Raw genomic sequence first — 72,089 nt, forward strand, 5'->3', positions numbered from 1 at the left:
CGTGATATCTTCTTAACGTTTTCCCATAATGCGTAAAACATCTTGGCTTTACGAAAGTTTGTCTTTCTTAAGGCAGCGTTTTTCTTGAAGGGTATTTTAAAGTCACTTCTAAAGTAATGACGTGTGAGCACAGTTGTGAAAAAATAGTTGCCACACTTCCAGTATGCCTAATCTATTGTATTTTTCTTCCATACCAACCTCCTGCTGCACAGTACCAAAAGGTATACTGTTTACAACTCTTTTAATTATGCGATTCATGGCTCCCATTTTGTGACCAGAGCAAGTTCCATGCAATATCAAGCCGTAGACTATAATCAATTCAACAAGCGCCTTGAATATGATGAGCCTTAGGTGCTTCAAGCTAGTTACACATATACTGCACATGATTATTCCATGTTATGTGCTCATCAAATATTATTCGAAGATATTCTACCGAAGGTTCAAACGGCTTGATACTATGCATGTGCACGGATAATAATGCGAGCCATGTAAAAAAACTGACTCATTAAGGAGTATCCGCTTGTGCGGGTTTCTAAAACGAAGAAGCATTGTTTTTTACCGGTTTAAATATATTGAATTTTGGGCAAACCATTATACTATGTTGCATATACCCTGCTGAAAACATTTGCTCTGTAACGAGATTTCTTAGCCTAATCTTGGATCGTCAGTCCGAGGCGTCTTTTTCAACAGCACGATCTCGCTCCGTGCGCTCGCGGTGCGCATGCCTCCTAAACTCATGTTCCTCTTTACAATTACCCCCGGCGAAAAGACGAGCCATCCTAGCGGCTCAAGGTGATGACAACACAGACGGGTTATAGTATGGTTTGAGGCGGCCCACATGCACAGTTTCGCGGTTACGTCGGCGGAAATCAGAGGGTGACTTCACGAGTTCAACGATATAGTTGACTGGGGAAGTGCGGTCAAGGATCCCATAGGGTCCATCATATTTGGGTTGAAGTTTGGAGGAGAGACCGGGAGTCGTAGATGGGACGCGAAGCCAGACGAGAGAGCCGGGTTGAAAGATGTCAGGAGTGTGAGCAGAGTCGAAGCGCGACTTTTGGCGTCCCTGCTCTCTTGATGTCAAAGACCGAGCGAGCCGACGGCATTCTTCAGCGTGTTTGGAAGCTTCAGACAGTGGTACATTCGGATTCCTCTGGCCGATAAGGCAGGATCGTCTCCAACAGAAAGGTTCACGTCCGTATAGGAGAAAAAACGGTGAGAAGCCAGTGGTGGTCTGTGTGGCGGTGTTATAAGCATACGTTACGAATGGTAGGAGCCGGTCCCAGTCGGAATGGTCTGGTGCGACCTACATGGAGAGCATATCGCCCAGGGTGCGGTTAAACCTTTCCGTCAAGCCATTTGTGGGTGTTATGCCGTAGTAGGCCGGTGAGTGATGTTGCATTTTTGCAATAAGGATTTTACTACCGCCGAAAGGAAGACACGTCCTCTGTCACTCAAGAGTTCGGGGGGTGCACCATGGCATAGAATGAAATGGTGCAAGATGAAGGATGCAACATGGGATGCCGTAGCCTCAGGCAAAGCCGCGGTTTCAGCGTAGCGAGTCAGGCGGTCGCCGGCTGCGATAACCCAGCGGTTGCCGGCAGCAGTGTATGGAAGCGGTCCATAAAGGTCGATCCCGATGCGGTCGAAAGGGCTCGAGGGGCTAGGAAGAGGCTGCATGGGGCCGACTGAGGTGTGAGGGCCAGACTTGCGACGTTGGCAGTGGGCGCACGAGCGGACGTACTTGCGGACATAAGTAAACATACCACGCCAATAATTGCGAAGACGCAGTCGTGAGTACGTTTTAGAGGCGCCGGCATGAGCGCAGTGTGGGTTATCATGAAAGATTGCGCAAATTTCCGACCTCAAGTGAGCAGGGATGACAAGTAGCCACTTCCTACCGTCAGTTGAGTAGTTACGGCGATACAGGAGGCCGTCGCGAATGGCGATGTGAGCAGCTCGGCAAGGCGTGACAGACGCCTTGCCGACGAGTGCTCTCCTCTGCGCAGGGAGTCGATTACCTGCGGTCGCTGGCCAGAATGGGGTCGTAGAGCGTCGGCAGCTAAACCACGGAGGCTGATTCACCTGTACGGGAAGGATGTGTCCTGCCTCAGCACAATGGAAGCAGAGCGGTCGGTTGTTAGATGTCCTCCAGGCTTCGCATTTCCTGGGGTTTGAAGATTGTTGGTAGACTTGGCGGGCGGGGGCCAAGGGGCGGCTTTTGGGGGTAGGATGGTAGCGACGAGGGCTTGGGAGGTCGCGTCGGGGTGCAGGAAGACGTAATGCACCAGCATAGTTCATCGCTGCTGATGCATGCACTGGAGCCGTCGGAGTCGTCGCTTGAGGAACGCCCAGTGCCTGCTGAACTTCCAAGTCTTCCTTGTTCTGGTAGTCATCATAATGAAAGTCGATGACATAAGCTTCTTCATCCACATAGTAGTAGGTCCGACTATATACTTGTCGGAAACGTCGCCAATATCAACTTCACTGAATTCTTCGACGTTACACTCTTCATTCATGATGCAGATCACACGGTTACTACCGTCATCACCGAGAAAGTCGTCGACAACGTGGCCTTCGGGGACTGCCTCGAAGTTTCAGTATTATTCTGATTTTCATCATTAGAGATGTCGAGCATGGAGTTGTCATGGCTGTCTTCGATAGGGAATTCCTCGTTATCGGCCATGTCAAACATATAATCATCCAAGATTTCCCGAGCTATTTCGTCCATACCTTCCTCCATTCATAATCACTGTCGCAATTCCGGTATTCAAGGAATAGTGACTTCATTCCATTTTCTATGCCTACATCATATAGGTATCTAACCTCGCTGCATAAAGAGATGCCTTTTTATGTTGATTGAAATGGCGCAGTGCTCTTGTCGAGCGTGCAAGTCTAGCCCTCATATATCGTGAGACGAATGTCTGAGAGTATACACAATATAAACGATATATCCTCCTCCATGAAAATTCCTGTGCATTTGATACTAGTTCATGCAGTTTCCCTTGCGGTTATTATAGCCCTCATATATCGTGAGACGAATGTCTGAGAGTATAGACAACATAGGCGATACATCCTCCTCCATGAAAATTCCTTCCTGTGCATTTGATACTGGTTCATGCAGTTGCCCTCGCGGCTATTATGGACGTTAGCATGCTTAAAGCGCTCTTGAGGTCCTGCTCTTCCGGATCGGTTCAGCCATGTACTCCAGGAAACGCGAGGTTTCAGGCAGGGGCTCGATATGCTCCAGTCTGGAATAAAATAATAGGGGAAATTTACCAATGTTTAGCACACAGACACTGGGATCTTCTGGTTCTTCTGTTCCTAAATGTCCGCAAACATCGCTGTCTCAGGAAATGAGAGCGATGGCGTAGCGGCTACACAAATCAACATGAGGTGTTCAAATTTTTCTTGCGATTGGCCTGAGCCTATTAAAGTACATGGGGCAACTGATCCGGAAGAGCAGGATCAGCCGAGCGGCCCTGAACGAGGCTGGCATGATAAGCTTCTGTAGTGTCACACTCGCCGCGGCCATAGCATAGCCCCCATGGGACGTGCAAGAGGCGCAAGGGACCTCTAACAGGGAGATTCCTTGGCCGAGGAGCTGAGCTTGCTCACAAGCACCCTTATGCTTTCTTCATGCTTCTGGTCATCGCTCAGCACAGTACCACTGTTCCTCATCCATTCCTTCAGCTGGTCTGCCTTCGCAATATGGACCTGATGGCGCTGAGGACTTCCTTGTTGTTTCCCAAAACATACATACTGAGGCGGCTGGTCATCTTGGTATCTTACGGACGTACGACCGCATTTGCCAGCGTTTTAGCCGCCTTGCGCAGCAGTACGTTGTGCAGGCCATGTATATCAAGACAAATACCACCATCGCGGACACTTCCCACATCGAAGGTTCCAGTTTTTCCATTCCATGTTCTGTGCCCATTATGTACATGGCATATTTTTGCATTAAATGCCTTGTACGGATTCAAACAACTAGCCTCCTGGCGAAGACGGCATGTGAAGCGCATGCATATTAAAAGGCATCTCTCACATTTTGAGCTTTCAATAATTTCATATACACTTCTTCCATGAACACGTATTCCTTGTTTCAAAAGCTAGGACCTGCTAGCCCTGAAGGAACGTGCAGCCAGTCCGTTCGTGCACATTGTGTTTTCAGAACCTGTGACTTCCGGCCTTTCACCACTTCTCGCATGCGGCAGTCGAGGCTGCAACGCATATGGTAGCATTCTTCAGAACCAAGATAAGTGCCATTTATGTCTTCCTTATACCCACGTAATTGGCGCAACATATTAACAAGCAGAAAATTGCTAGGAAAAGCGACTGCTGTTTTAATGCAGCAGCTATATCTATCGATAAATGCAAACGGTTGATATTTTCAAAATATACCCATATTTTTTTGCAAATCTTAAATCCCTTCCGCAGAGACATAGCTGAACATTGATCGCTTCAAAATAGAATACGTAGTCCGTGAATGACTCACCTTGTTGTTAGCGAGTTTGAAATCTGTGTCGTTGCACCACGGACCTGGAGAACTGACGCAGTTTGGTTGCAATATAGTGGCAGCTCGTTTGCATATTGTACATCGGGTGCATCATCCCAGGTCTCGAGTCAATGGTAGCGACGCGTTTTTGGAGAGCTCGAGGAAAATAAATTATAAGGTCCCTGTAAGGTGGCGGTGGTCTGTTTCCGAACGTTTTGGCGCGCATACAGGAGAAAGCGGCGCAGGTTGAAGGTCCGAACTACTTTCAGGCGGCGGCTCGGCCGATTGCGCAATCCCGGCCAACCCGCTGCACCTCCTTGCCGCCGCAGACATGGGCGGAAAGGTACGCTTACTCCCGCGTACATCCCACCGCGCGGACCTGGGCTTATGGAGGCCAATCGTGCCGCCGACGGCTTCGATAAATTTCTAGGCTTCTCTAGCGAACCAGAGGGGTAAGCATGAATTTAGCAGCGCTAAGCTGTTTCCGCTCAAATCAAATGAAATAAAAATTTATTCACGTTCGTTTAGTACTTTGGTTTTCCTGTCCAACCCACGGTGTAAGAATAATTTAGGTGCTGACACTCGCCGCTCCCCGTAGAGAGCCTTGAATCAGCGGTAGTTTTCGCCGCAAGGGTACAGATGGCGCGTTAGTTTGGGAGCCCAGGGGCCCGCGCTGCCCGCTCGCGTTCGTTCGGAAATTTTCACGCCACGCGCAGGGTGTACTTGCTGAAACTCGCGTGCGTGCGTGCGTGCGTGCGTGCGCGCTTGTGTGTGTGTGTGTGTGTGTGTGTGTGTGTGTGTGTGTGTGTGTGTGTGTGTGTGTGTGTGTGTGTGTGTGTGTGTGTGTGTGTGTGTGTGTGTGTGTGTGTGTGTGTGTGTGTGTGTGTGTGTGTGTGTGTGTGTGTGTGTGTGTGAAGGCTTCTCAGGGTTCTCGAAAAGTGTTTGGTTGTGCCTGTGAGTCCAGTGAGTGCATTGTTCGGCTGATTGGTATTCTGCTGGGATTCACTCAACGTATACCACGCCGCGGCATGTGACGCCGAGTGCAATTAGTTGCGCTCAGCCTTGCTGCGCTTCAAAATGGGCAAGAAGTGCTTTCTACCGAATTGCAAGTCGGGGTATCGGACCTGTACGGAGCGTGTGTCGCTTTTCAAGGCTCCGCGTGAACCCGAACGTTTACAAAAGTGGCGACGGGCGATTCCGAGAGCAGATAGAGTTTTGCAGCCTACCGACCACGTGTGCGCAAAGCACTTCCCGAATGAAGTGATCTCTGCAACATATCACGCGGAATACAAGGAGAACGTCCTTCTACACGCACAAAAAAAAAAAAAAAAAACCGGTGCTCTCACCCGACGCTGTGCCTAGCATTTTCCCGAACTGCCCAGGATACTTGACTGTGCAGCAAGAAACGAGAGAACCTCCGCGGAAACGGCAGGCTCTGCCGCCGACTTCTCACAAGCCTAAGAAGCAAGGACAGCCAGAAGCGTCGAATGCTTCTGAAGAGCTACACCTGGCCGTTGAAAATACACCGTTTATTGCTGGTTGACACAACGAGTTCAAAACATTCTGATGCCGAATCAACAGACGCGCCTTGTAAGAGGCCACGCTTGGATTTCAACAGCGTTGCGCCCGCTCCACGTGAAGAAGAGGATACTTTTCAATACGATACTGACACATTGAGTGGCACATGCACTGCCGACGCACCTAGTCATACAGCTGAAAAGGTAATTTCCTGTTTTAAATTCAGGTGGCATTCCTCCAGCCGCCTCATCTAAGCTCACTAGGCGCAACAAATCATGATATTGTTCTACAATAACTACTGAGCCGAAATTATCGTAAATACGATACGATTCTTCCCTTCAGTATATTTATTTGATTATAATTAATTAGCCAGGATCTCATTGGACATCTAATAGCACAGTGTGCTAGTAATCGCATAAGCTTTGCTCACTATTAGGTGGCATCCGGAAAGTGAACATTTATTTATTTAATTTCAGCGCCGTTCAGGCGTTAAAGAAGAGGTTGGTAACAGGAAAATTTTAGATTAATAAGAAATAATAAAATAGCAAGAAATATAACAGTGACTTGTTTAAGAGAAGTAATGACATAATATAGGTGACGTAAACGAAACTTTGGCTTAGTTGGGACGGCAAAAACATTCCTGATTCTATCGTATCTTTTCATTCAGCAACAAATTTCTTCCTCATCTGAAAAAAACTACGCAGCAAGAGAGAAGTCATGAACCAACGCAAGAGCAGCGACCCACCGAGTCCCTGTTCCTCCAGGACGGAGGACAGCAAATGACAATTTCCGCTCTGTCATGCTGTGCATCCAGCCTTAAACTCCCAAGTGAAGCCTGGGCAGTCCAAGTTTCTGACAGATTTGGAGTTAAATCTGTTGTTTTCAGTGAGCTAGAATTGCCGAAAGAGAGTAACCAGGCGCCTTTTCATAGAAAAGTACTAGAAGTAACCACATCACATAATGACTCCTTGTCAGTGAAATGTTTTGTTTATGGCCGTATTGTTAACGTACAGACCATAAGTTCTGGTTTGCCCATGAATTCCCTAGCTGATATAGAGTGTGCAGTGCGGGTCTTTCATGAAATGCATGTGTGTGCAGGTGGTCCCAGTGGTGAAATGTACAAAAATATAAGCCCCGAGTGCGCATATATTGACAAATGTGGAACCTGGCGGCACAACAGTTGCCCACTAGTGACAGAGAGTACAAGTTGCAATGCATGTGCTAAGTTAAAATATGTACTTCGTATTCATGCTCACGAAAGAAAAAGAATTCTCAACTGAAACACATTCGCATTCCGGCCAGTCCATCGAAAAAATTTGGAGGACGCTTAAGCTTCGCCTTCGAGTGGAACGCGATAGCGTTATTGCACCTCGTCGAGAAAACTTATTAAACGCAAGGGTATTGGGGCATCCTCGCACCGGTACCCGCGCGGCCCGAAGGGGAGAAGCGGGTGAGCGAAGATAGTGATCTAAAGAAAGGAAAGACGCTTGATTCTACAACCCGCGAGGGTGCACGGCGAAACGTCAGGGGCGAGTAGCGCGCCACGTGTCGGGGCTGCGCCGCACATTGCGAGGAGGGGTTCTTCTGTGTTTGCCGCAAGATGGCTCTGCATGTGCGCAGAGCGCAGAAGAAATGTAGCGAAAACGTACTTCGCTACTCGTGTAACTGCTTCTTCTGTAAGTAGCATGCTCATAATTACCGATATACACCGCAGTATAACGTTCTACGGCACGTTTCTAAGGCAACACCGCATTCACTAGAAGCGCTTTTGTACCGCTCTCAAGCATCGAACTCGTGGCTGAGTAAAATAAAGAAAAAAAAAACTCGTGGCTGAGTAGTAGCGTCTCCGTCTCACACTCCGGAGACCCTGGTTCGATTCCCACCCAGCTTATCTTGGAAGTTGCTTTTTATTTATGAAGTGCATGCCGGGATTTATCGCTGACGGCGAACGCCGCCGACGACACCGGCTTTTCTGCAACACGAGCTCAACGCTACCGCGTTAAAAAACACGCATTGAAATGTTGCGGCGCGCCAGGATTGCCTGCTACAAGTCGAAAGTGCGGCTTCAAAAACAAAAACATAATCTTGAACAAGAATTGGCTTAACTGCAAATCAAAACTACTAGAAATCAGTAATGAAACACTCGAACGCCTTTCCAGAGAAGCAAACCTTCCTGAAGCGCAAAAGCTGGTGTTGAAAGAGTGTGTAGCTGCAGGCAAAGCTCGCTCAAAAACGGTAGAAGATACTCAGATGACTGGATCTTGCTCTGCCTTCTCCTCCATATTAGGTCGCCTGCAGGATACAGATTCTTGATGGAGAGTGAAATTCTCGCCTTGCCTTCAGTACGAACAATACACCGCTACATCTCATTGGTGGGCCTTAAAACAGGCTTTGATAGTAAGTTCTTCATAGCCTTAAAAAGGAAACTTGAAAAGAAAGATGACTTCAAGCGGCACGGTATTATCATCTTTGATGAGACGCAAGTCCGTAAAAGCAAGGCTGTCAACTCAAAGACAATGACCTACGTCGGTCTAGCATCAGCGACTGAAACAGTAGCGAGCTTGCAGACAATGCTCTTGTTTTTATGTTCTGCCCTTTTGGTGAAAGTTATGCTCAGCCAATAGGTGTTTTTGCAGCAAAAGGTGCCACGAGGGGTACTATTCTTGCACAGTTGCTCCTTCAGGCAATTTTACTTATGGAGGAATCTGGAGCAAAAATTCATGGGTTTGTTTATGATGGAGCTTCGACAAACAGGACTATGTTGCGAACACTGGGTATAAGTGGGTCACTAGAAGCCTGCCAGAACTCCTTCACACATCCAAGCCACCCCACACGAAAAGTTTTTGCATTTTCTGATGCTCCACACCTCTTTAAATGCATTAGAAACCGTCTTTTGCAACAAAGGTACCTGAAAAAGGAGGGACGTTGGATTAGGTGGGAGGACTATGCAGCAGTTTATAAAGAAGACCAAGCGAATGTTGGAGCTCTGAAGATGTGTCCAAAAATAACAGATTCCCACATTTATCCAAGCAACTGTGAAAAGATGCGGGTAAAGCTTGCCACGCAAGTGTTCAGTCGCTCGATGGTAGCAGGTATTGAATTTTACAGAAACCGTGGTGTGCGCAGTCTGGGAGACACTGAAGCCACGCAAGAATTCACATTGTTTCTTAATAATCTTTTCGATGCTTTGAACCGGCGGTTTCCTCATGAAGGTGTCACAAAGCAGGGCTCTGACCTAGGCATTCTGTCACGTGGGGTAGAATGGTTGGATAACTGGGAAAAAGAGCTGCAGAGTGGAAATATCACGAAAGATATGTTCCTGACAAAAAGCACCGCTGAAGGGCTCCCAGTTACCTTGAGATCTAATAGAGAGCTTTGTGAGGTTCTTTTGCATCAGTGCGAGTTCAGATACGTTCTTAAAAATAAAATGAACCAAGATCCGATCGAAAGATTCTTTGGCAAGATAAGACTTGCTGGAAGCCAGAATGACCATCCTTCAATGCCAACATTTTTGCAACTGTACAATACAATGTCCATTTACAGCCTCCCGAGTTTGGGAATTGCTGCGTGGTCGATGAGAAGCCACTTCAGAGCCCTGATCGAACTAGGCAGTGCAAGCAACTCTTCGCCTGGCTTCATTGATCAGCTAAAAGAAAAGCTTGATAAACTGATTCTTGTTGAGGACTGGGAATGTGAGGATGTTATCACAGCAAACGGAAAGTATACAGCGCAAGTCTACCATTCCGGAAAACAGCTCTGCTGAAGCATCCCTGACCAACACAAAGAGCAGGGGTGGACTGTTGCACTCCAACGTGAATCTCTTTGAGCTGTTGAGAGCAGCTGAGGAGCACTTTGCAAAATATGCCGACAGTCAGTCTGTATACTGGGAAACAGTGGAGCATGTGCTTGACACAAAGACCTTGGACTTTTCCATGTGCTCAGCACAAAGAAGAGGTCATCGCACAAATTCTGCACTATTTATTAACCATGAGAGTGAGGCAGCACTGCAAAGCTGCAACCATGAACTTGAAAAAACAAGCTCAAGAGAAAAAAAAAAGCTTGCAAAACTTTGTTCATCCTGAATCCTGTTGCCAAGTTTACAGAATGTACTAATTTCTGTTAGTTGTTTTATGAATGTATGTTTTAAACAGTTTTTGCCATGTAATATATAGTTTTGTGACAGAATATAGTATATGTTCAGCCCCCCTTTCAGCATACCATTCCTAATATTCTACACAAATGTAAGAGCACTGTACGCACCACCAGACCTACTTCAGGTCGGACATTTTTTTTTCTGGTATAAGAGCGCGCATTGCTCTCTTGAAATGACAGAGTAGTATAGAAACATTATGCCCATTCATGGGCAACTAGCACAAGATATACTGCTTTGAGAGTTGCGATGGATTTAACCGTGTGACATGTCCTTCATCAAGCTGTACTGCACACGGCTTGCTGTACTGGCGCAAAGTATAACCGCCATCGCCTTAACACTGAGCAGAAGTCTGCGTAGGGGTCGCGTGTCGAGAGAAGTTTGTAACCAAGTACATGTGTAAGCTAGAGGTGCAATGGTTCAAGGTGCTTTGAGGACGTTTATTTTGTAAAGAGGAAGATGAGCAGCGGCGGCAGCCGCATCGCCAGCGCACAGCGCGAGATCACTGGGTTGACGACCGAAGCTCGGAACGGCATTTTGGCTAGCTGTCCTTAGGCTATTTCCCCGAAAATCCAGCTACAATTTATTTATTTTTGCTTTAATTAGCTAACATTGGCGGGCGCAACTAGAAAATACGATTGATATACTGGCTTCAACGTATGCTACCTATCAGAGCTAGCATACGTTGAGGGGTATTTGGAAAGGAATTATGGTGCCCGGACTTACTTTCGGAAATGCGGTTTTGTGCCTAAAATCAGAGGTACAGTCGACATTAGAAATAAATCAGAGAGCCGTTGGACGATTAGCACTAGGTGCCCACGGCAAAACTACAAATGAGGCGGTACAGGCAGATATGGGCTGGGCATCTTTCGAAGTACTGGAAGCGCAGAGTAAAATATTATATGAGGAACGCCTGAGGAAATTGGACAATGGAGGAAAAAAACTAGGAAACTAACTAGTAAGTATGCTAGTCACAGGGATGGAGAAATAAAGAGCATTAAGCAACAGGTGAAAAACACAGAAGGTAAAAATTGGATAATTTCGATGGAAACGAAACAGAGTGTGGAATTATACCGAAAGTGGAAAATGCAGATCAGGAAGGAAGCTTTCTTTGATAACTCAAGAGGCAGTGCCCTACTTTTTGAAGCTAGATCAGGGTGCCTTAGAACACGCAGCTACAGAAAGAAATTTAATAATGAAGATGACGCATGTGCTGTATGTGGTAACTCGATCCAGTGAAGCAATTGACCTTATTATACTCGAATGTAGTGGTATCCACCCGGAAGTTGGTGCAGGCGCAGTAACTGTTCTTGAAGCTCTGGGGTTTAGAGAAACCAGTGGTCGGGTGAATAAACCGGCGGTGGAAACTAGCAAAAAACGACTGGAAGATTGGTGGCCTAAAAGCAGAGAAGTGACATAATGTTAGTAATGTAGAAACAAAAATTTAATAGATGGAATGATGGTCTAGTTACCCAAGCTAAATTAATAATTAAGATATAGGGAGAAAAATGAGCATGATAGCTACTGCTACCACACCGTTTCAAAGGGGACGCTCCTATATTCCATCCATCCATCCATCCATCCATCCATCCATCCATCCATCCATCCATCCATCCATCCATCCATCCATCCATCCATCGAGGCGTGGGGGCGGGAGCGCTGTTATTCGCTTGCGGGATAACAACTATTATGCATGAATCGTACATATTAAGTATATTTACTTCTAAGGCCGACATTTTTAAAGCATTGCAAGTGATCGCGGTACTTGCTGACAATGACCCTAATGCTATAACATTTTTTGTGAGGCACTTTCCAGAAATGCGCGCAGGGCTCGAAAACCTGGATAACTGCTCCGATAGCGTCAATGGTAACAGCAAAATTGCAATGCTAGTCTATGCTACGGTGAAACAAAATTTAAGAAGAAAGGCACCAACATTTATTAACACATTTGGAAACAGCAGCTGTGCTACAAGAGTAACCACTTTTACAACTTCATCACTTTTCGTGAAAGTGGCTTCTGCTGAAACAGCGGCTTATACAGATCATTTTTGTTAGTTATCGACGAGGCGTAGTTCACCAGTAGCGGTCTGATAAATCTTGTTGCCACAAGTCGAGAAAACTGTTGACGGTGACTGCTCTCACTGACGGGGCACTTTAGCAAGTTTGATTTGCAGATGGCTGGAACAGCTGCGTCGGTCAGGTTTCTAAGTGGATTTTGCAGTTTTGGTTTTTCTTTTAAGGTTCTCTCCACAAACAGCCGCAGAGTGTCTAAGACATAGAGTAATGCGCCAGATGGGTAAAGCAGCCCACCTCGGTCCTGATATCGCGTGAACAGCTCGAGTGGGTTATTAGTAGGTGGCTTTGTTGTGAGTAAACAGCACTGCTCACATTCCATATGCTCACTTATTACACGAGCAATGTAGCCACCTACATAGAACGTAGCCGACAGCTGTAAATAAGGTAGAGAGAAGCAGGGACATGCTGCACATCTAAGCGTCCCAAGGCTTCCAAAGCAGCCTCTGGAAGCTCATCGCTGCTCCCAAGCGCACATAGCCCTGCAGTCCTAAGTCCAGTGCTGTGGTGACTCTCATGACAGAGCACGTTGCTGTGTTCAGATGTCGCGGCAATTCCCGTCTTCGAGACCTTTTCTAGTCCTGAGAGTATTGACCGCACGTCAAGTTGGTCGTTGCATCCCAGTGACCGTCTCAGGGTTCCAAATAGCGCTTCAATTGGGTCACTGCTGAATTTCCGCGTTAGTACAAAACAAAACTTCTCAGCTAGCAGATAGCGTATGCAGCAAATAGTCGAGTAAGTTGTGAGCAGAAGGGCCTCGTACGTTTCTGCTCTGAAAAAGCCACGAGGATAAGTTGCATCTTTCTTTAGTGTGTCGATATATAGCGGAAAGCCCTATCAAGTCCTGGAGCATCAATGAACAAGAAGTGGAAGCTGCGACAGATTTTCTCTTCTTGGGCTCCAAGATTACCTCGGAAGGAGACTGCAGCCATGACATTAGGAGACGCCTGCTTCTGGGAAAGAGAGCAATGGTTAGCCTTGACCGCCTAGTAAAGAGCAGAGACATTAGTCTGGCAACCAAGATCCGTATAACTCGTGCTATCGTCTTTCCAGTTGTGATGTATGGATGCGAGAGTTGGACCGTGAAGAAAGCTGACCGCCGAAGAATTGACGCGTTTGAATTGTGGTGCTGGCGGAGACTCTTGAGAGTTCCCAGGTCTGCCAGAAGATCAAATCAATCGATACTGTCGACCATAAACCCTGACTGCTCATTGGAGGGTCAAATTCTAGAGCTCAGCTACTTTGGGTGGTGGTGGTGGTAATAACTTTATTAAAACAGAGGAGTTTGGGGCATGCATGCCCCTGGGCCCCCGCACGGCCCCACTACACTCAAACGTTCATGTTTCTATGGTTCATGACGTCGGCAGCCCAGTCTGTGGCGATCTTCTGCCGAACCGGGTCCTCAGAGTGCAGCAGGGTCTCCCAGTCCTCCCAGGTGGTAAGGTGCTCTAGACCCCGCGGGGGAGGATCCGCCGGGCATTGGAACAGGATGTGGGCGAGGGTGGCGTTGGGGTTATTACAAAGGGTACAGGAGGGATTGGTGAGGGTGTGGTGGTGGCGAGACGCACTATAAGGAGACGGGAGGGTGCGCGTTTGTAGTCGTCGCCAGAGCGTCTGGTGGTAGTTGTCTAAAGATGGGTGAGGTGGGGGATAGAGTAGTCGCTCGGCCCGATAGGCCTGCGTTAGCTCACTGAAGGAGTGCATGCGATCACGCGTGAATCCCGGATCGGAGGCCGCCGGCGCCCGGTTTAAATAACCTCGGGCTAACGCATTGGCGGCCTCGTTACCGGGATTCCCGGAGTGCGCAGGCACCCATATCAGCTCCACATAGCGGGGTGGGTTAGTGGCGGGCGAGTTCAGTATGCTGAATGCAGAAATGTGAACTCTACCACGCGCAAAATTTAGTAGAGCAGTTTTCGAGTCGGAAATTATGTAGCGTGCTTCCGTGTGTGCAAGCGCGTAGGCGATGGCTGCTTCCTCGGCTGCCTCCGAGGAGGTGACCGAGGGGAGGGGGACAGTAGCAACAGGCTGCAGGAAGGAATTTGTGACGGCCAATACCGCTCCCTCATTCGTGCATGCGGCGTCCACCCATACGGCGTCCGTTTCGGAGCCGTAGTATTTGTGGAGCGCCGCTGCTCGGGCTCGGCGGCGTTGCTCGTTATACTGGGGGTGCATGTTGCGAGGGAGAGGCTTGATGAGAAGGTCTTGGTGGAGGGGGCGAGGTATGGGAAGGAGGGTAGGGTCATTCGCTGGGACACGAATGTCTAAAGTCTCCAGGATATGGCGACCGGTGGAGGTCTTGGTGAGACGCAAGTATTGGGCTTGGCGATGGGCCTCCACAAGCTCCCCAACTGTGTTGTGGAGGCCAAGCTGTAGAAGGCGTTCTGTGGAAGTATTAATTGGGAGATGTAGGGCCGTCTTGAACGCCGTGCGCAACATGACGTCCAAGGCGTCCGTTTCCTGCCTGTTGAGTCGGAGATAGGGGACTGTGTATAAAAAACGGCTGAGGACGAAGGCCTGAATTAGACGACATAGGTCGTTCTCCTTCATGCCTCTGTGATGGCCCGAAACTCGTCGGATGAGGTGCGATATCGCGCCTGTCACCCGCTTTAGTTTCTTGAGAGTTAATGTGTTTTTGCCGTTGTTCTGGATGTGAAGTCCCAGAACCCGGAGCGTATTCACCTCTGGGACGGGACGGCCATCGACTTCGATAACAATCGGTGTGGTGGGGCATCCGCGGGTCGTGGGTCGAAGTATAAGTAGCTCAGACTTCTCTGGGGAGCATGAGAGTCCGATGCTCTGGGCGTGTTCTTGTGTGAGGGATGCGGCGCTTTGCAAGGTACCCTCTATGTCGCCATCACTACCGTGTGTGGTCCACAGTGTGATGTCGTCCGCATAAAGGGTATGTCTAAGATGAGGTATCGTGGACAGTTTCCGGGCGAGTGGAATGAGCGTGGCGTTGAATAGGAAAGGAGAGAGGACGGATCCCTGTGGAGTACCGACGCTCCTGAGGGTGTAGGGTTGGGAGGTAAGGGGGCCGAAATGAACCTCAGCCATGCGGTCCGTTAAAAAAGCCCGGACATAAGTGTACATCCGTACACCTATGTTCAGAGGAGAAAGAGCAGTCATGATCGCCTGATGTTCGACGCGATCAAAAGCTTTGGACAGATCCAAAGCCAGGACTGCCTTTTTGTGGCCCGGGACAGCCGGGTCGAAGATGTCGTGGGTGAGCTGCAGCATGGCGTCCTGAGCGGAGAGATGGGGGCGGAATCCCACCATGCTGTGTGGGTAAAGGTCGTTGTCCGCCATGTGAAGTGTCAATCTCGCAAGTGCCACGTGCTCGAAAAGTTTCCCGAGACACGAGGTGAGCGAGATTGGTCGCAGGTTTTCTAGTTTAAGAGGCTTGTTCGGTTTTGGTATAAATATTACCTTGGCGTGTCGCCAGGACTGGGGGAGGGTGCCCTCCGACCAGCATTTGTTGAAGTAATCTGTAATCTGTGTGATTGATTTGTCATCAAGATTGCGGAGTATAGAATTGGAGATTTTGTCCAGTCCCGATGCTGAATTTGTGCGGAGCGTCAGAAGGGCCGCTCTTACCTCCGTTTTCGAAATATCAGCGTCTAATTCCGGGTTAGGTTTTCCTGAGTAGGGGGGCATGGAGTCGGATGTGCCGGGTGAGGTGTATGTTCGCTGAAGTGTGTCAATGAGAGCGTCCGGGTCGCTATTGTGTGTGTGTAAGAGGCGTGTAACATGGTGTTGTGTAGCGGATTTGGACTGTGTTGGATCTATGAGATGTCTCAGAAGTTGCCAAGCTCGCTTGGTGGACAGTTTTCCGGCGAGTCCGTCGCAAACTTGCCTCCAATTACACCGGCAGACCTCCTCTGCGTGTTGTTGTATCTGCGTCTGCAGTCCGGCCAGTCGCTTTTTAAGCGTTCTATTTAACTTGTTGCGTTTCCTCAGCTACTTTGGTCATCTGATGAGAAGAGAGGAGTCGCTGGAGAAAGATTTGATGTTGGGAAAGGTTGAGGGTCGCCGGAGAAGGGGTAGGCAGCGAACGCGTTGGTTAGATGGCATCCTCGAGGCACTGCAGATGAAGTTATGTGATATTAGGAAGATAGTGAGAGACCGGAAAGCGTGGCGTGACATGGTCCATAGGGTCACGAAGAGTCGGACACGACTGAACAACTAAACTGAACTGAACTTCTAGCCATTCCAGCCTAGAATCATTTTTGTCGTCAAAGTGCCTCTTGTTGTTTGTTGCTGGTGTCATGCAGTAGGAACCACCGATGGATGTTCTTCATAAACAGTATTGTTGGTCCCGCATAGGCAAATGACATATTGCAGCTTTGTCCTGCGTGCTCTTTCAAAAACTCCAGAGCAGATGTAACACCTGGAGAAAAAAGACAGCTCTTTTGACGTTCATTTTTTCAATATTGTTTGAAAAAACGTTTTCTGGTTAGACTCCTCACAGGTTTACAATCCAATCTTTCTGCATCTCGTAGAGTTTCTTAAAGTGAGATAATGTAACTTCTCCTTTCTTTCCAAGGTCCTTTCTTTCCAAGGTACAATATATGCTGCATTCCTGTAGCATCTGAAGGCAGAGAAAAAAGCAAGACCTTGCACAATGCGAAATAGCCCACGAAACAACGAGAGATCAACAGCACGTGGCTGCCTAGACTGCTCTGCGACGCGGCGCACCCGGCACTCGCCGGTTGGCGTATTGCCATACCATATCCCGTAGGCGCACTGGAGCAGACGACGCTTTCAGCGAGTTAAACGGCGATTGTTACTGAAAGATCTCTGTGAACGCAACCTAAAGGTAACATACATTCACTGTAAAGGGCGATTGTTGCTGAAATATGTCTCTGAACGCAATCTAAAGGTAACATACACTCACTGAGGCAGGAAATGACTGTGGGAAAGGTAATTGCTTAGTGTAACTGTTGTCATACCGACTGTTTTCTTAAATGTGTGTGTAAACGCCACCTAAAGGTAACATACACTCACTGAAGGCAGGATATAATTACAGTGAAAACAATTGAAAAAAATATTCAGAAAAAAATATAACACAGGAGTCGACCGCACGTTTAAGTGGCGTAAGTGAAGAGATGCGTGTTGTTAATCCATTGCGCCGCCAAAACGACGGGAACGGTGGGCTTTAAATATGTTCTTATTCGTTTAGACAGTATATCCACTATTTGTCGCTTGGTGGCGCTGCTCAGAGGAATCACGCGCCAGAGCGTCGTCTGCTCGAGTGCTCCTACGGGATATGGTTTGCTAATAAGCTGCCGGGTGACCCTACGTCGCTGTCGCCATCTCTTGGCAGCCAGCGGCGTAACTTCCCAACGGAGGAGGAGAGGCAATGACGGCCGCGGAGCGCGGAGCTGCCAGGCGCAGAAAGTATAAAGGAGGCTATGGCCGTAGCTAGGTTATAATCGATTCAGCTAGCGCCTTGAATATGATGAGCCTTAGATGCTTCGAAGTCTTACTTCTGATGTACATCATCGCGGAAACAGATCTAAACCGGTTACATATATACTGCACATTATTATTCCGTGTTATGTGCTCATCAAATATTATTCGAATATATTTTATCGAAGGTTCAAACGGCATGACATTACATGTGCACGGATCACAATACGAGCCATGTAAAAAAAGTGACTCGTTATCATCCGCTTCTGCGGGTTTCTAAACCAGAGAAGCATTGCTTTTGCCGGTTTAAATATTAAGTTTATTTACAGAGTGATACTGCACCTTATCCTGGTGCACTAACCAACAGACGGTGAGCTTCCTCTTCCTCATCCTCTATTCTGGAGAGCCTCTTCGTTCAGTTCAGTTCATTTTATTTTTTCCTTTCAAGTGAAAGTGGAAGACGAGGCAAAAGGCGTGTAACCTGACAAGGCCTCGTCTCCCAGGTTGCACTTCCTTGTCCTCTTCTGTGCGCATGCCTGGCAATATATTGAATTTTGGGCAAGCCAGTCTTGCATATATCCTGCTGAAAAAGGCTAGTGCTGTGTCATCTGCATACAGAAAGATTCTGGACGTTAATTTCTAAAAAAACCTAGTTCAGAGACGTACATATTGAATAGTAATGGTCGCAGTGTACTTCCTTGTGGAACACCAAATTTTATCATCTTAACTTCACTGTATTTGTCATCAATTCTAACACACTGTGCTCTACCTGTGAAATAGCCCTGAAAGAATTGATGAAATAGCCTCCGGAAACCTATGTTTTCCAACTTTTCAAACATTAATGCGTGATCAATAGTATCAAATGCTTTCGATAAGTCTAAAAAAAGTGCTAGTGTAAGGTGATTGTCTTCAATTGCGGTGTTAACGTAATCCGAAAATTCTTCTAAGAGCGTTGTTGTATTCCGGTCCTTTGTGAAGCCGTATTGTGCCGGGTTGTTTAGAGAATACTTCTCGCAAAAAGACTGCATAACGTATCCCACGTGTTTTTACAAAATATGCGCCAAGGCAAATATAATAGAAATTGATATACTTTCTGCTTTTATACACAGGCCTCACTATCGATATTTTTAATTCTCTGGGCTTTATTTCGGTTTCTAATATGCCGTTCAATTTTTTGAGAATCACACGTTTTAATATGTTAAAGTTCCAGTAAATATCGCGCACACGGATATTATCAAAACCTGGTGGCTTGAACGTCTTCATTCTACTTATCATGTTCCACAGGTCAGCCTCTGTTAACTCGGGAAGGTAGGCTGTTCGTGCGCATGTACATATCGGTTTGCAGTCTAGGCGCTTTTTGTCGCGTGAATGAACGTGTCTTTAACAGCTCGTACAATGACTGTGTTCCTTTATTCGGAATGCTTTTTTCAATCTTCTCCTCAATCGTAGCCCGTTTTACACGGCCCATTTAACTGTTTGCTAATTTCCATGTCCTTTATCCATCGTCTCTGTTCTGTACAAACTGGTTGGATAAGTATCTTCTTTTAGCCAATCGCATTTTAGCTGTTACCAGATTTCGCAATGTGCGAAATTCTCGTCTAAGTGCGGTGTTTTCAGGGTTATAAAGCTTGGCAGACCAAGCTTTATCCTTTACATAACATAACTCCAAGAGTTCCTGCTTTATCCATCGGTTGTCTGGTTTTCTTTGTTTAATTTTGACTGATCTGTACGATGTTGCATATATTAGGTGCATCTTGGCAAGAAATTTATTATACAACGCCATGTGGTCCAGAGATAACATGTCATCCCAGTCTCTGTTCTGAATTGCATTATCTACATTCCTGTTATCTAAAATGTTTCTGGTTATAGGTCTTATGTTCTCATGGCCGTCATGTTGACAAGTTTCTGTCATGATTACTAGTGCCACAAAGTAGTGATCTGCGAGTTTCGTTCTAATTACTCCTGAAGAGCAATGTTTGCCATTCGAACGACTATATGGTCGATGCACGACGTAGTTACCTTGGATCCTAAAAATTCCTCTCTAGTGCATTTATATATAAGGTGAATTAAGCCAAATCCTGCCAGTAGATGTAGTCTCGGACTACCCTCTTTGACTCTTGCATTGTATCTATATTTAGATCTCCCGCCAAAATAAATTGCTTCTCATTCATGTGTGTTTTTAGTAGTGAGCTAAGTTCTTCCAGAAATGTTTTTGCTGGGTGATCTGTATGTTACACATACAGTGTAAGTTGAATTCATTTTGTTAAGAGAGACAACCATTTCTTCTGCCTTGTCTATGGATACCTGAATTTCGTATGACAGCCAGGCATCGTTAACAAATACAATCACTCCTCCCTTTCTGTTTTCTCGACACCAAGTGTAACAAGAGCTCAACAAGGCTGTAAATGTTTTGTCGGGTTGCATCTAGGTTAACCTATGTTAGGACAATTACATCTTCACTTTTCTGTGATCTTAGTTTTTCTTTATGCTACGTATGTTTACATGCAGTAAACTTAACTCCTGCATCAAGCCTTCTTCTTTTAGGACCTAGTTTACATGAGAATCCCATCTCTTCCTGCGCGTCTCGAACGTTCGGCGCCGGTTATTTGAGAGTGCGCCGCAAGGCTATCGGCGGTTCTGGTTGTCGACCAAGCTACAATGCGTTAGCGGCAGGCCCTGGCTTAGAAGTCGTAAAGAGAGCTATGAGCCCATGTTGCTGTTAGTGTATCAGATCGTGGAGTTGTGCTTAGTTTTCGTTCAGTCTTTTGTGAAATGTAGTCGCCTCTCTGTCTTTTGTAAATAAGTTTTGTGTACTTCGTATTTTTGTTCAAAGACAACTTTGTCTTACTACTTCAAGTGCGTCATCCTTCGTCTCTCACTGTGTGTGAACTACACGTCGCCCGCCAAATCGACGAGCACCTTGAAGAGGTGCCGAAGAACTTCAGAAAAAAAAAAAATGAACCTGACCTTTACTGTCCTTGTCTACTAAATTATACTGGCTTTATTTTCAGCTGTCGCCAGCTGTATCCTCCGGATACGTTTAAATATTTATTTTAAAAGTTTGAATTGGTTGCGCAAATGGAACTGGTGGACCACCCGGCCGCGCGCGCGCGCGCGCGCGCGCACGCACGCACGCACGCACACACACACACACACACACACACACACACACACACACACACACACACACACACACACACACACACACACACACGTATATATATATATATATATATATATATATATATATATATATATATATATATATATAGTGCGAGCACTGTGTGGCGCTTAATCTTCCACACGGCTGAACGTGCTGCTTCATCTTCATCCTGCTCCCTCTTGGAGATACCCATCGTCATCGCGGAGTGTGTTTGGCTGCAGTGTGCGACCAAGGCTTCAGGTCTGCAATAAAGCCTGATCCCCCAAGTCCGACCTTCGCGTTACCTTACACGTGGTGGAGGTGCGGGGGTTACCTTACATTGCATTTTCGACTGTATGAGATCTTGCTAAATGCTAAAAATTATTCAAACAATGCTCAAGTCGTAGGCAAAAATAAATATGAAAATGTACGTCGCAATATTTTGTTCCACCAAGTTACAAGAGCTCAAAGTTCTCACCTTTCCAACATTGGGAAAAACACCTCAATGGCTGTCGTGAAGCAGACGCTGCTCCGTCCCGTGCTTTAAATTTCCCGTAATTGCCGTAACAGCACGAAATGGTTTCTTATCTCTGTCTGCTACTCGTCTGTTGTGGTGCGGGCCTTGGTGCGCCCGGGAAAGCGTAATTTAGTTCGACAGTCTTAAAATGCCCCTTTTGCGAAGATTTCGATGTTCTTGCCGGTCGCTGCTCTGTCGCCGTTTGGTGAGAACCCTGCAGCAGTTTTTTTTTTTTTTTTTGCTTTCGTCCCCTTCGTGGTGCGGGCAGTTCGATGTCTTTTTGCAGCATTGTATTGCGCTTAGCGCCCACACAAAGATGAGCCCACACAAAGTGAGGAAGCGATGCTCTGTGGCACGTTGCGACAGCGTGGAATCTACCGTAGGTGTCTTACCGCTTCCCGGCTTACTTTCACCGGTGAGCAGATCTGGAGGTTGCACACAGACTCAATGCATGCTCTAATGCTTCTGTGTAAGCACGTTTGTTGATTCTAAAGCTGTCTGGACTGGTGCAACCTTGCAATTAATTGCCTTGAAAACTGCTGTATACTTTCTGCCGAAGCATTTAAATGTGAAGAGTGATCCCAGTGCTCTATGCTCCACGTATGTTTTGATGCACCTACTAATTCGTGACATTTTTATTTCAACTGCAGCTGTCATAGCTTTGTTTTCTGTGCATGCATGTTTCGTTCTGTGGCAGGCACTTCAAACCTTTTTCCATGCCTCGGCTGTGATCATTGATATTGATTAGCCCACTTAAACAGCGCTACTGTTTGTGCTGTCTGCAACATGCATTTTTATTGTTGTGATTTGTTGCTGTATTTTATTGGTGGATGCAATAAACCATGGATATGAAAACCATAATTGTTCACTTGGTAAACTGTTGCGAACTGGGCACGACTGCCCTGTTGCACCAGGGTTTCTGGACCGCACCTTACTGTGCTGAGGGACGAAGTAAATGGCCAAAGTACTTGCATGACTTGCAGCAGTATTTGTACTATGAATTTGCATGCGTGGTCTCTATTTGGAAATATTGCTGCCTTTCATTGTCGCTACCTTTGCCAACCACTTTCATTGTGCCGGAGCAAATGCTTATAAACAAGGGCGTGCGTAAACAACAGAAACTAGTTCTTTTAGATGGCAAAGGTGGGTGCGCGCTGAAAGGCAACAACCTTCAAAAGAGACAGGCTCGTCAATGCAACGCGGCGTTTTTAAAAAAAAAACTTTATAATTTTCGCCAAAGTGAACATATGCGTGACGTCATTTGACGTCATGGCCCCCCAATTTTCATTGGTCGCTGGAGCCCATGAACCGCCATGTTTTGCACGTATGGGCTTCTACGGAGCCTTCGCTACCATAGTACATATACCTTGCCAGCTTTCTACTGTGCGCGCGATAAAGCATCGGCCAGCTTGTTTATACTGCCCCGACGGTACTCGAAGGCGTAAGCGTGCCGTTGCAACTTCAGCGCCCATCTCGCGAGACTGCAGGGTTCTTCAGCCTCTTTAACCTCGAAAGTTCCTGGTCAAATGTCTGCACGGTGAAAACCATTCCGCAGAGGCATAGCTAGAAACATTCCACTACGGATGTAATCGCCTTTTGTGTTGTGGCCCACTTGTTTCTACTTTGTAGATACCAACATTCAACCATATCTACGTACAGTATGTTTATATCGGCATGATCCCATATCTGCTCAATCCTTTCGTAATATGTATTTGCAAGGATGTGTAAACGGCACCTTATTTCTTCTGATACATACCTGGTATATAAAAATGCAGTTACTTTCGTAGTATCCATCGGAAAGAATGGAACGCGGAATCTACATATATTCTGTTATTACAGCACAACGCTGTGTTGCTCAACTTAGTGTTCGTGCTGTTTCATTATCTCTAGCTTCAAAAAAATGCCAATATTTCCGTCCTTCACAAGAAGTTTTATATTGTCACGCGCCTTTGCAGTGACATCGATGGAAGTAGAGGAATGTTCGGGCCACTCCCAAGTGCCCAGAGGTGGCATCGTGCTGCATCATTTCAAGCACTGTGATGCGTTGGCTTTTGGCACAAGAATAATGTGCGTTCCCCTATAGGCGAAATTATTCTTTTAAATAAATCCCTCGCGAATTCAAAAAGTGTACTTCATAGCATCTTTGGCGGCATGAAACAAAGGAGTTAATGGTTTGGTCTTTTTCGTTGCTCAGTTCGGAAAACAAGATCGGGGAAGGCGAAGACAAGTCCACTTGTCGAAATGTTGGCTCGACTTGCGAACTGAGGCGTACTCTCTTTACCCTTGTTGAGTCTTCCTGCCGGGAGTGATGACATAGCAAGAATGCTAGATCCTGAAGTACTCAAGGTTTCTAACGAAGTCATCCAGGTTCAGCCACTTGTCAAGATGCATTTTGAGAGCTCCTCCTCATCCTCATTTAGTTCAAGCTGCAGTAACGAGGACTTTGGAACAGTTTCTTAGGCAAAGAATACGAAAGAACAAAGACCACGAACCTGCTCTGGCGAGATCTTCCGTACAGCGTGACTACATGCCACGCAAGCGTCCGCGGATGAGGAAGCAACGGGACCCCCGAGCCGCACCTAAAAAGGCCAAGCCATCAGAGCAGTGCAGACTCTCTCTTGAAACTGCATTGACAGACCATGTCTCGGGAGCATGTACCTTCTGAACGGCCGCTTCTTGTCGAAAGGTTTTGTGAACCTGATATCTATGAAGCATAAGCATCTCTCTTTGTATTGGTGAAAACGCCTGAGGTTAGCTGGCACCCAACAAGGTGGGCTCAGTAAAACTTAATTAGAAACTAACGAAGAGGCCGCAGCAAGTCTTAGAAACTGTGCCACAAGACATGGATGTACAGACCATAGAGTACTTACTCGCAGAACAGAAAAACCATGTGGTCCAGTTGCGTAAGAATTACCAGCAGTTGAGCCCTTAGCCCATTTTGTAGTAGTGCTATTGTGGCAGATATACAGGCTGGTGGATTTGCTCTTTGTTCTATGATAAGTCATAGAATAGCTGCCGGCTTGAGCCTGCTGCTCGGTGAGTTTTTGCGTTTAATGAGAGCCACCTTCTGAAACCAATAAGTGCAATTCTTAACATTCATGTTGTTTTTAACCACTGTTAACTACTGCATGATTTGGGGTACATAATCTTACGAAGCGGCAAGCCGATGAAAACAGAACAGAGAACAGCTAGGGAGAGGATGTTGGATGACCGTGAGATGACGTTTAATGAAAAGTTGCCGGGCCTAGCGCGAGCGCTCCTGCTCGCGCCACTGCCCACTTCATCTTCCTTGCTCGTCCGTAACATGATCCGGTGCCACCGAGCGATCGTCACGATCGTGGACGAGGAACTTTACCGATGTTGATGATTCCATGGCATGATGATGGGTGTGTCTGGATGATTGAAGGGGAGGAAAATAGAACGGCTTGCCGGCTCGACGATTCCCGATGAAGCTTGGCCCAGGACAATATCGGGCCGCACGTTGCCTCAACTCAGTGGTGCCTTGGGTCGTGATGTCTTTGGTCGGCACATCTGGTCAGTGGGGTCACATATAGTCCTTCGGGTCTCTCCTTGTGTCTTGCGGTCATGTGTGGCGTCTCAGGTCAGTTTTTCCTTCGTCCTGTCTTGTCGGGGCGGGGGGACGGGGCGGAGGTCTTGCTGGGTCCGACAAGCTGGGGAACAGCCATGCGAAGCCTCCTAAAGGTTTCGCCGTTGGAGCAACAAGTCGCAGGGCGCCGAAGCTCCGGGCCAGGTTGAGGAGGGTGATGATGAAGCACCTCGCACCTCTAACCAAATCTTACAAAGCGGCATCCCGATGAAAACAGAACAGAGAACAGGGAGAGAATGTTGGATCACCGTGAGATGACGTTTAATGAAATATTGCCGGGCTTAGCGCGAGCGCTCCTGTCAACGCCACTGCCCAATTCATCTTCCTTGCTCATCCGTAACAATATATATTTTTTTCATATTGTTGAATGCTGTAAATAATGCATTCAGTTGTGTTTGTTCTGTGAATGTGGCTGCTGTATTTAGGCCTTTTATATTTTTAAAATTCACATCTTGCTTGGTGTGTGTTACTTTCAACAGCTTTTGTGACTGTTTCATTAATTCAAAAAAGTTTTTTTTACAAACTAGTGACAGAAGCCTTGGGATTGCATGACCCTCGGAAAGGAGATGGCTATGAAGTTTAAGCATGCCCGACATCCAATCCGACAATGTGAGCGACTTTGGAGTGCAATATGTAACAGCTTGTGCTCATGAATAAGAGTAGCTCTTTGTTCTGCATAAATGTGCTGAGGCGATTTGTGCTGCTCAATATGTGGTTTTAACCACCGTTAACTACAGAATGATTTGGCCTACATAATTATCGTTTTGTTCCAATGTTGTAAATGAAGCACTTATGTTCTGTAAATGCGGCTCATTTTTTTCACAACCGACACCTTGCTTGCTGTGTTTGTGTTAGAGTTTCAAGAGGTTTCGTGGACTGTTTCATTCAATTAAATGTTACACTCTTTAGAAATAGCAAGTCTTCAGCTTGCATTGCCATTAGAAAGGAGCCAGATATGAAGTTTAAGCTTGCCAAACTTCTATTTAGAAAATGTGAGCAGCGTTATTTAGAAAATGTGAGCAGCGTTGGAGAGAAATATATAAAGTAGCTTCTGCTCACAAATAAGAGAAGCTTTTTATGCCCCATACATTTTCATACAGTATCATGCATGCTTTTCCAAAGGTTGTATTTTTTTTTTTTTATGACCCCAGGTAGCAAAAATTATAATCTGAACTGTTCCTCTTTGGCACTTTTCATAGCTAGTGGCACTTTTGAACTGTAAATCTTAAATCACTGTAAAAAGTTGCCTTCCACGAACGACACAGGAATATTATGGGGCCAAGGTTCACCTGATGTATCCCTTTTTTGTACAAAGTAACGCATAGTTACAGCACATAGGTATAGACCTTGTGGGGTTTTTTAATAGCGGGATAAATACGTTTTCCCCGCTTAATCGCGGCTGACTGTCACAACCGCCGACCCCATCCTGTGATCGCGTGCGCTACCAAGCGCACGCCGACCACTGCGGGCCGTGCTCTTGGGAACAAAGGAACAACACGTGCTAACAACAAACGCATTTATAGCTGCAGCAACAGCAACGCCAGCTAGCAATAAAACACGCGAATTAATACAGGTCATCTGACTCACCAGCAGGGCAACGGGCGAATGATCGCCCACGCTAGGACAGGGAATAAGCTCCGAGGCCAGGCAAGACGGGCAAGCGGGATCAGTCCCGCGAGGCTTCACCTCGCTGGCGACTGCGGAGTGCCGCGAGAAGACGTCCGCTCGCGTCCACGTCCCGATGCCGAAGAGAGAGGAGTTGGCTTTTTCCGCGTGCGCGCTGACAAGCTCAGGGGTGGCGCTTGTGCTGCCGCGACGCTGGCGCCATCTCTCGATAGTTATAATGTTAACCACCAATGTTGGTGCCATTCCGCGATAGCTAGAGTAATTACCGCGGGGAAAAGCCGACAATAAAGGGGACGATGGGAGATCGTTCCTTACATCCCCCCAACCTTATATTGTCCCACGCTCCTGTAAGTACATGCTATGGATATGTCTTCATGAACTTTCACCTGAGGCAGGAGCTTCCAGCAGAGGTAGCACCGACGACGTCCTCGCAGACTTCGGCGGTGCGCCGACGGTAACATGGTTTCCGCAGGATGGCTGGCATGTCACGTGGGCTGCAGTGTGTGCAGCTTGGTACGCAGCAGGCCCGGCCGAAAACTGCGACCGGGTGTCCGCAGAGGCGGCGCCACAGAGAGTACCGAGTCAGGCGCTGGTACGGCGCAACACCAGGGATCGCGGGAAGTGGACCACGTGTCCACAGTGCCCGGCTGAAAGCTGCAGGCTAGGATATCCGCAGCCAGATGTGACTGCTGACTGGTCTCGCCCCGGCTGCCCCGGGTGGATGTGCCGAACAGGATACAGGCGGCAGCGAGACGATGTGCAGAGGCCAGTAAGCCTGGGTGGCTCCGGTGAACCTGCGTAACCAGAACGCTGTCCACATGCCTTTAAAGAAAGTCATGGGAGGGGGCACCGGCGTACGCACGGGCCTCGTTGGCTCCGTACAAAGCTCGCAAGCAAAGCGTGTCATGCAGCTGTAAAACGCAAAGTTCAAGTGAACAAAGCCCTTTCTTGAGTTGAACGAGAATGCTCAGTTCGTGGTAGGATACAAAAAAAAAAAATCAAAACAAGTGGGCAGCAATGTGCTCCCGTTCTACAACACCACGGACCCGGCGGTCCTCTTTTCTGAAGTGGTGCAAAGCCTTAGGCCTAACATCCACTGTGACAAAGACCGCCTTAAAAAAAAAGAAAAAGAACTCCCCCCCCCTCCCAAAAAAAAAAAGGGTTACGCGCACACAGCCGCGAGGAGATATCACCACAGTGGGTTGGTCCTACTCCGCTCACCGCACAAAGCGGATTTGCGACCGACGCCCACCGTCCCGGACGGTGTGTCGGAACGCGAGACAGATGAGAAAATATTTACATAAAAGTCGGACCACCCACGCGGCTGCCGTACTCACTCGCTACAGGCTTGGCGACTGCACGACCGCTAGGCTACGCGCTCCCTCGATTTGGTTTTCAAACTGAAGAAACTTCTCCCAAGGGCACAAAAAAAGCGCTCAGCATGTCGAAAATTTCAAACATGCTGCAGCAAAATTCACCTCGCACTCAAGAAAGCATGCCGCAGGGCCTAACAATCAAAATTCACTCTAGGCCTAGCACTTGTCATTGAAGGTTTCCACAGGATGGCTGGCATAAAGGGGACGATGGGAGATCGTTCCCCACAGCCTTAGGGCCATAGCATCAACCAGATTATGACATCTAACAAGAATATGAAAACTTTATAAGGAAAATTTTAATTCATTGAAATGGTTTTAAAATATGTTCATTTGAATGGAATGAGCATCAACAATATAATGAGTAAAAAACAATGAGATGAATACGTTTTACAATTATTGCGTAAGATGTATATATAACACTTCTTACACCTGCAGCAAAGCTGCGCTTGCAACAAAACAAAAAATTATGCAATAAAACACCTAAACCCTGTCAGGTGCAAAAAAAAGAACATAAAAGTTACATGTACGAAAACCATGTAAAACAACTTGCAATATAAAAAATGATATGCAAAAAAAGCACCACGCCTTCACAGGTGCAAAAAGAAAAATTTCCTAACCGGATGGTCCCCAGTTGGTCCTTTGAAGGGCCGGCATCAGCTGCCTCCTGCTGCTGCATTTCTTCAGGAGAACTGCATGACCTGCACGCAACGTACATGATACTGTTTCACTACAGGCTGAGCCCAGCACGTTTGCGTGTTAGAAGTGCTTCAGTGAAGCTTATAGTAGACTACAAGACATGTGTGATGCGCCACACAATCGCTGAGTAAGCTTATCCCCCATTTTCTATTCCAAATCTCAGCTCAAAGCTGCCTTTCTAATGAATTGCAAATTTGTCCACTCAACCACTTCTGGTATACCAGGCTTGCAAGAAGACGGCCTGCGCTGGTGAGGGCCTTCTCTGCGCCTGTGGCCAAGACATCGGCTTTTATCTGGCCTTAATTCCGTGCGAGTTTAACGTCTCGTTTTGTTTCCCATCTTTGTCATATATATACAGATATCCACCTGGGTAAAGGCCAGGCAAGGGGAAGAAATTACTATATTAGCATTCTTCATATTCGTCGCACTCGCACGTTCCTCTCCGAGGCGCAGCAAGTTCGCGATCACACGCCCCTCACGGATCCCCAATCTATTCTGAGATCACAAACTTTTTCACATGTGTTCACGTGCATAAATATCGAGGATAACAACTCGTATACATAATTCAAAGCTGACGATATGAGAGTGTTGAAGAATATAATTGCTTTTCGTGTAATGGCACAGTTGTTCTTTACCCATATGACATACACTGCTTATATGTAGAACCTTTACAGCGCGATCGCATGGGCGCTGCCATAATTGATCATGTGACCCTTCCGCCATCGCCGGCCTTCGGGCCTTCTGGTTTGGGTGAAACAAATTTTTAGAGCATCCTACACCGGGAGGCGGTCTCTCGCTGCTGTCACGCTACGTCACCTGACGTCACCGTTAGACCTTGAGGCGGTGGCTTCGCCACGCAGCCAGCTGAGTGCCGGTGTCGTCTGCTTCTACGCTGGGCGCAGCAACGCAGCATAGGGCAAAGCTCAAGCTCGGACTTTTGTAGCAGACTGTAACTAACCGTTCTCCGCCGTGTACTCCAATTACCGGTTCCAATCTCCTCTGTTCTTTTTCTTTTTGCGTGCACTCGTGACGAGGTACAATGAGGTCTCGACCAATCGATACCACTGGTCCAACTTACTGAGATGAAACCGACCGTGCATGTAACTTGCGGCGCTGGTTCCGTGGCGGTATACCGTGGCGTATGTAGTTTAATAACTATTAATGCGTGCTTGATCGTTGCGTTCCATTTTAATTGGGTTCCCTCCACTTTCACAACATTTCACAACATGAAAGTATTCGCTTATTTTACGGTGCTTTTTTTGTGTGCGTGCGTGTGTGTGTGTGTGTGTGTGTGTGTGTGTGTGTGTGTGTGTGTGTGTGTGTGTGTGTGTGTGTGTGTGTGTGTGTGTGTGTGTGTGTGTGTGTGTGTGTGTGTGTGTGTGCAGCCTTTTTTGCCAAATCACTGGCCATAGCGTTTTATGCCGCGGTGCGCCCTGATGTAACCATCCAGCATTTTAGAGTATTCACTGGTGCAGACTCAGTTCAGTCGTGTCCGACTCTTCGTGACTATGAACCATATCACGCCAGGCTTTCCGGTCTCTCACTATCTTCCTAACATCAGATAACTTCATCTGCAGCGCCTCGAGGATGCCATCTAACCATCGCGTTAGCTGCCTACGCCTTCTTTGGTGACCCTCAACCTTTCTCCGACTCCTCTCTTCTCATCAGATGACCAAAGTAACGGAGCTTTCATAGGGGGAACGGGAGGAAGCGGCGTCATTACTTTGTTGAGTCTCCGACAGAGGGCGTAATTAAAAACTCAAATGGCGGCGCCAGTGTCCACAAGTGCTTCGACAGGAACGCGCTCAATAAATACGGTAATAATGGTGGCTTGCACGGAAACTGGTCTTGAGTTAGTCCCTTATGGCGCAGTTCTTGCCTCCGGAACTGCGGCCGTTACTTTTCCGTGTGAACGGCTGATTGGCCACGGAGCATCGGAGAACGGGAACGACGGCCAGGAGACGGTGAGCGGTGGGAGCGGCGACCCTAACTTGAAGAGGATTGCGGAGGAGGCTCAGGGAACACGGGCGAAGGGGACGGAGAAAGATTGTACGTCGGCTCACGCGTATAGTCGTAGGGACGAAGGCCACGATTGCGGCACAAACGAGCCACATGGCCGGTGACTCCACAGGCGTAGCAAATAGTTCTGTTATTTTGCGTGCGCCAGGGGTTGGAAGACTGTGGCTGTGATCGACGGCGGAGAACCGGACGATAAGCAGGGATTGCAGGTTGCTGAATTTGCTGAGGTCCTTGAGGTTGGTATAGGAGGGTTGGCCTGCTGTACACAGGGATGACAGGTGAGGGCCGTGGCCCCACCAAAACATCAGAGTACGGGAGAGGAGCCGCGGCCATGGGCTGCTGAGGAGGTGATGGTAGACTCTCAGCGACCTGCTCTTGTATGAAACGCTGAAGAGTGGGAGTGAGCCGCGTCGCAGGCGCTCTTGTGCAGGCAGACAAGGAAAGCTGGCGTGCGACTTCCTCACGAACAAACTGTTGAATTTGCTCAATGTGCGACTGTAGGTCCAGGGCACCGTCCCCGGAGAGAGACAAGTTTGAAAGGGTGGCCTGCTAAAGACCAGGACGTCGTGTGGAAAGGCGCTGTTTGCGCAGCGCCATCGAACCTCTGACAGAAGCTTATAACATCGGACACAGTTCGTGGGTTTTCGGCATAGAGCATGGAAGGCATCATCATCAATGCCTTGCATAATGTGGCTGATCTTATCGGCGTCGCTCATGGTAGGATTTACGCGCTTGCAGAGGTCGACGACATTCTATGTAACTTGTGAATTTTTCGCCGTCCCTTTGTGCCCGACTTTGCAAGCGAATTGTTAGGCGCGAAGCTTGCGTATAGCGGGGCGGCCAAAAACACCGGTCAGGCTAGTTTTGAGAGCCGTCCAGGTAGAGATGTCAGTTTCATGGTTGCGAAACCATAGATTGGCAACGTCGCTCAAATACGCATAAGCATAAGTCGTGGGCGCACGAGCCTACGCGTTCCTTGCTGACTCTTTGCAGTTGTCTCTCTGGGCACGTCATCATGGAACATCACGGCAAACATAGACCACCGAGGCGCAAGTGATTGCGTCGGGTCACATGTGTCCGCACCACATGCCGGCCTCGAAATGTGAAAAACAAACAAACAAGCAAACAGCATAGTGCAGTAATGCAACCTCGTGAATTGGTGTAAGGGACGAACGGTCCTTCTGTGAATGAACCCGTACTGATTTCGATATTTGAGTGTACACACCTTGGGCGCAACGAGGTAGTTCGTCTCCTTCTCCATGGCGAGGTAGACGTTTTTGTCCTTGTCCTTTCGACGATCTCGAAATTATCAAGCCTGCAGATTTGGACATCATCGTCAGTGCTGCTATAAAAAAAGCATAAAATGAATGACTCAGGAAAACACTCCCAAAGCGCAGAAAGCAAAACAAAAACGCTGCCTGTCTGATCTTCATCGTTGCATTGTTCGCACAACACATCGCTTTTTCTGTCTTCATCATTCGATGCGAACACTATTGGATGAGAGGGATTTCATACACGCAAGCATCAGACGTGCATATAATGTCTGAGATCACACGATACGTACGAGAAGGCGTGATAGCGCGGCGCCTGTGCGTCCTGTGTTGACTTGAGGTCGCAGGGAAGTGCAGCCTTCGGGATGTTGTATGATGAGTAGGGAGTGATGCTTATCGGTGTGAATGCGTGGGGCGTGCTGGCCTCGGCCTGCACCCGACAGATGAGGTCCCTGCTGGCCATCCCGGTCCAGGTAACGAAAGCCTGAATGGTCGTGGACTTGGTGTACTGGACGCTCACGAACGCTTCTATAGGCCAGAGCTGCACATTGGGAAATTGATGTTGCCCATTGGAGTGGATTGGTAAAACGTTTATTCAGGGCCTGCAGTAGAACGCGCGCTCGCGCCCGCGCGCTCCGGACGGGGCCTACGTCGTCCTCTGGGTACCGGCCGCGCGGTCTGGGTCCCCGCTCGCCGTGGCCGGCTCGCTGGTTCCTTGCCGGGCCAGCGCCTTGATGACCTGCTGGACGGCCCAGAGTTACTCCTCTAGATTGTCGCTCCCTGCGGCTGCTCCCAGTCGCGGCGGGATCCTCCCAGACTTAGCTTCTTCCTGGTACTTGGTACAATTCCACAGCATGTGTGCGAAGTCGGCCGTCTCCGTTCGGCAGACTTGCATTTGTCTGTCGAGTGCGTCTCGGGATACATTCTATGCATCAGCGAAGGACCTGGGAGTGAGCCTGTCTGTAGCTGTCTGAATATAACGGCTTGCTCTCGACTGAGCCCCGAGCAAGGGGGGAGGGGGGGGGGGGGAAGAGTTCTGCGAGCTAGGCGGAACACTTTGGTTATTTCGTTGTAGTCGGTCATTCGGTCTTTGGTGCTGAACCACAGCGGCCAGTCGACCTAGGCGCGGTCCGTTAGCGCGATGCTGCCCAAAAAACATCCATGGCCGCGCGTTCGAGCATAACCTCGTTCGGGCAACGTCAGTATAGTGCTAACGTCAGCGTCAACTTGGCTAGTAGCGCCACCACTACGCAGGATACGTCAAATCGTCCACAGCTTAAAATACCCGTAATGCATCTGAATGTGAAGATTATTGATGGAAACATAATTTTTTAGGTTTCTTAAATTAAAATAAATTTTAATGATCCTTGTATTCTCGTCGTGATTGTTCTTTTGAAAAACGCGTGAAGCTGCTCATTGTTGTGACGCTTCTTTCTTTCTCAGTCCATACTCGCGCGATATAATTGGTCGGAGGAGTTTTTGTATTAGCTCTATGGAAAAATCATTCCACAGACGCTACACATGATGAAACTGTCGTTAGGCGCATAGCGCCATCTGGTAGTTTTTAAACAAGACGCAAACCAGACAACCTTACAACTAGACAACTAAGATCAGTGCAAATGCAGATACAGAAATCTACAAGCATCAGAAAAGCTCTTCAGATATTGCACAAACTATCCCTGACCAGCCATTGTAGGAGGTGGCAGAATCAGTGAATACCTGCCCCTGTGTTTCATTCTTAAGTCACATTCTTCGTAATTGGAACGAATTTGGCTCATGCATTTTCTCCAGACAATAAGCCCCAGCATTTCTTGAAAACCCTGTGACAGAAGGTTCTACTGTATCGTTATTTTCCTAAAATGGCAAAATATACAAGAACTTTTACAAGAAATGCGTGCAGCATATTGCAATGCAAACTAGTGAGCTTGAGAGCCGCTTAAAAAACAAAACAAACAGAGGGCGCGTGGCATGCTGCTCAGTTTACTTCGTGATGACCCAACTGCACCAATGTACATGGCTATGAACTACCTTTTATTTTCGCATACCCCGTACTGCGCATTACAGCATAGTACCTCAACTAAATCCCAGTGAACACAGCCAAGTACCTCAAAACATTTATGAACGGAACTTTACTGTAACAAATATTGAGCACGTAGCGACAGCCAACATTTTTCATTACATTCCCAGGTTCCTGGCTGAACGACAGGAAGAACTGTTGCCACCAACTGCCTATGGTGACGCAGAACATGTTTCAGCTGCTTTTAAGCATCATAGGCATTCTGTCAACTCAAAAGCACCTACATAGAAGCACGAAATATAAAAGGAATACTTGCTTTTCGATGGAGGCGAAAAGCAAGGCACCCGTCTGCATTGCGATGTCAGTACATTTTAAAGAACCCCAGGTGGTCGAAATTTCCGGACTCCTCCACTACGGCATCTCTCATAGGCTCAGTCGCTTCGGGACGTTAAACCCAACAAACCAAACCAAACCATTTATAGAAAACAGGAATGCAGTAAGCGAAACATAAATGTAAACACCAAAGTTATTTCCCACTTCCTCTCACTTTCACACTGTTATTGTACGGATAACCTCACATATCTATTGAGTGAATACTTGAAAGTGAATTGTCTTGACTTTGCGAATCAGGAGCACACAAGCTGCATGTCTTCACCTTAGCTACTAAATGCTGTGACCTGACGAGAACGTGTGAGAAGCACATAGCTTGCCGCTGCACCTTTCACTTGAACAGACATAGTAGTGTATTGATAACTCCCGTATTCTCATCTCCTTTGGATTCAGCAGGTCAGTCTAGGTTACTTTGATCTGCACATCAAAAATGTTTGGTTTGTTGGTTTCCCTGCCGTTCTGATTACTTCGCAAAGGACGATTGATGATTTCTTACACGTGTTGCAGCAGGATCGTGAGGCCGGCCGGAATGACGGACATGTCTGTGCGAATACTGTGCAGGTGTTCTTTAACCCTATCCGCCAAGTGACTGCGGAAGCTGACCAAGACGAGCCGCGATCGTTTGGCCAACATGCTGCGATTGAACGATTCTGCTAAAATGTTTTCTGTCGATCGCAAGCTCTTCTTCCATCCATTCAGCACTTTTCTTCTGCTCGAACTGCAACTCCCTTGGGTATAGCGTCATCAGGAATCTTTTTCCTTTGGAGATGACATAGGGGGGCAGTTTCCGCGGTGACGCACAGGTGAACACTATAGTTCCCTTTCATTAAAACCATGCAGTTCTCAGGACAGTCGATACAACACGGAGGCCTGGTAGTAATTCTTTGACAATACAGAATTTTGCGTTTTTATCGTGAGTGCTTTCCAAAATCGCTTCATTCGCTGGCTCGTTTGCGGTGAAACTGCGCTCACAACTTGCGTGTATAACAACGGTAACTTTTATATCGTGCGAAGATTCACAATGCCCCTTACTCGGTTGAGCCGTGCATGGTGCAAAACTGTAACCACCTGCGTAGAAATCAACGGGTCGAAACTCGCAGAAGCCATTTTCTCTCTGGCGATCCTCGTTGGCGCCATCTCCTTTCTGCAGTCGAAAATATGACGAGGTGCCGATGGCTGCGTTGCACCCTGCGCGGGCCATTTTTATCGCTGTTGCATCATTAGTAGTGTCTGATATTTTTAATATCTTGTGCAACAGAACGCATACAGATTCCAAGCTTCTCTCTCTTATTTAACCAATAAACAAGATTTACTTATATTCGACTTGAAGAACCGCGTTTTCTCTCGCGGGACTCTCGTTATGACCTTCCAGGGCATCAGCGTTACATTGATCTTCATTGTTCTGGTAGTCGTCATCATAATGGAAATCGATGACATAACCTTCTCTATCTACATAGTAGCTCTGACGAATATACTCGCCAGAAATGTCGCCAATATGAACTTCAGTGAATTCTTCGATGTTATACTCTTCATTCATGAGGCAGCTCACATGGTTATTACCATCATCGCCAAGAAAGTCGTCGACAACGTGGCCTTCGGGGACTGCTTCGAAGTTTCAGTGTTATTCCGATTTTCATCATCGAAGACGTCGAGCATGGAGTGGTCAGGGCCGTCTTCGATAGGGAATTCCTCGCCATCGGCCATCTCCAACATATAATCATCCAAGATTTTCCGAGCTATTTCGTCCATACCTTCCTCCGTTTATCATCACTGTCGCAATTCCGACATCTAAAGAATATTGACTTTATCCCATTTTCTATGCCTACATCATATAGGTATCTAATCTCGCTGCATAAAGATATGCCTTGATATGTTGATTGAAATGATGCACTGTTCTTGCCGAGCGTGCAAGTCTAGCACTCATATATCGTGAGACGAATGTCTGAGGGTATACAAAATATAGAAGATATATCCTCCATGAAAATTCCTTCCTGTGTGTGCATTCAAACGCTATATAGCCGCCTTGCGCATGTATGCATGTGCAGGCCATGTACATAAGGAAAATACCAGCATCTCGGACACCCCCTACATCCATTATAATTTCTGTGCCCATTGTGTACATGTTTTTGCATAGACCCCTTGTACTCATTCAAACAATACAGCCTCCTGGAGGAGATGGCACGTGCAGCGCATGCACGTTAAAAGGCATCTCTGACATTTTGAGCTTTCATCAATATTAGGCACATGGCATATCTTCCTCCTTGAACAAGTATTCCTTGCTTTGAACGCTCGAGCCTGCTAGCCCAGAAGGAACATAAAGGAGAGTGCATCAATTCCATCATCAGTGGCCACATCATAAATATATAATATATTCGTCCATAAAAAAAGCTCTCCGTAGTTAATGCAAGCGATGCATCGAGCGACCAGCACCACTGATAATTCCGGCATTCAAGGGACAGAACATCCATTCCTTCCACCTTCCGTGTCGATATAATTTACTTATGCCTACTCTTCTTACCTGAAAATGTCAAGTTTATTGATTAACAATGTAGCCTCGTCGCCAACAGGGAATTTCCTGCCTGCCCCTGTATAATGAGACCAGCATCCGTGATTACATAGGGCATGCCGGCGACAGTGCAGCCATTCATTCCGTCCATCATCATTGACCACATCATATATGTGATGTGTCTTTCTGCATGAAGTTTTCCTTTATTCGTAACATGATCCGGTCCCTTGGCTGAGACCGCATTCGCAGCAAGTATACGTCTAGAGACTAGCACCTGTGATGGAATCTGGCATTCAAGGGACCGTGCATCAGGTCCTGCCTTCTGTGCGTATATCAGATAATGAATCATGCCTTCGTGTGTTGATTGAAGCGATTCAGTCTCGTGACCCAGAAGCCACCTCGGAGCCTGGAGATCGGTAAATAGGTATCTTCCTGCATGAAGATGCCTTTTTCTGTTGATTCAAATGGCGCAGTGTGCTTGTCAAGCAGGCAAGAACTCTGTATATCTGTATATCGAGATACAGATATCTGACAGTATACACATTATCCATGAAAATTCCTTCCAGTGCGTGCATCAAACTATATAGCCGCCGTGCGCAGTATGTATGTGCAGACCATGTACATCAAGACAGCTTCTGGGACACTTCCCACATTGAAGGTTTCAGTTTTTCCATTCCATGTTGTGTGCCCATTATGTACATGTCATATTTTTGCATTAAATGCCTTGTACGGATTCAAACAACTAAGCCTCCTGGCGAAGACGGCATGTGCCGCGCATGTACATTAAAAGGCACCTCTGACAATTAGCGCTTTCATAAATATCATATACACTTCTTCCATCAGCATGCATTCCTTGCTCGAAAGGAGCCTGCTAGCCCAGAAGGAATGTTGAACCCCAGCACATTGCGAGGCCAGCCCGGACTTTGACCATTTCTTCCCACATCCCGCATGCAGTCTAGGCTGAAACGCATAGACCAACACCGATCTGTGACTTAATCACGATGCGGTGGCGCTTCTATCGCCAGCGTGGTCCGAATGGGGGTGAAAAATAGGCTTAGCGCCCATAGGAATACATGGAAACGAAATATTCCAAAGCATTTTTCTAAATTTACTGGTCATCTGTGATGTCGTTATTCGGTACAGAGTAACCATGAACATCCTAGAACAGATGACGAACGTATGAAATCTCATTAACGAGGCGAAGTATTTTTAAAACACCGCGAAACGTATGCGGGTGCGAGTGGAGAGGGCGACCCATAGAAACACATGTAAACTCACCGCAACATTTTACTCGGTTCAGCAGCGTGAAACCTTCTCATTTTTTGGTGACCGTCTTGTTTCACGCCCCGACATCATGTTGCATGGCACACTACATTCCCTTGCAAGTACTGCAAGTCTGACGACGTGCGGGACCGTTCACAGCACGATAAACTGACCGCGCACGATTGCTGACGGCAATGCACCACCGGTGCTGTCACTAGCAGACGCTCCGGAGCTGGGGGCGGCCGCGGTGGGTATCGACAGCTACGCTGTCGTCTGCTGCAACGCGCGGATCTCGTTCGGTTCATATTGTCGTTTGGCGTTTGACAACTGCTTTTAAATGTAATTCTGACCTTTTCAAGCTTCGTCATGGTCCAGGTCCACAACGCAGCAACAGCGCGACGGCATGTTTGCGCTGTGTGTGTTGCTCCATGCCAGCACACTCGAAGGAAAACACAGAAATGACAATTCTACCTTACAGCCTGTCCCGCAGTGGTTTTTTTCCTTTTCCGAAGAGATAAGAAAAAGATCGGTTGGGCGTGGCTTAGTGATGACCAATCGCGGCGTGACGAATAGCGGCGACGCCGCTTTTAGCAGTAGTCTGCGCCTTGATGTGCTTCCGCCAGCTTTTCCACGGTGCGCGCGATAAAGCGTCGACCAGCTTGTTCATGCTGCCCCGGCGGTACTCAGTGGCGTAAGCGTGCCGTTGCAACGTCAGCGCCCATCTCGCGAGTCTGCCTGCAGGGATTTTCAGCGTCTTTAACCACGTAAGTGCCTGGTGAAATGTCTGCACGGGGAAAACCATTCCGCAGAGGCATAGCTAGAAACATTTCACCACGGATATAACTCGATGCACGTTTTGTTGCAATATGGGGGCGACCGGTTTGAATATGTACATCGGGTGCTTCTTCCCAGGTCTCGAGTCAATGGTAGTGACACATTTTCTGAGACAGTTCGAGCAAAATAAATTATAAGGACCTTGAAAGGCGTTGGTGGTATGTCGACTTATTTTGAAGGCACGGTGACTCACGTGTACATCCCACTGCGCGGACCTTGTAGCCCATGGCCCCGAGAAATTTCTGGGCTACTCTAGCGAACCGGAGAGGGGAATCATACCTTTGGGACCGCTAAGCTGTTTCCACTTCTCTTCCCCGTCTCGAAGGTTCGGCGCCTGGTTGTCGACGAAGCTACAATACGGTAGCGGCAGGCCCCGGCTTAGAAGTCGTAAAGAGAGCTATGAGCCCATGTTGCTGTTAGTGTACGAGCTCGTGGAGATGTGCTTAGTTTCCGTCCATGCAGTCTTTTCTGAAATGTAGTCGGCTCTCTGTCTTTTGTAAATAATTTTTCTGTACTCCGTGCTTTTGTTCATATACAACTTTGTCTTATTACTTCAAGTGCGTCGTCCTTCGTCTCTGACTGTGTGAATGGCACGTCGCCCGCCAAATCGACGAGCACCTTGAAGAGGTGCCGAAGAACTTCAGAAGAAAATAACGAACCTGACCTTTACTGTCCTTGTCCACTAAATTGTACTGGCTTTGTTTCAGCTGTCGCCAGGTGTATCCTCCGGATACGTTTAAATAAAAAGTTTAAAAGTTTGAATTTGCTGCGCAAATGGTACTGCCGCACATTAACAGAATGTCTCGGTTGCACACCGGCGAAAAGAGGTTGAAGATGGTGCACTGTAAAAACGTATATCATCAATAAATAATTATGAATCCATTCGAATGGTCGAAGAACAATTTGTGCGATACCATCCCCGTCTCGCTCTGTGATAGAAACTGTCTTTGGCCTGGCTACTGCTCGTGTTTTTGATGTCTGTTGGTCTCGGGCGCCCGGACGGCCTGGACGCACAGCATAACAGTTCACGGTAGTCGCTCGGCGCCAACGGTGAACACTATAGTTCCCTTTTATTACAACCATGCAGTTCTCAGCACAGTCGAACCCACACGGAGACCTGGTCGTAATACTTTGAGAATACAGTATTTTGTGTTTTTATTGCGAGTGTTTTCCAATATCGCTTCATCCGCTGGCTCCTTTGCGGTGAAACTGCGCTCACAACGTGCGTGTATAACAACGGTAACATTTACATCGTGTCAAGGTTTACAATTCTCCTGACTCGGTCGAACCGTGCATGGTGCAAAGCTGTAACCACCTACGTAGAAATCGACGGGTCGAAACTCGCTGAAGCCATTTTCTGTCTGGCGATCCTCGTTGGCGCCATCTCCTTTCTGCAATCGAAAATATGACGAGGTGCCGATGGCCGCGTTGCACCCTGCGCGGGCCATGTTTATGCGCTGTTGCATCATTTGTGATGTCTGATATTTTTAATATCTTGTACAACAGAACGAATACAGATCCCAAGCTTCTCTGTCAAAATTAACCAATGAACAAGATTATTTATATTCTACTTGAAGAACCGCGGTTTCTCTCGCGGGACTCTCGTTATGACCTTCCAGGTCATCAGCGTTGCATATTGGTCTTCATTTTTCTGCTAGTCGTCATCATAATGGAAATCGATGACATAACCTTCTGCATCTACATAGTAGTAGGTCCGACTAATATACTTGTCAGAAATGTCGCCAATATGAACAGTGAATTCTTCGACGTTACACTCTTCATTCATGATGCAGATCACACGGTTATCACCGTCATCACCGAGAAAGTCGTCGACAACGTGGCCTTCGGGGACTGCTTCGTAGTTTCAGTGTTAATCTGATTTTCATCATCAGAGATGTAGAGAATGGAGTCGTCAGGGACGTCTTCGATGGGTAATTCCTCATCATCGGCCATCTCCAAAATATAATCATCCATGATTTTCCGAGCTATTTCGACCATACATTCCTCCGATTATGATCACTGTCGCAATTCCGGCATCCAAGGAAGAGTGACTTCATTCGATTTTCTATGCCTACATCATATAGGTATCTAATCTCGCTGCATAAAGATATGCCTTTTTATGTTGATTGAAATGGCGCAGTGTTCTTGTCGAGCGTGCAAGTTGAGACGAATGTCTGAGAGTATACACAATATAGAAGATATATCCTCAATTCCTTCCTGTGTGTGCATTCAAACGCTATATAGCCGCCTTGCATAATACGTATGTGCAGGCCAAGTACGTAAGGACAAATACCAGCATCTCGGACACCCCATACATCCATTCTATTTTCTGTGCCCATTGTGTACATGACATGTTTTTGCATAAAACCCCTTGTACTCATTCAAACAATACAGTCTGCTGGCGAAGACGGAACGTGCAGCTCATGCACATTAAAAGGCGTCTCTGACATTTTGAGCTTTCACCAATATCAGGTACATGGCATATCTTCCTTTATGATCAAGTAAGTATTCCTTGCTTTGAACATTGGAGCCTGCTAGCCCAGAAGGAACATAAAGGAGAGTGCATCAATTCCATCATCAGTGGCCACATCATAAATATATAATATATTCGTCCATGGAAAAAGCTCTCCGTAGTTAATGCAAGCGATGCATCGAGAGACCAGCATCACTGATAATTCCGGCATTCAAGGGACAGAACATCCATTCCTGCCACCTTCCGTGTCGATATAATCTACTTTTGCCTACTCGTCTTCCCTGAAAATGTCACATTTATTGATTAACAATGTAGCCTCGTTGCCAACAGGGAATTTCCTGCCCGCCCCTGTATATTGAGACCATGCATCCGTGATTACATAGCGCATGCCGGCGACAGTGCAGCCATTCCGTCCATCATCAATGACCACATCATATATGTGATGTGTCTTTCTGCATCAAGTTTTTCTTTATTCGTAACAATGATCCGGTCCCTTGGCTGAGACCGCATTCGGAGCACCTATACGTCTACAGACTAGCACCTGTGATGGAATCCGGCATTCAAGGGACCGTGCATCAAGTCCTGCCATCTTCTGTGCGTAGATAGCATGTGTCTTCTATGAATCATGCCTTCGTGTGTTGATTGAAACGATTCTGTCTCGTGGCCCAGAAGCCATCTCGGAGCCTGGAGATCGGTATATATAGGTATCTTCCTGCATGAAAATGCCTTTTTCTGTTGATTCAAATGGCGCAGTGTTCTTGTCAAGCAGGCAAGTCTAGCCCTCTTATATCGAGATAAAAAGATCTGACAGTATACACAATATCCATGAAAATTCCTTGCTGCGCGTGCATCAAACTCTATAGCCGCTGTGCGCATTATGTATGTGCAGACCATGTACATCAAGACACCTTCTCGGACACTTCCCACATCGAAGGTTCCAGGTTTTCCATTCCATGTTCTGTGCCCATTATGTACATGACATATTTTTGCATTAAATGCCTTGTACGGATTCAAACAACTAGCCTCCTGGCGAAGACGACATGTCCCGCGCATGTACATTAAAAGGCACCTCTGACAATTAGCGCTTTCATAAATATCATATACACTTCTTCCATCAGCATGCATTCCTTGCTCGAAAGGAGCCTGCTAGCCCAGAAGGAATGTTGAACCCCAGCACATTGCGAGGCCAGCCCGGACTTTGACCATTTCTTCCCACATCCCGCATGCAGTCTAGGCTGAAACGCATAGACCAACACCGATCTGTGACTGAATCATGATGCGGTGGCGCTTCTATCGCCAGCGTGGTCCGACTGGGGGTGAAAAATAGGCTTAGCGCCCATAGGAATACATGGAAACGAAATATTCCAAAGCATTTTTCTAATTTTACGGGTCATCTGTGATGTCGTTATTCAGTACAGAGCAACCATGAACATCCTAGAACAGGTCACGAAAGTATGAAATCTCATTAACGAGGCGAAGTATTTTTAAAACACCGCGAAACATAGGCGGGTGCGAGTGGAGAGGGCGACCCATAGAAACACATGTAAACTCACCGCAACATTTTACTCGGTTCAGCAGCGTGAACCCTTCTCATTTTTTGGTGAACGTCTTGTATCACATCCCGACATCATGTTGCATGGCACACTACATTCCCTTGCAAGTACTGCAAGTCTGACGACTTGCGGGACCGTTCACAGCACGATAAACTGACCGCGCACAATTGCAGACGGCAATTCACCACCGGCGCTGTCACTAGCAGACGCTCCGGAGCTGGAGGCGGCCGCGGTGGGTATCGAGAGCTACGCTGTCGTCTGCTGCAACGCGCGAATCTCGTTCGGTTCATATTGTCGTTTGGCGTTTGACAACTGCTTTTAAATGTAATTCTGACCTTTTCAAGCTTCGTCATGGTCCAGGTCCACAACGCAGCAACAGCGCGACGGCATTTTTGCGCTGTGTGTTGCTCCATGCCAGCACACTTGAAGGAAACCACAGAAATGACAATTTTACAATACAGCCTGTCCCGCAGTGGTTTTTTTTCGTTTCCGAAGATATAAGAAAAAATACCAGTTGGGCGTGGCTTAGTGATGCAAAATCGCGGCGACGCCGCTTTCAGCAGTGCTCTGCGCCTTGATGTGCTTTCGCCAGCTTTCCACGGTGCGCGGGATAAAGCATCGATCAGCTTGTTCATGCTGCCCCGGCGGTAGGTACTCAATGGCGTAAGCGTGCCGTTGCAACGTCAGCGCCCATAAATGTCTGCACGGAGAAAACCATTCCGCAGAGGCATAGCTAGAAACATTCCAGCACGGATATAACCCGATGCACGTTTTGTTGCAATATGGCGGCGACCGGTTTGAATATGTACATCGGGTGCATCTTGCCAGGTCCCGAGTCAATGGTAGTGAAACATTTTCTGAGACAGTTCGAGCAAAATACATTATAAGGTCCTTGAAAGGCGGCGGTGGTCTGTCGACTCATTTTGAAGACACGCTGGCTCACGTGTGCATCCCACCGCGCGGAACTTGTAGCCCATGGCCCCGAGAAATTTCTGGGCTACTCTAGCGAACCGGAGAGGGGAAGCACACATTAGGGACCGCACAGCTGTTTCCACTTCTCTTCCCCGTCTCGAAGGTTCGGAGCCTGGTTGTCGACGAAGCTACAATCCGGTAGCGGCAGGCCCCGGCTTAGAAGTCGTAAAGAGAGCTATGAGCCCATGTTGCTGTTAGTGTACGAGCTCGTGGAGTTGTGCTTAGTTTCCATCCATGCAGTCTTTTCTGAAATGTAGTCGGCTCTCTGTCTTTTGTAGATAATTTTTCTGTACTCCGTGCTTTTGTTCAGACAACTTTGTCTTATTACTTCAAGTGCTTCATCCTTCGTCTCTCACTGTGTGTGAATGGCACGTCGCCCGCCAAATCGACGAGCACCTTGAAGCGGTGCCGCGGCCATGGGCTGCTGAGGAGGTGATGGCAGACTCAGCGACCTGCTCTTGTATGAAACGCTGAAGAGTGGGAGTGAGCCGCGTCGCAGGCGCTGTTCGTGGGTTTTCGGCGTAGAGCATGGACGGCATCATCATCAATGCCTTGCATAATGTGGCTGATCTGATCGGCGTCGCTCATGGTAGGATTTACGAGCTTGCAGAGGTCGACGACATTCTATGTAACTTTTGAATTTTTCGCCGGCTCTTTGTGCCTGACTTTGCAAGTGTTGTTAGGCGCGAAGCTTGCGTTTAGCGGGGCGGCCAAAAACATCGGTCAGGCTAGTCTTGAGAGCCGTCCAGGTAGAGATGTCAGTTTCATGGTTGCGAAACCATAGATTGGCAACGTCGCTCAAATACGCATTAGCATAAGTCGTGGGCGCACGAGCCTTCGCGTTCCTTGCTGACTCTTTGCAGTTGTCTCTCTGGGCACGTCATCCTGGAACATCACGGGAAACACACTTGATTACCGAGGCGCGACTGATTGCGTCGGGTCACGTGTCCGCACCACATGCCGGCCTCGAAATGTGAAAAACAAACAAACAAGCAAACAGTATAGTGCAGTAGTGCAACCTCGTGAATTGGTGTAAGGGACGAACGGTCCTTATGTGAATGAACCCGTACTGATTTCTATACTTGAGTGTAGACACCTTGGGTGCAACGAGGTAGTTCGTCTCCTTCTCCATGGCGAGGTAGACGTTTTTGTCCTTGTCCTTTCGCCGATCTCAAAATTATCAAGCCTCCAGATTTGGACATCTTCGTCAGTGCTGCTATAAAAAAAGCATAAAATGAATGACTCAGGAAAACACTCGCAAAACGCAGAAAGCAAAACAAAGACGCTGCCTTTCTGATCTTTATCGTTGCATTGTTCGCACAACGCATCGCTTTTTCTGTCCTCATTATTCTAGCGAACACTTTTGGATTAGAGGGATTTCATACACGCAGGCATCAGACGTGCATATAACGTGTGAGATCACACGATACGTACGAGAAGGCGTGATAGCGCGGCGCCTGTGCGTCCTGGGTTTACTTGCGGTCGCAGGGAAGTGCAGCCTTCGGGATGTTGTACGATGCGTAAGGAGTGATTCTTGTCGGTGTGAATATGCGTGTGGCGTGCTGGCCTCAGCCTGCACACGACAGATGAGGTCCCTGCTGGCCATCCCCGTCCAGCTCACGAAAGCCTGAATGGTCGTGGACTTGGTGTACTGGACGTTCACGGACGCTTCTACAGGCCAGAGCCGCAGATTGGGAAATTGATGCTGCCCAAAAAAATCCATGGCCGCGCGTTCGAGCATAACCTCGTTCGAGCAACGTCAGTATAGTGCTAACGTCAGCGTCAACTTGGCTAGTAGTGCCACGACTAGGCAGGATACGTCAAATCGTCCACAGCTTAAAACACACGTAATGCATCTGAATGTGAAGATTATTGATGGAAACATAATCTTTTGGTTTCTTAAATTAAAATAAATTTTAATAATCATTGTATTCTCGTCGTGATTGTTCTTTTGAAAAACGCGTGAAGCTGCTCATTGTTGTGACGCTTCTTTCTTTTCTTTCTCGGTCCATACTCGCGCGATATAATTGTTTGGAACAGTTTTTGTATTAGCTCTATGGAAAAATCATTCCACAGACGCTACCATGATGAAACTGACGTTAGGCACATAGCGCCATCTGGTAGTTTTTAAACAAGACGCAAATCAGACAAAAAGAGGAGGATGCAATACAAGAGCCACTTAGGGGGTTTTGGCATGCAGCCGCCTCTGCTATACCTCTGCCTCCATGGAGCTTCCTCCATGTCTGCCTCAGCGGGAAAAAGAAGAAAATAGCTCAGAAAGTGAAGAGAGGCGATGTGATGCGGCTGATGCGGTGGCGCAGTATCTGACGGGTGTCGCCTACCGCGCAGCGCGGGGGCTTCGATGAGCATCTGATTCGACTCTCTCTGCGGATCATGCGCGGTCAGTGCCGAGTGAATGAAAGAGGCCAAGAGGCCCACCGGTCCGAGTTACGCAGAGTCACGGACTGAAGATATCGCCTAGACAGCCAACTTTCCGCTCATAGGCCTCTGTATACACTCAAAAAGTACATAAAAGTCCATTCTTTACATGTTTACAGAGCAGTGATGCATTCGCAGGTAGTGGTTTCTTAGCGTGCAAGCCTTAACGCTTTGCGAAAACTACGTCTGCCTAAATTATCGGAATCGAAACCTAAACATATTTGCCATTCGTAATTCGTTAGTTAGCACTTGTCATGCGTTGTCGCCTGCAGGAAACCATGTTTTGATAGCTGTGTTTATTTTTTACAATAATAGAGCTGCCAATAAATGGGTTATATATCCAAAATATAAAATAAAAATGATTGGGAAAAATCTAGCTGCTTCTAGCTCCTTGCTAGATTTTTTAGATACTTTCAGCTACTTTCACGCTGCAATCTAGCTACTTTTGCTGACCAACATTTGGCAACACTTCCTAGAACCTTCCTCGCAGCTCGGTCAGAGTGTCGCTGAATAATAACCTGTCGAGTTCCGAAGCGGGACATTAATATGCTGATGGCGTCGCCGTATGGGGTTTCAGACCCTTGAATGCCGTCGATTGTTTGTTCCGCCATTCCACTCAGCAGGGTTTTCAAGTAATGAAAACTATCTGTGTTGCTCAGGTCGTGGTTAGTATGGACAGCGTAATGGTACATGTCCCAAAAGGCTGGCCAGTGGGGACACGTTGCCGTCAAAGCGGAGCACGTCGAGCGTTGGCAAGCGAGACCCAACTCGGCTTGGTCATTTAGCAGCCGCCATCGCAGTCTCTGAGAGAATACCGATACGCTCACACAGCTGGTGTCTGGCGTCGTCACTGCGACGTCTTCCAAAGTAGTCTGTCGCAGCGGAGTCCGCCGCTGCTTTTTACAGGCTTGGCAGTTCAGAGGGAAAGGGAGAGACCTGCAAGTTCAGACAAGACGAGATGACTCAATTGCAGGTGGCGCGACCGCATCTCCTCCACCTCCTGCAGACGGGCGAGGGCGACGCACTCTCCCTCGAGCGCCGGGCTTGGCCAGGGTTTGCACACACACGCACGCACACACATTTGGCGCGTGGCACGAACAAGCCGAGACTCCCGAGGGAGGAAGCGTTGGCGGCCGAATGGACGGCGCCGAAATGGCCGAAACGCTCGGTGTTCGGACTGTTGCTATGCGGTGGCCGCGTCAGCTGTCACACTTGTCGGTGGAGAAACATAACACTGGTTACTATGAGTTAAGGCTGACAACATGTGCCAGAAGAAAGGCAGCTGGTCGGCCGCCAGGGCGGCTCTTCCGCCTTATTCAAGTGGGAAGTTCTTCTCGCACTAAGATCAGTGCAAATGCAGATACAGAAATCTACAAGCATCAGAAAAGCTCTTCAGATATTGCACCAACTATCCCTGACCAGCCATTGTAGGAGGTGGCAGAATCATTGAATACCAGCCTCTGTGTTTCATTCTTAAGTCACATTCTTCGTAATTGGAATGAATTTGGCTCATGCATTTTCCCAGACAATAAGCCCCAGAATTTCTTGAAAAACCTATGACAGAAGGTTCTACTGTATCTTTATTTTCCTGAAATGGTAAAATATACAAGAACTTTTTCAAGAAATGCGTGAAGCATATTGCAATGCAGTGAGATTGAGAGCCGCCTAAAAAAAAAAAAACAAACAAACAGAGGGCGCGTGGCATGCTGCTCAGTTTACTTCGTGATGACCCAACTGCACCAATGTACATGGCTATGAACTACCTTTTATTTTCGCATACCCCGTACTGCACATTACAGTATAGTACATCAACTAAATCCCAGTGAACACAAGTACCTCAAAACATTTATGAACGAAACTTTACTGTACCAAATATTGAGCACGTAGCGACAGCCAACATTTTTCATTACATTCCCAGGTTCCTGGCTGAACGACAGGAAGAACTGTTGCCACCAACTGCCTATGGTGATGCAGAACACGTTTCAGCTGCTTTAAAACACCATAGGCATTCTGACAACTCAAAAGCACCTACATAGAAGCACAAAATATAAAAGGAATACTTGCTTTTCGATGGAGGCGAAAAGCAAGGCATCCGTCTGCATTGCGATGTCAGTACATTTTAAAGAACCCCAGGTGGTCGAAATTTCCGGACTCCTCCAATACGGCATCTCTCAGCCTCAGTCGCTTCGGGACGTTAAACCCAACAAACCAAACCAAACCATTTATAGAAAACAGGAATGCAGTAAACGAAACATAAATGTAAACACCAAAGTTATTTCCCACTTCCTCTCATTTTCACACTGTTATTGTACGGATAACCTCACATATCCATAGAGTCAATACTTGAAAGTGAATCGTTTGACTTTGCGAATCAGGAGCACACAAAATGCTTGTCTTCACCTTAAAGGGCCACTGTCCAGGGAAGGCCCTTTTAAGCAAAGGAGCCCAGTGTTTCGATCAGGTACCGGAAACAGTCTGTGCAACAGTGACACGCGCGCCGCAAAGCATCGAAAATACAATTCAAAGCTCTCTCATGCTCTCCTTTGGGAAGCCAGCTTCCCCGTTTCCTGCGCTGGCCCGACGGGCCACAGTAATGACGTACGTACCGCGAACAACGTCCATTGGTCCGTCTCGCTGACTGACGGGAGAAGGATGGGTGTCTACCGCTGGCTGCGCGCTTTTCCCTCGCCACAGCCAGACTGAATCCAGCGGCGCGCGCTCCCTCGGCATTTATTTTTCCTTTTTTTTTTCGCGCTCTCGGAGTGCCACGCCCCACCTCCCGCAAACGCGGAAGAGGAAGGGGAATTTGCCTTGCGGAGGCTAGACGACCTCGGGCAGGAGAGTGAAAAACCTTTGCGAGGGAACGGAAGGAGAGAAGCATGACAGAATCGGGTGATTGCGGTGGCTGTAACTGCGTTATTAGTTACTCTTTTCAAAAACATTTTGCGGCCTTACGTTCTAGGGGCGAAGTCTCACAGTCACCGGGGAAGAAAATATTTTCGACCGGAAGGTGGACAGTGGGCCTTTAACTACTAAATGTAGTGACCTGAGAACATGTGAGAAGCACATACCTTGCTGCTGCACCTTTCACTTGAACACACGTAGCAGTGTCTTGATAACTTCTGTATTCTCATCTACTTTGGATTCAGCAGTTCAGTCTAGGTTACTTTGATCTGCACAACAAAATGTTTAGTTTGTAGGTTTGCCTGCCGTTCTGATTACTTCGGAAAGGACGATTGATGATTTCGTACTCGGGTTGCAGGAGGTTCGTGAGGCCGGCCGGAATGACGGACATGTCTATGCGAATAATGTGCAGGTGTTCTTTAACCCTATCCGCCAAGTGACTGCGGAAGCTGTCCAAGACGAGCCGCGATCGTTTGGCCAACATGCTGCGCTTGAGCGATTCTGCTAAAATGTTTTCTGTCGACTGCATGCTCTTCTTCCATCCATTCAGCACTTTTCTTCTGCTCGAACTGCAACTCCCTTGGGTATAGCGTCGTTAGGAATCTTTCTTTTGGAGATGACATAGGGGGGCAGTTTCCGCGGTGACGCACAGGTGAACACTATAGTTCCCTTTCATTAGAACCATGCAGTTCTCAGGACAGTCGAAACCACACGGGGGCCTGGTCGTAATTCTTTGACAATACAGTATTTTGCGTTTTTATCGTGAGTGCTTTCCAAAATCGCTTCATCCGCTGGCTCGTTTGCGGTGAAACTGCGCTCACAACTTGCGTGTATAACAACGGTAACTTTTATATCGTGCGAAGTTTCACAATGCCCCTTACTCGGTTGAGCCGTGCATGGTGCAAAACTGTAACCACCTGCGTAGAAATCGACGGGTCGAAACTCGCAGAAGCCATTTTCTCTCTCGCGATCCTCGTTCGCGCCATCTCCTTCCTGCAGTCGAAAATATGACGAGGTGCCGATGGTTGCGTTGCACCCTGCGCGGGCCACTTTTATGCGCTGTTGCATCATTTGTGGTGTCTGATATTTTTAATATCTTGTGCAACAGAACGCATACAGATTCCAAGCTTCTCTCTCATATTTAACCAATAAACAAGATTTACTTATATTCGACTTGAAGAACCGCGTTTTCTCTAGCGGGACTCTCGTTATGACCTTCCAGGTCATCAGCGTTGCATTGGTCTTCATTGTTCTGGTAGTCGTCATCATAATGGAAATCGATGACATAACCTTCTGCATCTACATAGTAGCTCTGACGAATATACTCGCCAGAAATGTCGCCAATATGAACTTCTTCGACGTTACACTCGTCATTCATGATGCAGATCACATGGTTATTACCATCATCACCGAGAAAGTCGTCGACAATGTGGCCTTCGGGGACTGCTTCGAAGTTTCAGTGTTATTCTGATTTTCATCATCGAAGACGTCGAGCACGGAGTCGTCAGGGCTGTCTTCGATAGGGCATTCCTCGTCATCGGCCATCTCCAACATATAATCATCCAAGATTTTTAGAGCTATTTCGTCCATACCTTCCTCCGATCATCACCACTGTCGCAATTCCGACATCCAAAGAATAGTGACTTCATTCCATTTTCTATGCCTACATCATATAGGTATCTTATCTCGCTGCATAAAGATATGTCTTGTTATTTTGATTGAAATGGTGCAGTGTTCTTGTCGAGCGTGCAAGTCTAGCCCTCATATATCGTGAGACGAATGTCTGACAGTATACACAATATAGAAGATATATCCTCCATGAAAATTCCTTCCTGAGTGTGCATTCAAACGCTATATAGCCGCCTTGCGCAGTACGTATGTGCAGACCATGTACATAAGGACAACCAGCATCTCGGACACCCCCTACATCTATTATATTTTCTGTGCCCATTGTGTACATGTTTTTGCATAAAACCCCTTGTACTCATTCACACAATACAGTCTCTTGGCGAAGACGGCTCGTGCATCGCATGCACATTAAAAGGCATCTCTGACATTTTGAGCTTTCATCAATATCAGGCACATGGCATATCTTCCTCCATGAACAAGTATTCCTTGCTTGCTTTGAACGCTGGAGCCTGCTAGCCCAGAAGGAGCATAGAGTGCATCAGTTAATTCCATCATCAGTGGCCACACACACACACACACACACACGCACGCACGCACGCACGCACGCACGCACGCACGCACGCACGCACACACACACACACACACACACACACACACACACACACACACACACACACACACACACACACACACACACACACACACACACACACACACACACACACACACACGCCGGGGTGGCGCAGTGGTTACGGCACTCGACTACTGTTCCCAAGGCCGCGGGATCGAATCCCGGCCTCGGCGGCAGCTTTTCGCTGGAGGCGAAAAGCAAGGCGCCCGTGTGCTGTGCGATGTCAGTGCACGTTAAAGAACCACAGGTGGTCGAAATTTCCGGAGTCCTCCACTACGGCGTCTCTCATAGCCTGAGTTGCTTTGGGACGTTAAACCCCAGAAACCAACCAACACACACACACACACACACACACACACACACACACACACACACACACACACACACACACACACACACACACACACACACACACACACACACACACACACACACACACACACACACACACACACACACACACACACATATATATATATAATAGTCCATGGAAAAAGCTTTCCGTAGTTAATGCAACTGATGCCTCGAGAGACCAGCACCACTGATAATTCCGGCATTCAAGGGACAAAACATCCATTCCTGCCACCTTCCGTGCCGATATAATCTACTTTTGCCTACTCTTCTTCCCTGAAGATGTCAAGTTTATTGATTAACAATGTAGCCTCGTTGCCAACAGGGAATTTCCTGCCTGCCCCTGTATATTGAGACCAGCATCCGTGATTACATAGGGCATGCCGGCGACAGTGCAGCCATTCCGTCCATCATCAATGACCACATCATATACGTGATGTGTCTTTCTGCATGAAGTTTTTCTCTATTCATAACAATGATCCGATCCCTTGGCTGAGACCGCATTCGCAGCACCAATACGTCTAGAGACTAGCACCTGTGATGGAATCCGGCATTCAAGGGACCGTGCATCAGGTCCTGCCTTCTTCTGTGCGTAGATAGCATATGTCTTCTATGAATCATGCCTTCCTGTGTTGATTGAAACGATTCAGTCTCGTGGCCCAGAAGCCACCTCGGAGCCCGGAGATCGGTATATAGGTATTTTCCTGCATGAAGATGCCTTTTTTCTGTTGATTCAAATGGCGCAGTGCTCTTGTCAAGCAGGCAAGTCTAGCCCTCTTATATCGAGATACAAAGATCTGACAGTATACACAATATCCATGAAAATTCCTTCCTGTGCGTGCATCAAACTCTATAGCCGCCGTTCGCAGTATGTATGTGCAGACCATGTACAGGGTCGTCCACTTCTAGCTATAACTGGGGCACAGCTTTAAAAGCAACATTGCCTCCGGCGCAGGCTCATATCGAAGCAAAGCGACACAAACACAGAAGGTCCCTGCGGTGGTGCTTCGAATGGCTTGCCATTTAGCTTTATTGCATGGCCGCGTAAGGCGCTATGAAGCTTTGAAAGCAGTGACCGTGTTATAGCTAGAAGTGGACGAGGCTGTACATCAAGACAGCTATGTTCTGTGCCCATTATGTACATGACATATATTTGATTAAATGCCTTGTACGGATTCAAACAATTAGCCTCCTGGCGAAGACGACATGTCCCGTGCATGTACATTAAAAGGCACCTCTGACAATTAGCCCTTTCACCAATATCATATACACTTCTTCCACGTTGAAAGGAGCCTGCTAGCCCAGAAGGAATGTTGAACCCTTGCACATTGGGAGGCCAGCATCTGTGACTTCCGGCCTTTGACATTCCTTCCCACATGCGGCAGTCTAGGCTGAAACGTATAGACCAACACCGATCTGTGACGTAAGCACTATCGGGTGGCGCTTCTATCGCCAGCGTGGTCCGACTGGGGGTGAAAAATAGGCTTAGTGCCTATAGGAATACATGGAAGCGAAATATTCCAAAGCAGACTTCTAATTTTACGGCTCATCTGTGATGTCGTTACTTGGTACAGAGCAACCATGAACGCCCTGGAATAGATCGTGGAAGTGTGAAATCTCATTACCGAGGCGAAGAATTTTTTAAACACCACGAAACGTATCGGGGTGCGAGTTGAGAGGGCAACCCATAGAAATGTACACAAGTTACCGCAACATATTGCTCGATGCAGCAGCGTTGAACCCTTCTCATTTTTCGGTGAACGTCTTCTATCACGCCCCGACATCATGCTGCATGGCACACTACATTCCCTTGCAAGTATTGCTTGATTCAGCAGCGTTGAACCCTTCTCATTTTTCGGTGAACTTTAATTGTATCACGCCCCGACATCATGTTGCATGGCACACTACATTCCCTTGCAAGTACTGCAAGTCTGACGACTTGCGGGACCGTTCACAGCACGATAAACTGACCGCGCACAATTGCAGACGGCAATGCACCACCGGGGTTGTCACTAGCAGACGCTCCGGAGCTGGAGGCGGTCGCGGTGGGTATCGCCAGCTACGCTGTCGTCTGCTGCAACGGGCGAATCTATCTCGTTCGGTTCATATTGTCGTATGGCGTTTGACAACTGCTTTTAAATGTAATTCTGACCTTGCCAAGCTTCGCCATGGTCCAGGTCCACAACGCAGCAACAGCGCGACGGCATTTTTGCGCGGTGTGTTGCTCCATGCCAGCACACTCGAAGGAAAACGCAGAAATGACAATTCTACCTTACAGCCTGTCCCGCAGTGGTTTTTTTCTTTCACGAAGAGAAAATAAAAAATACCAGTTGGGCGTGGCTTAGTGATGAGCAATCGCGGCGTGACGAATAGCGGCGACGCCGCTTTCTGCAGTGCTCTGCGCCTTGATGTGCTTCCGCCAGCTTTCCACGGTGCGCTGGATAAATCATCGACCAGCTTGTTCATGCTGCCCCGGCGGTAGGTACTCAATGGCGTAAGCGTGCCGTTGCAACGTCAGCGCCCATAAATGTGTGCACGGAGAAAACCATCCCGCACAGGCATAGCTAGAAACATTCCAGCACGGATATAACTCGATGCACGTTTTGTTGCAATATGGCGGCGACCGGTTTGAATATGTACATCGGGTGCATCTTCCCAGGTCTCCAGTCAATGGTAGTGACACATTTTCTGAGACAGTTCGAGCAAAATAAATTATAAGGTCCTTGAAAGGGCGGTGGTGGTCTGTCGACTTATTTTGAAGGCACGCTGGCTCGCGTGTACATCCCATAGCGCGGACCTTGTAGCCCATGGCCCCGAAAAATTTCTGGGCTACTCTAGCGAATCGGAGAGGGGAAGCACACATTAGGGACCGCTAAACTGTTTCCACTTCTCTTCCCCGTCTCGAAGGTTCGGCTCCTGGTTGTCGACGAAGCTACAATCCGGTAGCGGCAGGCCCCGGCTTAGAAGTCGTAAAGAGAGCTAAAGGTCCATGTTGCTGTTAGTGTACGAGCTCGTGGAGTTGTGCTTAGTTTCCGTCCATGCAGTCTTTTCTGAAATGTAGTCGGCTCTCTGTCTTTTGTAAATAATTTTTCTGTACTCTATGCTTTTGTTCAAAGACAACATTGTCTTATTACATCAAGTGCTTCATCCTTCGTCTCTCACTGTGTGTGAATGGCACGTCGCCCGCCAAATCGACGAGCACCTTGAAGTGGTGCCGCGGCCATGGGCTGCTGAGGAGGTGATGGCAGACTCTCAGCGATCTGCTCTTGTATGAAACGCTGAAGAGTAGGAGTGAGCCACGTCGCAGGCGCTGTTGGGCAGGCAGACAAGGAAAGCTGGCGTGCTACTTCCTCACGAACAAACTGTTGAACTTACTCAATGTGCGACTGTTGGTCCAGGGCACCGTCCCCGGAGAGAGACAAGCTTGAAAGGGTGGCCTGCTAAAGACCAGGACGTCGTGTGGAAAGGCGCTGTTTGTGCAGCTCATCGAACCTCTGACAGAAGCTTATAACATCGGACACAGTTCGTGGGTTTTCGGCGTAGAGCATGGAAGGCATCATCATCAATGCCTTGCATAATGTGGCTGATCTTATCGGCGTAGCTCATGGTAGGATTTACGCGCTTGCAGAGGTCGACGACATTCTATGTAACTTGTGAATTTTTCGCCGGCTCTTTGTGCCCGACTTTGCAAGCGTTGTTAGGCGCGAGGCTTGCGTATAGCAGGGCGGCCAGAAACATCGGTTAGGCTAGTCTTGAGAGCTGTCCAGGTAGAGATGTCAGTTTCATAGTTGCGAAACCATAGATTGGCAACGTCGCTCAAATACGCATAAGCATAAGTCGTGGGCGCACGAGCCTACGCGTTCCTTGCTGACTCTTTGCAGTTGTCTCTCTGGGCACGTCATCCTGGAACATCACGGCCAACACACTTGATCACCGAGGCGCAACTGATTGCGTCGGGTCACATGTGTCCGCACCACATGCCGGCCTCGAAATGTGAAAAACAAACAAACAAGCAAACAGTATAGTGCAGAATGCAACCTCGTGAATTGGTGTAAGGGACGAACGGTCCTTATGTGAATGAACCCGTACTGATTTCGATAGTTGAGTGTAGACACCTTGGGCGCAACGAGGTAGTTCGTCTCCTTCTCCATGGCGAGGTAGACGTTTTTGTCCTTGTCCTTTCGCCGATCTCAAAATTATCAAGCCTCCAGATTTGGACATCTTCGTCAGTGCTGCTATATAAAAAAAGCATAAAATGAATGACTCAGGAAAACACTCCCAAAACGCAGAAAGCAAAACAAAAACGCTGCCTGCCTGATCTTCATCGTTGCATTGTTCGCACAACACATCGCTTTTTCTGTTCTCATCATTCGATGCGAACACTTTTGGATGAGAGGGATTTCATACACGCAAGCATGAGACGTGCATATAATGTCTGAGATCACACGATACGTACGAGAAGGCGTGATAGCGCGGCGCCTGTGTGTCCTGTGTTGACTTGAGGTCGCAGGGAAGTGCAGCCTTCGGGATGTTGTACGATGAGTAGGGAGTGATGCTTATCGGTGTGAATGCGTGTGGCGTGCTGGCCTCAGCCTGCACACGACAGATGAGGTCCCTGCTGGCCATCCCGGTCCAGGTAACGAAAGCCTGAATGGTTGTGGACTTGGTGTACTGGACGTTCACGAACGCTTCTACAGGCCAGAACTGCACATTGGGAAATTGATGTTGCCCATTGGAGTGGATTGGTAAAACGTTTATTCGGGGCCTGCAGTAGAGCGCGCTCGCGCGCGCGCGCTCCGGACGGGGCCTACGTCGTCCTCTGGGCACCGGCCGCGCGGCCTGGGTCCCCGTTCGCCGTGGCCGGCTCGCTGGTTCCTTGCCGGGCCAGCGCCTTGATGACCTGCTGGACAGCCCATAGTTACTCCTCTTGATTGTCGCTCCCTGCGGCTGCTTCCAGTCGCGGCGGGATCCTCCCAGACTTAGCTTCTTCCTGGTACTTTGTACAATTCCACAGCATGTGTGCGAAGTCGGCCGTCTCCGTTCGGCAGACTCTGCATTTGTCTGTCGGGTGCGTCTCGGGATACATTCTATGCATCAGCGAAGGACCTGGGAGTGAGCCTGTCTGTAGCTGTCTGAATAAAACGGCTTGCTCTCGACTGAGCCCCGAGCAAAGGGTGTGGAAGAGTTCTGCGAGCTAGGCGGAACACTTTGGTTATTTCGTTGTAGTCGGTCATTCGGTCTTTGGTGCTGAACCACAGCGGCCAGTCGACCTAGGCGCGGTCCGTTAGCGCGATGCTGCCCAAAAAAAAAAAAATCCATGGCCGCGCGTTCGAGCATAACCTCGTTCGAGCAACATCAGTATAGTGCTAACGTCAGCGTCAACTTGGCTAGTAGCGCCACCACTACGCAGGATACGTCAAATCGTCCACAGCTTAAAATACCCGTAATGCATCTGAATGTGAAGATTATTGATGGAAACATAATTTTTTTGGTTTCCTAAATTAAATAAATTTTAATGATCCTTGTATTCTCGTCGTGATTGTTCTTTTGAAAAACGCGTGAAGCTGCTCATTGTTGTGACGCTTCTTTCTTTTCTTTCTCGGTCCATACTCGCGCGATATAATTGGTCGGAGGAGTTTTTGTATTAGCTCTATGGAAAAATCATTCCACAGACGCTACACATGATGAAACTGTCGTTAGGCACATAGCGCCATCTGGTAGTTTTTAAACAAGACGCAAACCAGACAACCTTACAACTAGACAACTAAGATCAGTGCAAATGCAGATACAGAAATCTGCAAGCATCAGAAAAGCTCTTCAGATATTGCACCAACTATCCCTGACCAGCCATTGTAGGAGGTGGCAGGATCAGTGAATACCTGCCTCTGTGTTTCATTCTTAGTCATATTCTTCATAATTGGAATGAATTTGGCTCATGCATTTTCCCAGACAATAAGCCCCAGCATTTCTTGAAAACCCTATGACAGAAGGTTCTACTGTATCGTTATTTTCCTAAAATGGTAAAATATACAAGAACTTTTACAAGAAATGCGTGCAGCATATTGCAATGCAAACTAGTGAGCTTGAGAGCCGCTTAAAAAAACAAAACAAACAGAGGGCGCTTGGCATGCTGCTCAGTTTAATTCGTGATGACCCAACTGCACCGATGTACATGGCTATGAACTATCTTTTATTTTCGCATACACCGTACTGCACACTACAGTATAGTACATCAACTAAATCCCAGTGAACAAAGCCAAGTACCCCAAACATTTATGAACGGAACTTTACTGTAACAAATATTGAGCACGTAGCGACAGCCAACATTTTTGATTACATTCCCAGGTTCCTGGCTGAACGACAGGAGGAGCTGTTGCCACCAACTGCCTATGGTGATGCAGAACACGTTTCAGCTGCTTTTAAGCACCATAGGCATTCTGACAACTCAAAAGCACCTACATAGAAGCACGAAATATAAAAGGAAGACTTGCTTTTCGATGGAGGCGAAAAGCAAGGCACCCGTCTGCATTGCGATGTCAGTACATTTTAAAGAACCCCAGGTGGTCGAAATTTCCGGACTCCTCCACCACGGCGTCTCTCATAGCCTCAGTCGCTTCGGGACGTTAAACACAACAAACCAAACCAAACCATTTATAGAAAACAGGAATGCAGTAAGCGAAACATAAATGTAAACACCAAAGTTATTTCCCACTTCCTCTCACTTTCACACTTTGTACGGATAACCTCACTTATCCATTGAGTCAATACTTGAAAGTGAATCGTCTTGACTTCGCGAATCAGGAGCACGCAAGCGGCATGTCTTCATCTTAAGTACTAAATGCAGTGACCTGAGAACATGTGAGAAGCACAAACCTTGCCGCTGCACCTTTCACTTGAACAGACGTAGTAGTGTCCTGGATAACTCCCGTATTCTCATCTCCATTGGATTCAGCAGGTCAGTCTAGGTTACTTTGATCTGCACAACAAAAATGTTTGGTTTGTTGGTTTGCCTGCCGTTCTGATTACTTCGGAAAGGATGATTGATGATTTCGTACACGGGTTGCAGGAGTCTCGTGAGGCCGGCCGGAATGACGGACATGTCTGTGCGAATACTGTGCAGGTGTTCCCCTATCCGCCAAGTGACTGCGGAAGCTGTCCAAGACGAGCCGCGATCGCTTGGCCAGCATGCTGCGCTTGAGCTATTCCGCTAAAATGTTTTCTGCCGATCGCAAGCTCTTCTTCCATCCATTCAGCACTTTTCTTCAGCTCGAACTGCAACTTCCTAGGGTATAGCGTCATTAGGAATCTTTTTCCTTTGGAGATGACATAGGGGGGCAGTTTCCGCGGTGACGCACAGGTGAACACTATAGTTCCCTTTCATTAGAACCATGCAGTTCTCAGGACAGTCGAAACCACACGGGGGCCTGGTCGTAATTGTTTGACAATACAGTATTTTGCGTTTTTATCGTGAGTGCTTTCCAAAATCGCTTCATCCGCTGGCTCGTTTGCGGTGAAACTGCGCTCACAACTTGCGTGTATACCAACAGTAACTTTTATATCGTGCGAAGTTTCACAATGCCCCTTACTCGGTTGAGCCGTGCATGGTGCAAAGCTGTAACCACCTGCGTAGAAATCGACGAGTCGAAACTCGCAGAAGCCATTTTCTCTCTGGCGATCCTCGTTGGCGCCATCTCCTTTCTGCAATCGAAAATATGACGAGGTGCCGATGGCGGCGATTCATTCTGCGCGGGCCATTTTTATGCGCTGTTGCATCACTTGTGGTGTCTGATATTTTTAATGTCTTGTACAACAGAACGCATACAGATTGCAAGCATCTGTCATATTTCACCAATAAACAAGATTTACTTATATTCGACTTGAAGAACCGCGTTTTCTCTTGCGGGACTCTGGTTATGACATTCCAGGTCTTCAGCGTTGCATTGGTCTTCATTCTTATGGTAGTCGTCATCATAATGGAAGTCGATGACATAACCGTCTGCATCTACATAGTAGCTCTGACGAATATACTCGCCAGAAATATCGCCAATATGAACTTCAGTGAATTCTTCGACGTTACACTCTTCATTCATGAGGCAGCTCACATGGTTATTACCATCATCACCGAGAAACTCGTTGACAACGTGGCCTTCGGGAACTGCTTTGAAGTTTCAGTGTTGTTCTGATTTTCATCATCGGAGACGTCGAGCATGGAGTCGTCAAGGCTGTCTTCGATAGGGCATTCCTCGTCATCGGCCATCTCCAACATATAATCATCCAAGATTTTCCGAGCTATTTCGTCTATACCTTCCTCCGTTCATCATCACGGTCACATTTACGGCATCCAAATAGTGAATTCATTGCTCTTCTCTGCTACATCATATATTTGTCTTCCTGCATGGAGATGCCTTTTTGTTTATTCAAATGGCCAGTGTTCTTGCCGAGCGGGCAAGTCTAGCCATCGTATATAGAGAGACCAATATCTGACAGTATACACAATATAGAAGATATATACTCCATGAAAATTCCTTCCTGTGTGTGCATTCAAACGCTATATAGCCGCCTTGCGCAGTACGTATGTGCAGGCCATGTACATAAGGAAAATACCAACACCTCGGACACCCCCTACATCCATTATATTTTCTGTGCCCATTGTGTACGTGTGTTTGCATAAAATTCCTGGTACTCATTCAAACAATACAGTCTCCTGGCGAAAACGGCACGTGCAACGCATGCACGTTAAAAGGCATCTCTGACATTTTGAGCTTTTATCAATATCAGACATATGGCATATATTCCTCAATGAACAAGTAAGTATTCCTTGCTTTGAACGCTGGAGCCTGCTAGCCCAGAAGGAACATAAAGGAGGGTGCATCAATTCCATCATCAGTGGCCACATCATAAATATATAATATATTCGTCCATGGAAAAAGCTCTCCGTAGTTAATGCAAGCGATGCATCGGGAGACCAGCACCACTGATAATTCGGGCATTCATGGGACAGAACATCCATTCCTTCCGCCTTCCGTGTCGATATAATCTACTTTTGCCTACTCTTCTTCCCTGAAGATGTCAAGTTTATTGATTAACAATGCAGCCTCGTCGCCAACAGGGAATTTCCTGCCTGCCCCTGTATATTGAGACCAGCATCCGTGATTACATAGGGCATGCTGGCGACAGTGCAGACATTCCGTCCATCATCAATGACCACATCATATATGCGATGTGTCTTTCTGCATGAAGTTTTTCTTTATTCATAACAATGATCCGGTCCCTTGGCTGAGACCGCATTCGCACCACCTATACGTCTAGAGACTAGCACCTGTGATGGAATCCGGCATTCAAAGGACCGTGCATCAGGTCCTGCCATCTTCTGTGCGTAGATAGCATATGTCTTCTATGAATCATGCCTTCGTGTTGATTGAAACGATTCAGTCTCGTGGCCCAGAAGCCACCTCGGAGGCTGGAGATCGGTATATAGGTATCTTCCTGCATGAAGATGCCTTTTTCTGTTGATTCAAATGGCGCAGTGTTCTTGTCAAACACGCAAGTCTAGCCCTCGTATATCGCGATACAAATATCTAACTGTATACACAATATCCGTGAAAATTCCTTCCTGTGCGTGCATCAAACTCTATAGCCGCCGTGCGCATTGTGTATGTGCAGACCATGTACATCAAGACAACTTCTCGGACACTTCCCACATCGGAGGTTCCAGGTTTTCCATTCCATGTTCTGTGCCCATTATGTACATGACATATTTTTGCATTAAATGCCTTGTACGGATTCAAACAATTAGTCTCCTGGCGAAGACGGCATGTGCCGCGCATGTACATTAAAAGGCACCTGACAATTAGCGCTTTCATCAATATCATATACACTTCTTCCATGAACATGCATTCCTTGCTTGAAAGGAGCCTGCTAGCCCAGAAGGATTGTTGAACCCTTGCACATTGGGAGGCTAGCATCTGTCACTTGCGGCCTTTGACCATTTCTTCCCAGATGCGGCAGTCTAGGCTAAAACGTATAGACCAACGCCAATCTGTGACGTAAGCACGATGCGGTGTCGCTTCTATCGCCAGCGTGGTCCGACTGGGGGTGAAAAATAGGCTTAGCGCCCATAGGAATACATGGAAGCGAAGTATTCCAAAGCAGTCTTCTAATTTCACGGTTGATCTGTGATGTCGTTATTCGGTACAGAGCAACCATGAACGCCCTGGAGTAGATCGTGGAAGTGTGAAATCTCATTACCAAGGCGAAGTATTTTTTAAACACCGCGAAACGTATCGGGGTGCGAGTTGAGAGGGCAACCCATAGAAATGAATGTAAACACAACTTACCGCAACATTGCATGACACACTATTCTCTTGCAAGTAATGGAAGTCTGACGATTTGCGGGACCGCTCACAGCACGATAAACTGACCGCGCACAATTGCAGACGGCAATGCACCACTGGCGCTGTCACTAGCAGACGCTCCGGAGCTGGAGGCGGCCGCGGTGGGTATCGCCAGCTACGCTGTCGTCTGCTGCAGTGCGCGAATCTCGTTCGGTTCATATTGTCCTGTTTGAGAACTGCTTTTAAATGTAATTCTGACCTTGCCAAGCTTCGCCATGGTCCAGGTCCACAACGCAGCAACAGTGCGACGGCATTTTTCCGCTATGTGTTGCTCCATGCCAGCACACTCGAAGTGTCCCGCAGTGGTTTTTTTCCTTTTCCGAAGAGATAAGGAAAGGGGACCAGTTGGACATTTCTACATGTTATACTTCCTTATATCGGCCACCTTGCGCTTATTGATTAGCTTTGATATCTCGGCCAATTCGATCTGGTCTGTTGCCAGCCTCAGTCCGGATGCAGATATCGACTGCACCGACGGGAACAGCGCTTCCCCCTAAGCCTTGCAGAGGAGACGAGGTCCATTGACTCATCGGGCCCGGTGCATGACGTTGAAGCAATGCCGTTCGTTGAGCGCCGGTGTCAACCAGTGCGGTCAACTCGCCGATGCCCTATGGCATAGTGATGACAAATCGCGGCGTGACGAATAGCGGCGACGCCGCTTTCAACAGTGCTCTGCGCCTTGATGTGCTTCCGCCAGCTTTTCCACGGTGCGCGCGATAAAGCGTCGACCAGCTTGTTTGTGCTGCCCCGGCGGTACTCAATGGCGTAAGCGTGCCGTTGCAACGTCAGCGGACATCTCGCAAGTCTGCCTGCAGGGTTTTTCAGCCCCTTTAAAAGTACCTGGTGAAATGTCTGAACGGTGAAAACCATTCCGCAGAGGCATAGCTAGAAACATTCCACCACGGATATAACTGGATGCACTTCTTGTTGCAATATGGCGGCGACCGGTTTGAATATGTACATCGGGTGCATTATCCCTGGTCTCGAGCCAATAGTAGTAACGCATTTTCAGAGACAGTTCGAGCAAAATATATTATAAGGTCCTTGAAAGGTGGCGGTGGTCTGTCGACTCAGTTTGAAGACACGCTGACTCACGTGTACATCCCACCGCGCGGACCTTGTAGCCTCATGGCCCCGAGAAATTTATGGGCTACTCTAGCGAACCGGAGAGGGGAAGCATACCTTTGGGACCGCTAAGCTGTTTCCACTTCTCTTCCCCGTCTCGAAGGTTCGGCGCCTGGTTGTCGACGAAGCTATAATCCGGTAGGGGCAGGCCCCGGCTTAGAGGTCGTAAAGAGAGCTATGAGCCCATGTTCCTGTTAGTGTACTAGCTCGTGGAGTTGTGCTTAGTTTTCGTCCAGTCGACAACTTTGTCTTGTTACTTCATGTGCGTCATCCTTCGTCTCTCACTGTGTGTGAACTGCACGGCGCCCGCCAAATCGACGAGCACCTTGAAGAGGAGCCGAAGAACTTCAGAAGAAAATAACGAACCCTTTACTGTCCTTGTCCACTATACTGGCTTTGTTTTCAGCTGTCGCCAGGTTTATCCTCCGGATACGTTTAAATATTTAGTTTAAAAGTTTGAATTTGCTGCGCAAATGTACTGCCGGAAGACCCGGCCGCACATTAACGGAATGTCTCGGTTGCACACCGACGAAAAGACGTTGAAGATGGTGCACTGAAAAAAAGTATATCGCCAATACATAATTATGAATCCGTTCGAATGGTCGATGAACAATTTGTGCGATACTATCCCCGTCTCGCTCTGTTATAGAAACTGTCTGGCATGGCTACTGCTCGTGTTGCTGATGTCTGTTGGTCTCGGGCGCCCAGATGGCCTGCGCTGGTGAGGGTCTCCTCTGCGCCTGTGGCCAAGACATGAACTTTCAGCAGCACGTGGTCTTCATTCAGCACGAATTTAATGTTTCGTTTCTTTTTTCTCCAATTTCTGTTACATATATACATATATATGCACCTTGTTAATGCTGAGACAAGGCGAAGAGATTACTATATTAGTGCAAGATTTTTGCACGGTGCCGTGTCTAGGTGTCCTTTCTTCCGAGATGCAACAAGATCGCGATCACACGTCCCTCACGGATCCTGATTTCTCCTCGGATTACAAAGTTTTTCACGTGTGTTGGAATACGACAAATCCGTACTGAACCTATGTAGGAGGCAGGCGCATAAATATCGAGGATAGCTTGTAAGCAAATCTCATACATAGTCCAAAGCCGAAGATATTCGAGCGTTAAATATTGTTACGTACTCAGTACGTAACGGGCGTGTTTCTTTGTCGTCTAAAGCGCTGTGAGTCCCCCAAGGAACACCACCACACACCACTGCGTCTTCTGGTTCTTCTTCTTCTCCCCAGCTTCTTCTTCGTTTCTGACGCCCCGAAGCACGTGACACTTCCCCCCTCGCAGACGAAGCCCCAGGGCAAGCCACTTAAAGAAGGTGCCGGGGATGGAACCGTTTTAGCCGAGCCACATGTACCACCTGTGTCCGGCGTGAGCATCGGCCACTTTTGGTGCGGCGTGAAATTACATAGTTCACGTCACTCAGGCGCTCCAAAACGACAAAAGGGCCGCTATAGCGAAACAGCGGCTTCTGGGCTAAACCACGCTTGCGCAGCGGCGTCCACAGCAACACTAAATCACCGGACACATAAGAGACATGGGGGCGCCGGTTGTCATAACGCTCCTTCTGATGTTCCTGAGTCCAGGATGCGGAGGCGGGGAACGCGGCGAGCTTCTTCGGCTCGACATGAAAGTGGTGGCGATAGAAGGCTCGTTGTGGAGGGAGAAAGGAAGGATGGTATCAAGACAGCTGCAGGGAACTCGAGCATACATGAGGTAAAACGGGCTGTAGCCAGTCGTCTCATGCTGTGCAGTGTTTATACGCGTATGTAATGAAAGGGAGGATGTCATCCCAGTTCTTGTAATCAGAGTCCACGTACATCGCCAACGTAGTGGTCAGTGTGTGGTTGGTGCGTTCAACAAGTCTACTTGATTGCGGGTTATACAGCATTGTATGACGGTAATCGCAGGTGCATAGACGAAGGAGGTCTTTGATAACTTCAACTGCAAATTGGCGCCCATGGTAACTGATCAGAACTCGAGGAGGGCCATGGCGCAGGACGAGAAATCGCAGAAGAAATAGGGATACTTCGTAAGCAGCGGCTGAGGGTATTGCGGCTGTTTCTGAATATCGAGTGAGATGGTCAACACATACCACTATCCACCGGTTACCACTCGAAGATCGCGGAAAAGGACACAAGAGGTCGATGCCCACCTCGAAATACCGCAGGTGTGAAATTGAGCGTCTTATTAAAGTTCATTTCTGCAATAAGGAAACGGCAATCGTAAACTTACTCTGGCGATGCAGTTGGATTGCTTAAGATGAAATCGGAAGAGCAAAACCATCTCCATCATGGCGCAAAAATGCGAAATAGTACAGTGCTCTATTCAATTTTACTTTTATAATAAGATTCGCTTCTGCATTTAAGAAATTTCATTCGTGGAGTTATTTAGCGATGGATTTGCATTGATACAAGGTAAAATCAAGAAGATCGAAGCGGTAGAAAAATGGAAGTTCAACTTACATTGTTCTCCCACCTCGACGATTAATTTTAACGCTGTTAAGACGGTTCCGTGCGCATCGGTATTTATACAGTTTGGTCATGTGACCATATTTGGTCATGTGATTATATTGGCTGAATGGATAGAATCATCGCCTCCTCTAGAAAGATAGTGTGTAACTACAGCCTAACAGTAAAAACGCACAAAAGAGAGCACAAGACGTGCGTTTTTACTGTTAGGCTGTAGTTACACACTATCATGAACCAACTACAACTAGCTCAGATTCAGGTCACCCTGCTCCTGCTCAAAGGGTGCGGTCGGAGGCGCAATAGGGTGCAGCGGTCTCGGTGGACGGGAAGTAGGGAGCTTGTACTGGCTGGCGCTTGACACAACTAGCTACATAGCGCTGAATGGCTTGACGCATTTTCAGCCAGTAAAAGCGTTCCTGTGTGCGATGAAGGGTCCGGGCGACACCCAAGTGGCCCGACGTGGTGTCGTCGTACATAATTTTAAGAACGGGAATACGGATGTTTTCCGGCACGAAGAGAAGAAAGCGTGCACTTCGGGGGCTGAAATTCTTCTTGTAAAGCAGGCCGGCACGAACGCACAAACGCGCATCTTTTGAACCTTGAGCGGCAGAGAAGAGCGGTGCCAAAGTCTGATCCTTTTGTTGTTCTGGCTGGAACAGTTGAGGGTCAGGAAACGTCACCTAGATAGGCGCCAGGTAGTCATCAAAGTTGTCATCATCACTACCAGTTGACGAAAGCGGCAAACGTGACAGACAGTCAGCGTCAGCATGTTGATGGCCGCTTTTGTATGCCACAGTGAAGTTAAACTTGTAACCGTAATGGCCATCGAGAGAGCCGGCCGCAAGGGTCACGAAGATTTAGGAGCCAACAGAGCGAATGGTGGTCAGTGACGATGGTAAAAACATTGCCATATAGGTAGGAACGAAATCGTTGCACCGCAAAAACCACTGCGAGGCACTCTTGTTCAGTAACGGTGTAGTTGCGCTCCGCCTTGCTCAACGGACGACTAGCGTAAGCTATCATGTGCTGATCGGTGCCATGACGCTGGATGAGCACTGCGCCAGCGCCCACGTCACTAGCGTCGGTGTGAACTTCGATGGGGGCAGAAGGACAGAAGTGACGTAGGATAGGTCCTGATGTAAGAAGGAATTTGAGGTGGCGGAAGATAGAGTCGCAGTCAGTAGTCCAGTTGAACGGTACATCTTTAAGCAAAAGGCACGTGAGCGGGTATGCGATGTCAGCGAATCTGGGCACGAAACGACGAAAATAAGAACCCAGTCCTAAAAAGCTCCGAAGCTGGTTCACTAATTTCGGTGCTGTAAAGCTGGTTACAGCCGCAATCCCGGCCGAACACCATCCTTATCGACCAAGTGACCAAGAACAATTGTTTGGCGTTCGCCAAAGTGGCACTTCTTAGAGTCGAGGACGAGGCCTGCTCTCTCAATGCAATCAAGGACGATGGCGAGGCGGCTATTGTGTTCCTGAGAGGTCTTGCCGAAGATCACAACGTCGTCCAAACAGCACCAACAAATTTTCCACTTGAGTCCGCGCAGAATGGTGTCCATGAATCGTTCGAACGTGGCAGGCGCATTGCACAATCCAAAGGGCATTACGTTGAACTCATAGAGACCATCGGGTGTCACAAATGCCGTCTTTTCTTTGTCGCTTGGGTTCATCGGTATCTGACAGTACCCCGATCTCAAGTCTACCGAAGAGAAGTATGACGCCGATTGAAGACAGTAGATTGCATCGTCAATACGTGGAAGCGGATATGCATCGTTTTTGGTGACGGCGTTAAGGCGACGATAGTCCACACTGAAAGGCAGTGTGTTGTCTTTCTTTTTAACGAGAATAACTGGAGCTGCCCAAGGACTTGAAGATTCCTGGATAACGCCACGTTGAAGCATGTCGTGAACTTGTTCGTCAATAAGCTGACGTTCGGTCGGAGACATGATAGGGCTTCAGTTTGATTGGGCGAGAGATTCCAGTATCAATCGAATGATGGATGCGAGAATGTGGAATCGGTGGCTGATGATCTCTGGCGAAGTCGAAAACCTAAACATGCTTGGAAAGCAGGTCAGTCAATATTCGGCGCTCCTGTGCTCCCAAAGATGTGTTTATCATTGCTTGGATTCGAGACTCTGCAAAATGGGATGTTTTCTCTTCAGGATCATGATTACTTAGTCACACCACGTAATTCGACACACCTTCCTCGTAATGAGCGAGCCTCATGCTACGAGGCAACACGGCTGGCTCGTCTGAATAGTTTACAGTCCACAGCAAGGTGTGGCCTCTGGTGACTGAAACTATGCAACGAGGTACCAAGACACTCTTTGCACAGGAAAGTGTTGTAGGTTCCACTACGGCGTCGAAATCCTCGCATAAATTCGAAGATGAAATAACTTGAATGAATTGTCCGGACATCGCAGGTACAACTGTATCTTCAGACACAGAAAATGCTCCTAAATCGAGCGACGAGGGGTCTACAAGGGCCGACATCAACGCAGCATTAAGAGAGATCTGTCCACTACGGCAGTCTAACGTTGCACCACACTGTTGCAAAAAGTCTACACCTAAAATTACTTCATGTGTGGAACGAGGCAACACTGCATTCGGTTCGAAACGCTTGGCCACCAGTCACAACTTTCGCATAGCACACACCCAAAGGCACCAGTGATTCACCGCCAACACCACGGAATACCACAGCTTGATTCACGCTAAACATCACTTTATGTCCTAATCGATTCTTGAATGCTAAACTCATAACGAAGACTGTTGCTCCTGTCAATTAGTGCCATAGTGTGGATGCCGTCAATGGATACTTCACGCCGGGGAAATGACCTCAGCCAACAGAAGACTTCACCGGCTTCTTCACCTTGGTGAGGGATTTCCACTGCCAGCGTGCACAATATCGTTGTCGGCACTGGAAAAGCTAGCCATTGCCACCGAAAGATGTGCGACGAGGCTCAAGCACCACCGTCGGCAGTGGGCAGCATATCAAGTCCGTGCCCCGCTGATTGGACTGAACCGATTGAACTTTGCTTCCCCAGCTACGTAAGTGGGGATAACAGACGATATTTAAACGGCGGAAATTATATGCACCGAGAGCTCCTGTTTCGTCTTTCAACTTGTACATATATCATGTAAAAAGTTGTATAAAGCTTTTATCCGCCTCTACTCCGTGCTCCTGCTCCTTCGTCTGGGATCCTCGTGGTCCCACTGAGGTGAAGTCTAGGCCCCTGGACCCTGAGCACATCCTCTCTTCCACATCGAAGCCCATCTCTTCTCATCGTCACTGAGTCAGGACTCGGGAATATCGGCCCGGCGAGACATCCCAGGCGAACCAACGGCGCCTCCCTTCAACAGCACGCGGCGAGGTCGAATGAGACGAAGCGCCGTGATCATTCACTTCTGCCGTCATGTCACAGAAAATATTTTTTTTTCACCTGCGCCAAACCGTCCATGTCAAGACACTGAAGCCAGCAAAGGTAACTTATTTATTTTTTCTACTTTGACTTCTATGCCAGGGGACACATTGAGACCTCTTGTCAATTTTTTTTTTGTTCTCGCTATCCGGGGGGGCTGGCAAGGCCAGCCATCACGCATGCGTTTTTCTTGTGTTGCCCCGACCACCGAGCGGCGCATTTCGGTGCGCGTTCGTTTTCTCTGGCCGAGTTGATTTTGCCTGGCAGCCCTTTGAATGCTTTCTGGCTATGGCCATTCGCATTGAGGCGACTCCGAAGGTAGCTGCTGCTGCTGCATCTATCTAGCTCACGCGTGTGTTTTCACGGCGAGTTAGCTCTCCAATGTGTTGCTATCGCGGTCACTGCTTAGCCTTTCCGGTGAAATTGAGTGTTGTTTTCTAAACATGTCCCATAACTTTTGAAACCACAACATTTGGCCATTAAGTCATTAATTTATAAGTAAGGTAAATAATTTCAATATCTACTTGTTTTGTTTATCATAAAAAAATGACAGACAGCTTCACAACTCGAAATGCCACTCATGACTGACTGACAATTTGTGGTCTTTGTATTCGAATAACCGGTGTTTTAAAAGCAACCAGGAGCGCGAACCAGAACGAGTTTCCACCAGCATTTACTCGGATCGGTGGCGCCAGCAGCCTGTGTGTTATAGCTTTGGTATGACCGGACACATCTTCCGGTATTGCTTTCGGCGGGGCCTGCTACCACAAGATCATCGCCCGCTGCCCAATGTTTCTGATCATTTCTACACAGAATTTTATCCGACACCGGCTCTGGGTACATACAGCCCGGATTAAAGACGCGAAGCCTATCGTCTGCTTCGAACCACAGCTTGACGCCGCCAACCCAAAAACAGCGACAATCACCGTCTCCTCGGCGCCGTTCTTCTCCTTCGGGAAACTAGAAGGCGCAGCCGATGGGGGTGAGGTTGCCGGAAAATCACCGTTCCCAATACCTCTGCCTGTGTTTATGTTGAAGAGCAAACTTCTTCACGCTCGCAACGTCACCTTGTCTCGGGGGTGGTAGGGGGTTGCCGGTCTCTCTTACTCTGGCGATGCTTGGCAATATGCAAACTGGGACCTTCTTGAGTGTCTGGTAGCGTCGTTCGTAACTCTATGACCTGAAGAATCTCTGCGGGTGCCGCAACCTCCCAGTGGGGTTGTCCTGTAAGCGAGCAAACCAAGCCAGAAATCTTGATTGGCTTCAGCAGTTTTCGTTAATATTCGCTTTACCACCTGTCCCCTGCTTCGCAACGCAGCTTGACGCCGCCAACCCAAAGACAACGACAATCACCGTCTCCTCGGCGCCGTTCTTCCTTCGAAAAACTAGAAGGCGCAGCCGATGGTGGTGAGGTCGTCGGAAAATCAACGTTCCCAATACCTCTGCCTGTGTTTATGTTAAAGAGCAAACTTCTTCACGTTCACAACGTCACCTTGTCTCGGGGGTGGTAGGGGGTTGCCGGTCTGTCTTACTCTGGCGATGCTTGGCAATATGCAAACCGGGACCTTCTTGAGTGTCTGGTAGCGTCGTTCGTAACTCTATGACCTGAAGAATCTCTGCGGGTGCCGCAACCTCCCAGTGGGGTTGTCCTGTAAGCGAGCAAACCAAGCCAGAAATCTTGATTGGCTTCAGCAGTTTTCTTTAATATTCGCTTCACCACCTGTCCCCTGCTTCGCAACGCAGCTTGACGCCGCCAACCCAAAGACAACGACAATCACCGTCTCATCGGCGCCGTTCTTCCCCTTCGGGAAACTAGAAGGCGCAGCCGATGGTGGTGAGGTCGCCGGAAAATCAACGTTCCCTATACCTCTGCCTGTGTTTATGTTAAAGAGCAAACTTCTTCACGCTCACAACGTCACCTTGTCTCGGGGGTGGTAGGGGGTTGCCGGTCTCTCTTACTCTAGCGATGCTTGGCAATATGCAAACTGGGACCTTCTTGAGTGTCTGGTAGCGTCGTTCGTAACTCTATGACCTGAAGAATCTCTGCGGGTGCCGCAACCTCCCAGTGGAGTTGTCCTGTAAGCGAGCAAACCAAGCCAGAAATCTTGATTGGCTTCAGCAGTTTTCTTTAATATTCGCTTCACCACCTGTCCCCTGCTTCGCAACGCAGCTTGGCGCCGCCAACCCAAAGACAACGACAATCACCGTCTCCTCGGCGCCGTTCTTCCCCTTCGGGAAACTAGAAGGCGCCTGAAGACACTCAGTAAAATCATCAATAATATCCCTCATTCTTTGTTTGAACCCTTCACTGTCTGTAAGTGGTCCGCATACATACCTGAAGGTGGAATGATGTAGGCCCTTCAAGGTAGCCTTCAGGTGTCTCTCCACGTACATTAAGAAGATTTAAGGTTCTACCTGGAGTCCACCTTCATAGGCTGGAAGAACAAGCTGTATACGCAGAAGGCTGGAGTATGCATTGGGTCGAGCGTTGCACCGGACTTGAGTGACATCTTCTTAATGTATGTGGAGAGACACCTGAAGGCTACTTTGAAGGGCCTACATTTATTTATTTATTTATTTGTGGCAAACTCAGCGCCATAAATAAATAAATAAATGTAGGCCCTTCAAGGTAGCCTTCAGGTGTCTCTCCACGTACATTAAGATGATGTCACTCAAGTCCGGTGCAACGCTCGACCCAATGCATACTCCAGGTAGAACCTTAAAGTTTGATGAAACTTCCAACAATTACACCTGAGGCGTCAATGAAGTCAGTTTCATTATTGTCTTCAGTAATGCACA

At 47.8% G+C, this 72,089-nt stretch overlaps 1 protein-coding gene across 1 annotated transcript; it reads right to left on the reverse strand.

Moving 5' to 3' along the window:
• Window positions 1-13,497: 13,497 nt before the first annotated feature.
• Window positions 13,498-60,121, reverse strand: LOC146180868 (uncharacterized). The gene is made up of 6 exons (XM_084575671.1): window positions 59,978-60,121; window positions 56,317-56,568; window positions 32,196-32,443; window positions 28,534-28,614; window positions 27,280-27,334; window positions 13,498-16,196 (listed from the first exon to the last, which is right to left on the reverse strand). The coding sequence occupies exons 1-6, from the start codon at window positions 60,119-60,121 to the stop codon at window positions 13,566-13,568; spliced, it is 3,411 nt and encodes a 1,136-aa protein (XP_084431797.1). The 3' UTR covers window positions 13,498-13,565.
• Window positions 60,122-72,089: the final 11,968 nt, after the last annotated feature.

The sequence above is a fragment of the Amblyomma maculatum genome, chromosome 8 (assembly GCF_055883805.1).
Source record: "Amblyomma maculatum isolate TAMU_Amacu chromosome 8, ASM5588380v1, whole genome shotgun sequence".
Taxonomy (NCBI): Eukaryota; Metazoa; Arthropoda; class Arachnida; order Ixodida; family Ixodidae; genus Amblyomma; species Amblyomma maculatum.

Excerpts from the sequence above, each read along its gene's own strand:
- LOC146180868 (XM_084575671.1), bottom strand. The coding sequence starts at position 60,121 with ATGGCCGATGACGAGGAATGCCCTATCGAAGACAGCCTTGACGACTCC. Across the intron at positions 56,569-59,977 it reads CGAGTTTCTCGGTGATGATG|TTCTGGCCTGTAGAAGCGTT; the intron begins GTAATAACCATG and ends CCCAATGTGCAG. Across the intron at positions 32,444-56,316 it reads GCTATCACGCCTTCTCGTAC|CTCTGGCCTATAGAAGCGTT; the intron begins GTATCGTGTGAT and ends CCCAATGTGCAG.